We start from the raw sequence: 71796 nt of genomic DNA on the forward strand, positions 1-71796 counted from the left end.
TGGTCTCCAGCCTGGTGTTTACCCCTGGCACCATATCACCCCTGATCTGAAATCCCAAACAATCCTCAAAACCCCTTTATATACTCTAATCCCCAGCCGTACACACTCTACCCGCCATGGTCTCAGAGACGTTATGGTGAAACGGAATCTTTTAATTTCCACTGAGCACCATGCAAATATCCTTTTGTGCTGAATTTTTGGGAGTCTGCCGTCTGTTTTGTGCCATTGTTTTCTTGGGTCTCGGGGTTACATGTTGCTTTCAAAAAAACAGACGAGCTCCGTTTGTTTAGCCTGCATTGCTACGTAGAACAATAGGACGCCACGTGCAGCACCAGATGCTCGGCGCACGTGGGTGGGAGCAAAGTACGGACAGGCAAACATTATGATGAAAGCATGATAATCTTGAAGGTGAAAGTTATTGTGTTGTTGACGGGGCGGATAAGAATAGCAGGAGGGAGGAAGCAGTGAAGTTAGAAACGCACGCTTGATGTCAGCCTGACTCTTTTTTTTTTTTTTGCAGGCATCTAAATGGATACTGGAACAGAGATGAAATACACAAGAAGCAGTGACTTGCCGAGGCTGTAAATAAGCCGGCACATGAAAGGCTGCGGAAAGTATTTGGTCAGCGTGCGGTAGTGATGTCAAAAGCAATGGGGAGTTTGAATTAAGGAAAGCCAAATTTAAGTAATGAAATGGAAACAGAAATAGAATAAATATCTATATATGTATATATAGTTTTATCAGTCTCATAAAATGGCTTAAGGATAAGAGGGTAGGCTGCTAAGTCAGATCTCATTTTTGCAGTTAGGATATGTTCTATACTAAAGGCTCAGTTTCCTCGTCCGACATGAGAGGAAATCAAGATAAGTAGCCAACAAAGAAATTACTCTTGAGGAGAGATTCCTGTTACATGCCGGAGAATTTTTTTATGGTCGCAGGGGCTCAAGATACAAATGTGTATGCAGGAAAATAAATGTGTCTCCTGACTTAGATATCTTCAGCCGTCTGTGCGAGAGCGAGGATTTAAGGCTCTCTGAGTCGAGATGACCCCGGGGGATGCTGCATGTGCATGAGCAAAGAACAAAAGCAGGAGGACTAACTTTTCAAAGACAAACACCGTCTGGATCACAGACTTTTTATGGCCATTTAAAAACGTGTTGCAGATGCTACACCTCGATCAACACAAGGGGAGAGGACTATAAATACACGTTAATTCACAAGGTTGTTGTTGTTTTTAAAGATACGTTTTTTTTTTTTTCTTTTTGGTGGGGGGGGGGGTTAAACGAGGGGTTCTATTTCAAATTTAACTGAATTAACTTAGGAGGGGTGGGGTTATAAACTTGAATTATGTCCTGATTTAATGAGATCCAACTAAGTAATTGTTTGTTTTTATTTGTTTCTATGTCAGGGTTAGCCCAAAATGAAAAAAGCAAAAAAATAAATAAAATAATTCAGGAAAAGCATACCAGAACAGCTGCACTTTATTTGGGGCAAATCACAGGCATTTAAATGGTAGCAGGTAGTGATGGACAAATGAAGCATCATGAAGCACTTGTCAATTTTTTTGACTCCTCAAGATGGCGCGCTTGGTTTAAAGACGCTATGGAAATTCAGTATATGTTTTTTAAACCAAAGAGCACCATCTAGAGGAGTCAAAAAATATCACAAGTGCTTCATGAAACTTCATTTTCCCACGATAACCCACAAAAGGCTGAAGGCTGCGCGGGCAAGACGCACAATATTAACAAGACCAAAAAAAACTACTGGGGATAAATGTATTCAGTATTTCACAAATTAATTCAAAGCTTTAAAAGCAGGTCTGCTTTTAATAATGTTCCGGCCGGCAGAGGAAGTTTTGAAAGCCCTGGCGGTACTCTTTGGCATTTTTTATATAAAAAAAAAAAACATTTCAACAGGGGTGTGTAGACTTTTACATCCATCGTATTTATATGACATAGCAATATTGTAGATAATAAATAAATATCTTGTCACTAAATGTGCTCTGCACGATTTTTTGGTGTATTATGTTTGTTTATTTTCGCATCAATCATGAGTTTAGAGTCAATTGTGAGCTTCTCCCCAACAACATTGCTTGACACTGTAAAATAAATTGCCGAAACAGTGAGAGTAAACTGGCAATAGTGTAGCCCATAATGAGCTTATGTTTCTAAATTGCTCAGTAGAACTGAGGAAATTCAGAAGAGGCTATGTGGTGATTTGTAAACTATTCAAGGATTTAGTAGGGGGTATCGTATACCGTGTAGGCGAAATGGATTCCTCAATAAACATTCAGGACATGTACGGCTGTGTAACTCTCATTTAAGCAATGCAAAGCTCCCCATCTTCCTGCAGAACTTTGCACTTATATAGGATCAGCAGTCCTACACAGGCAAAGACAAGATCCTCTTGTAATCTAATGCAATCCCTCTGATAGAAATCTCACGGTTGTATTTGTTTTTTGCTGCTCCTACAGTAGTTTCTTGCATGCTTATTCGGGTACAATGGCCGATGAAAATCAGGGGACACTTTGGGGGGGGGTAAAGTTAGGTCAGTACACCCTTCTCTAAAAGTAAGGTAATAGTGGCCCTACTTCATCTTAAAGTTTACCAACAACAATGACTTATATTAATGTATTAACTGTAATAAAATTTTGCATTTGCAGAAATCATGGGAAAAAAATGCACTACAGAATGGTCAAGGAATCGGGAAATATTATTAGAAAAAAAACAACAACAAAAAAAAACACCAAAATAGAATAACTGAATGTTTGTTCGGACTGTTTTTTTTTTACTCGTTTTTGTCCTTTTAATGTGAAGGTAAGTGTGACCACACGCTCAATAAGAGCATCTGAGTAACAGTAAAGGATCAACCGAGGCCTGCTGGCACTTTGCCCATACAGGATCCGATTGGACCACCCTCTTCAAGTCTCCTTGGGGGGTAGGGGGGGGGGGCTTTAATGGAACAACAGCTGTGCCAATGCTATTTCTGATTTAACTCACTTAGCTATGGTCTTCTTATCACAGGCACAGAACAAACACTCTCGTTCCCTTTCTGCGCTTCCCTCATTCTCTTCAGCTCCCTAACGCGATTGCAAAGTTACAAAATGTAATTGCGGTAGTGGAGAATTGCTCGATGAATCTGATCGAAGTCCCCACTTGGAAACAAATCTGCCAGTTTCCTTGCAGCAAAGCTCCTCTGGCCAGTCTTTATCCCACTGTAAGCGCTACACACATAATCCTACACACACACTCTCGAGGGCACTCTAATATAATTAGGCACAAACCAATTATTCAAGCAATCAGTCTCAGTTTGATGGTGTGTCAACATTACTTGTCACTTCCATTTCCCAAACAGTTCTTGAGCTACATCTGCTAATTTTTCCATTCAGAAAAGAAGTTTGCACTCCCTCCTCAATTTAAATCACACGAGTCTTGGCAATCAAGAGCGGAGAAACTGTTGACAAGAGGTCAAGAGTCTGGTGGTGAAAATCTACCCGCCCCACAAAAAAATTGTGAATTTAAATGAAGCATAGCTCATTATCCACAACCGGCCCATTTAAATGTCCACAAAGGGCTTCATAAATGCAAATGACCGTTTCAGCACAACAGGTGAAATGACAGAGCAATTTCAGGCCAAGGCAGAAATGATCAAAATACAGGCAAAATGCATTTGAGCAAATGAAGTTATAATTGTGTGTCACACTCTAATCTTCAAGCTCATTTAAAAGAAGATTTAATATATTTCTTCATTCCTGCATTGTCATTATTACGGAGATTCTAGATTTTATGGTATTCCAAATAAAATATTCACGGACAAAAAATATTGCCAGTAGCTATAAAAACATAATTTGGACACAAAATAGATTTCTTGCTGAGTTTAGAATGTGTCATAACTACTGCATCTAAGTAGATTTTTCCTTTTTCTCCGTCTTGGTTTGCCCCACGGGCAACCAGTTTAATAATTTCTTATTCATCGACTTGTGATATTAAAATCAAGAGTTTCTCCTGAAGGTGGTGATTAACTCGGGGACCAATTCTCTAGTGGTCACTGTCCTCACAGGTAGCTTCAGACCATCTTTGATCACCTCGGAGCTGACTGACGCAAGGTACGGAAAACTTAACTTTACCACAAATGTGCTTAATATAGCTCGGCTGGCGTATTTGGTTTCAAAAGATTCTTGGCTTTTGTTCAAACTACTTGGCACCACCCGTGACTTTTTTGTAAGAAGACATTGACGGCTTAGCCAGTAAACCATTTTTTCTTTTTATGGAGGTGAAAGAAAATCATATTGCTATTAACGTGATTGATAGATTGACTGACGACAAAACTGTGGCACATGTAGACGAGAATTCCCAAAATGTCCTGCAGTTGGCCGAAGCCAACAACCAGAGTGAAGTCCTATCTAAGAGAACTATATATTTATGTATATATATATTTTTTCTTTTTTTATTTATTTTTATATGTCAACAATGTTGCTGACCCCTACTGCAGAATGTGAAACAAAAAATCAGAAAGATGAAGGATCCAAGTCATTGTGCAATACCCAATCTATAACCTTGAGCAGGTGCTTACAATGAACTTTACTCAACAATGTGCAGCACATGTGCACATTGCCAAGCTTGCGTGCCATCACCACAGTTCAGCACGGACAAAGAAGTAGCGGCAACAATTTTCGTTTTTTTTTTTTTTTCTGTCCTTGAAGCAGAGACACAACTTCATTCAGTCTTCAATAAACGTAGCAGAGGTTGTTGTGAAGAGGGATTTTATCGATTTTTGAATAGACACTGATGTCTAGGATGACAGTCAGACTGAAAGTACCTCGAGGTGTGGAACATTCAAAGCAAGTTCAGGTTCAGAAAAGTTTCAGTGAACAGTGTTAAAAGCAAGTTATAAGAGCCTTGTTCGGAGGAGATATTACTGTCATCCGTCAGTTGCCGTTGTGGTGACGTTAACAAGGTGGCAGAGTCAAGCTGAGCCAAAATCCATGAAGTTGATGAAATGAACCGTCAGAGAAATTGGTAACGGTACACCCGGAGGGGGGGGAATAAGATATAGTCATGTGAAATATTTGTATGTTCTCAGTGTAACAAGCGGAAGGAAGAGAAATGAATCGATCTCAACGGCCAATCATGGCTCACCTGTTTTCTGATCATGATTCGTCAGTATCTGAGCACTGAGACACTGTGATGTCGTTCTCACACGACAGAAGTGACAAAATGGCCGCCCCCTGTCATGGCTAAAATTGGGTGGATTTTACTGCTTAACTCATATTACGAAAACCTATGCATGAAAACTTGGAAAGTCTTGCAAAGAAAATGATGGGAGTTGACCTCCCGTTTAAGGACAACACTTGAAATAATTCAACAAAATACCACCCACTTGAGCAAGAGATACTAGCTGCATATTGTGCAGAGCGCTCTTCGTACGTGATCTGTTTTTTGCTAAATTTAACATTCTTCTATGACTCATCATAGATAGACTTTTCAAAATAAAATGTTTTTCATCCCCGAATAATACAATTTCTTTCATGTAAATAGCCCGCGGCCATTTACCAGCGGTTGGGGACCACTGAATTAGAACAAGCCAGTCTACATTTGGTGGCCAAAAAAAAACAATTTAATTTCCGTCTTCAAAGAACCTCAAAAGATGCCATGCGCTTGGATCTGAAGCACACTGCTGTGACTTGCAGAAAGGTGTCATCGTCTGCTGTCGTCAGCGCCAAACAAACAGTGGCGCTGGTGTTTCTTGACAGCACACAAGTAAGTGGAGCAGCACCGACTGTGCGCTTGCTGACCGACCTGACACTTGGTGAATTTCAGAGGTGGCTTTGTTGTCAACAAGCTGAGACCATACGCACAGGCCAAGAAACTTTGGTACACTGTCAAAAATGCTTGATCGTTTCAATGACAAAGACGTTAGCCAGCTAGTTTATGAACATTTTGCTTTCCATTTGATTGACATTTGCCTCATGTCATGTGATACACCGGTGCAGGTGTGTTTCGGGAATGCTGAGATGATGAGAAACTTGAGAACATTTCCAAAGTGTTCTATCTTTGGCCTGCATCACTTCCTAGCAAGACGTGTGAACTTGAAAGATGTTAAAAATATTTTGGCAGCATCATCATTGAAGTCTATCACTTGCAATGTAGCATGCACGTAAATCACATGAGCGCATCTACGTATATATTTACCCAAGTACTGTTGAAACTGATCAAATGAGGTCAAAAATGTTTCTGCACACACCAGGCGTGTCAGGAGCTTAAGAGGAATTTGGCTTAGCACTGACAGGAATAACAACTTTTGAAGAAGTTATCACCAAGGTTTAGATATATAAATGCCAAAACGGTACAATCGTCGCTCATATATTGTGAGACCAAATCGAGCAAGTTTGAAGAGTCCTGAAGAAGAACCTCATTGTCTTGAGAAAAGAAAAAAAAAATCGCACTGAATAATACCAATGGGGATTTAATTCTCTATATTTAGCACATTATTATGATGCATTTCAAACAACAATCACATTTGAAGTTTCTTTCTTTCTTTTGTTTGCCAAATTAATAATCACATCTGACCTGTCAATCAAAACTGTCATGGTTTCTGAAAATCAAAACTATTTCATCATCGACAGAAAAAGGGAAACATTCTTTTGTACAAGTTGCTAAAAGAAAAAAAAAAAAAGGAGTACAAATCAGGAGTCAGATTTCCTCTCTGTGTGTTATTGACACAGGCGCCCACTTGACATGCTCCACCAGCGGCACAGGTGAATTGACAAAAGCTCCCCAGCCACTCGGCGCCTGTTTTCGTTTTGAGTGACAGACGTACAGACGCCCGCGCGCACCGTTCTTCATTCCGCAACACTCACGCACAAGCTGCACGTACGCACACACAGCCACACACACGCAGCCTTCAGACCCATTTCATAACCCCTTTTTGCCATTTCTCATTCCATTAAACCCTGAATTATTCAACGCACATGAAATTGATTTTCTTGATAGTTTAATCGCAAATCAAAACCAAACCTCTAGCCCGCCGCATTCCCTTAAGGCAATTTTTGACAATCAAATATTCATGGAAATATGAAATGTTAGCAGATCACTTCTGCTTGTGGCTGATTAGGCCGACACGTTGAATTCAGACGGTGAAAAGAAGGAGGCATGGAATTAACTTGGACCAGATAGCGTGGAAAATGTGATGCGCTGATCAAATATTGAGTCGGATCCGGGGTAATTTTCAGGTTATATTTATTCCATTTGCTCCTTGAAGTAACATAATAATGCATATTAGGAGTAAATGAACATTTTATATTTACATTATACAACTAGCCCCAACAAAGAAACACAATACATTTAAATGATGGGTCTTTTTTTCCATTTGTAGACCTCCTGACCCTTCCTTCAAAATGTAACTTTGAATTTGGACTTGAATGTAATCAAAACACAATTTAATGAATTGAATTGTTCATTTGGGTAGCACTTTGACAGAATGAAAAAGTTCCACAGTAGATTAAAAAAACAACAACAAAAAAAACATTGCAAACATTAAAATACACAGCAAATAAATCCCACTTCTGCCACTTCTCTTCACCACTTGAGGTTGCGCAGGTTGATGACATCGGCGACTAAGGAATTCATTCTCCTGTTTGTGTCACTCCTCGGGAGCAGCAGCCCCTCACTGAACAAGCCCGTCTGGTTGCAAATGCCCGTGTGCAAAGGATGGCTGCTACTGCAGAATGTTTGTTCGGTGTCAGCGTCTTTTCGGCCACCATGACCCTTTTTCATGTGCTTACTTGAGCTCTTTGGTATTTGAGGTGCAGCGCTTCAGGTAGTTAGTCAGCAGGTGTCAAAGTCCCTCAGCATTCCCTCAATACCACTGATGATGGCTGGAACATCAGCAGGGATGCAGGACGGGACGAGAAAAAATAAAATGGCGTCAACCGGACCCTCCAAACTGGCGGAGCAAAACTGATAAGTTACACCAAAAAAAAAAAAAATCTTATTGCTTTGGGTTTTATCTATTCAGTATTTTAAGGCTACTTTTGTTTTGTTTTGTTTTAATGCTCATTTATGCGTGACTTCAGAACCAGGTTGACACCACGGCCATGACCCCACCCACACTTTTTGACCTGCCTCTTTTGTGCCCCTTTACTCCGTTCATCACATATTTTCACACTCCTCACACCTTGCGCTGTGTGGTGCCTACCCGAATATATGTTGCTCATTAGTCGCACGATTAAGCAGCAATCCATGAGAGTTGAATTGAATTTTTTAGCATTTTTGCCCTCTTCTTTTTAGACTACGTGCCCCCTCAGCACTGTTTTACTGAAATCATTAGAAAGCGATAATATGTATTTGTATAAGGCTAAAAACGTGACCGGTTTATGAAATCATGACAAGATTAAAAATATGAATAAATAAACTACACATTCAGGTTTTAAGAATTCATCTTTATAAAGTGCCAGCATCTTTGGCTGTGATCGTAAATTATTATTATATTTCATTATTATAACTACAATAATGGTGTTAACTTTTGTGTAATGCGGCTGCACGAAAGGGATCTACATAATTTCTAATTAATGAATATTTCGGAAGTCCACAAAGTGCACCGTCGCCCCCATTGTCGCGTCTTTCTATTTGTTTTAATGCAATTCTAAGGTCAATAAGCATCACCGTTCTCTTTAAATCTTAACGCGGATTCAGGACTGTCATTTGTCATGGGGCAAATGGATTACCTGCGCATTATCTGCCAACAGGAACACTGTTCCAAGTGAATTTCACCTCTGGGAGGTTGTCTCCTCGTGATAAATACAATAAAATGAAATAAAAACTCTGCTGCACTCCACAATTTTATGTACTTCAAGATATTTTTTTTTTTCAAGGAGATAACACAAAAAATGAATGTGATTGGAAGTGATGAATGACAGCATGGAAAAAAATTAAAGAAGGGGATCAGAAAGCATGAGAGGGAATGATGGATTTAGAAGGAATTTTAATGCAGTGTTGCCGCTCGCTTGCTTGCTTGCCAGCCTGCATGGTTAATTCACTTTCTACCACCCTGAACTTAGAGAAATGAAAAGCATCCGAATCTACTGGAGCCACCAAAAAACTTATACTGACAAGGAAAACAGAAAAGTGTATATTGGTTCAACACCTTGCTTTTTGAGGTTAAAATAAACATGGCGCCTCAAAAATGATGTATTCACTCTTTGACTACCCATTACGCTTGTTTTTGTTTCAGGCACTAGCTACAAACTATAAATACATCCAAGCATTAACTTTTGAAGAAAAACAAATTATAAAGTGCCACTGAGAGTACAAAAAGAATCACTGAAGTGCAAAGACAATTTAGAAGAACGTTATACAGGGATCCATCAGCGGTACGCGCCATTGAACGCATCAAAGATAAGTTTGAATGTCACAAGAAAAGAACACGAGGAAGAAATGCTTCTCCGATTCCCCAAAGAAATGCAATCGGGTCGGGAGATAGAAGTGAACCAGACCTCTCGGCCAAAACCAGCCCGGCCGAGTTCTAAAAAAGTTAGTTATTTAGCATATTTCCTACACAAGGCAACTCAATGTGCTTCACACAACAAGACACAAGACTTACAAAAATGTGATTATTATTATTTATTTTTTTTTATTTAATTTTAAGAGAAAAAGCCAAAATTTTACCCTTCACTTTTGTTAGCATCTTATTTAATTTGTGTGCAGCATAACGGCTAAGTGCCGCTTCACCGTGTTTACTCTGGGCTCCACTAACTGACGTGTGTTTGCAGACCTCACCGCCCTTCTTGGGTTATATTCAATCAGCATTTCTTGAATGTATTCAGGACCCACACCATTCAGTGATTTATCGACCAGTAGCATAATTTTAAAATCTATTCGACAGCTAATTGGTTTGGAATGAGCTAATGCTCTTTTGGGGGAGTCCAGGAAGAAGACGTTTACAATAAAGTCTACTGGAGATAAAAGCACGGACAACCTTTTCCTGATCTGGTTATACATCAAAAAAGAAGATTATACAAGTTATAGAAATCGCATTTCACATTCAACAGCTCACAGTCATGCAGAGAGTTCCTATGAAAAAATGGAACGATACTTTATCACAGCTAAAATCAGGAAAAAAAGCCTCAAAGACAAATTACTCATGTATACCATGTAGGCCGACATATCCTGTACTACTTCCCCAAAAGCGTATTTTAAGAAGATATGTGGAAGTAATTAACCTTAATGAAGGACAGAACAGATACGTTCTTGGTAATCACAAGTACGAAAGCTATAACTTGGGAATGTTGCAAGGTAGATCCACCTAGCCAGGATCAATGGGCAGCACTTGTGCAGTAAATCCAAATAATGGAGAAGATGACATTTCGCATCAGACTGAAGATGTACCGGGAGAACAAAAAGGAGAAAAATGGACTTGTCATGACCCGTCTGTCACGTCATGTCTGTTTGTTTTTACAGCTGAGTGGGGCGTTTCCTCCAGCGCTCGTTCCCGTCGCACGTCACCTGGCTGGGAGAGACGCGCCCACCGGCCGCACACCTGACTCTCATTGTGCTCTCTAATTACGGGCTACTTAAGCCACCGACGCGGACCAGTCCAGCGTTGCTCATGCTCATGTTCTGTGTACTTATTCTCTCTTTTTGTGTGTTTATGACCAGCTATTCCTTGGCTCGCCCTTTGTTCTCGTTTCGCCATTGAATTCCTTCTTATCCTTTTGTGGTAAGCCATTTTCGTTTTTCGTTTTCCTTGCCTTTGCAAGCGCTTTCTGTTTAGTCGTTGTTCTTTTCCTGGTGTGAGTTTGTCCGCCAGCGTTTTTCGTTCTCGTCATCCTCGACGACTGTAATTGTATATGGACCCTAGCCATTGATATTCCTCAGTATATATATATATATTTAGATAAGTGATGACCTGACGGTGTTTAATAAATATCTTTGTAAACAAACATTTTTCTGTGTCAGCGTTTTAAGAGTCCACCCTCCGTCTTCCAGCCACGACTTGAAAACGACCGTGACAGGACTTTGCAAAAAATTCAAAGAGCAATTGATACCAGAGTCAGAGAAATGAAGATTGAGATTCTCCTTATTGTATTTATTCTTATTGCCAGTTTTGACTGTGTTGTGTCGATTCCTTTCATTTATATTTGCAGTCGAATATTAAAGCGCCTAAACGGCTCCAGGTATCAAATTTACCTTTCTTGAAACACACATCCTCTCTGGGAAAATGTAGCGTTTCATTATCAGAGTTCCCTTACGATCGGACTCTGGAGTGTTTTAATAAAGCAGAACTTCACTGGATCTTTTCGATACTCAGCCATGCAATACTGCAGGGATCATTTAAGGCATTATTTGGGAAAAGGAAGAAAAAAAAAAAAGGCTTTCCCAATTCCTCTGCCCCAAGGTCAACACACTGCAGCATGTGATTGCAAAATGAGTCACAATCAACAACAGCGATTTGTGTGCCTTTCGGTGCTTCATGAGATGTGAATCTATTATTTACCTGCAATCATTTGTATAAACCACACGGGAGCTTGCATGAATTCATGCGGTAAATACTGTACAGTCGGTGCCTTCATAAAACACGTGTGCATCGAACGACATCAGTGCACAAGGACCTTTTCCTTGCCTGTGTGAGATGTGCTCGTGGCTGAATGATTTCCCATTAACATAATGTTTTCTTGCTCAATCTACCGCACCTTTTCTAATGTTGCCGAGCCAGCCGAAGAGCACGCTGGTACATATGTCAAATAACGCATCTGCTTTGATTGACACTGATAGACATGAGGGGCACTGCAAACTATAAATATGAGAATAAACGTATTGTTGGATTCATTCATATAATGGATGATGAATGTGCTGGGGTACTTAATGAAGTGTCCAGTGAAGGAGATGACATCCATCAGTCCCAATTAGACTCGACTGGCTGTGAATTGGGGAAAAGATGTCGAAACTCAACAGGCCAGTCGTTGGGATTTTCTGCACCTTTTTTTGTTTTTGTGGCTCCATAATAATATAGGGAACGGAACATAGCCCGATACTATGATTGGTACTCTACTGCCATCAAGTGAGTAAGCCGTATAAAGCAAACATTTCACATGCACAGGGTCAGTTTATGTTGCAGTATTTGATGCATATGATCAGCATTCATTTCCTTGTGTTTGCCCGTCATTTTTTTTTTCCATGACTCATTCAGAGAGTGATTGCTGAAAGATGCAATATTGGTCACTTTCACCTGGATTCACATGACCGCTCCGTTTACTCTCCAGCTGTGCGAGCATACAAACCAGAGAGAAATCAAATGTTGTTCCCAGATGGTGAGTGAAATGGAAGTGTAATGTGAAGATTAGGACACATCTGCTTTGGTAATGGCACAGATTTCTCGCTGAAAGTTGACTGAAATGACCCACTTGAATTACACCGAAAAAAGATTCACCACTGAAATACGAACTATATAACCTATATGGACCGGTCCTTCTTAGATGTATAATGCTTGAATTGGAATGAGACTTGAATGAATACATTACATGATACTTTCCTCCAAGCATATCACAGCGACGCTACGCTATTATAACGAGAGCCACAGTGGAATATGTTGGGGTCAGAAAAGTTACTGATTCCAGAAGCGGGGTGAATCAATTATAAATTATACGACACATGCCGTGCATTATACATCACATGTACGGGTTAGTCCTTGCGGGATTTTGATGTCACGCAGCGCTCAGTTCCGTTTATATACTGCTGTCCAAGCAATAATATGCACAGAATATGTAAATATATAATGGGCAATGATGCCGCCAGGGATATGCGGCCCTCGTGGAAAAAAAAAAAAAACACTTAGAGACCAACCAGTTCAATGCAGCAAATTGAAAACCTTATTTTCAATCAAGCAACCCTTAAATGTTCACGTTCATGCAGTTATTCTGTTATAGCTTCCCTATATACGCAATGGATGCACAATCTAAAACGTTTCAGCTGCCCTTATAACAAAATAACACCAAGCTGTGATTGGGACTCTCGGCTAAATAATTTAATATAAGATATATGAGAGGGAAAATGACAAATAATAATTTGACATTTCTCACACCAAAATTCGCACATTATTGTCTTTCTAAAGCTGGTGATTGGTTGGCTTATGGAAGAAGGCTTATTGGTGATACTGAGGGCAATGCCCGTCACGTTCAGCGGTTAAGGAATCAGGAAGGTATTACTATATCCAACAAAGACTCCTGAAAAATTTGACCTATTGGACAGAGTTATTGATTGTGCTTTGTGAGAAAAGTGTGTCGGTTTCTAAAGCCTTGGACTTCTTGCTGCTTTTAACTCCACTTTATGCTTTTTTTTAAGTCTTCAAATAGGAGCCTGCAGGGTAAAATATGGCACATCTCCCGCTCCAAAAGTTATGTTGTGACGCCTGCAGCGTTCCAGATTTAGATGTTGCCAATATCTGCTTGTGGGATAGAACTTATTTACAGAAGTGTATTCTGTACATGCAAAGACGAGTATACGAAAAATACAAAACTACGAGCTATTGGCGTAAATGTGGCAGCGGCTGTCATATTTTAAAGATTAACTCTGAAGTCATCAGACACATGAAGGCTTAAATTTTAACAAAAGATGTTCATCAATTGAAAGGTTTTAAAGTGGCTTAGAAAATCTCCGGACTTAAACCTTATAGAGCATGCAATTTGCCAGCTACAGATGAGCCTAAATGGAGTTGCCCCAAAGAAAAACAAAAGGTAAATATCCTGGATTTGTTTGCATTGGCTACAGTAATATTTAAGATCTGTCACGTTCAGGAGGAATTCAAAACATGCCTCTTCACAAAACGATTTCAGTTCAGCAATACGATTTGGATTGAAGTCAAAACTCTTACAGGGCCATTCCAGAAGGAATATTATCTTCCACTGAAGTTCCGGGGAAATAGCTGGATCAACTTGGGAATGAAATTTTCCCTCTGTGGGAACAATTCGTCCAGGCCCTGAGGCTGCAAAGCAGCCCCAGAGCATGATGAAGCCTCCACCATAGTTTTCAGTTCAGTTGCGATGTGATTCTTTTTATTTTCCCCGTACTGTCCTTAACTCATTCACTACCAGCAGAGTTTAAAAAAAAAATGGATCTTTGACGTCTTTAGCCGTCAATGGTAGTAAATGAGTTAATATAATTCCTGGTATGGACTAGATTCCAAACTCCGGCGCAAAGCATATTTTCTTCCCAATTAACGTTTGGAGAAAAGATTATGTATTATGAAGCTCCAAGACGACCTATATGTCTTTCATAACGTGCAACACTGGGAGATAACCATACCGCTTCAAAAAATAAACATTAATTAAACTCTTAATCTTTTGAAATCTTATCATTGCACTGGACTCTCGCATTCAGAATAAGAACAACTCTGTGCTTTCATAACACTGGTAGTGAACATTTTTATCACATGGTAATGATTGCTTTTTCTGCAGACTATTGTTTTGTCTTTGTGCTATAAAGACAGATGAGATAATCATTTTCAATGAGGAAAGAATACAGTTGTTTTTTCATTGTTTTGGCAACAAAAAAGCAAGTATGCCAGCTGCCGCGGCAAAATATATCAATTGTTTGTTCACTCTGAGCAATGCATATTCATATGACTAGGATTTATGTAGTCCCTTGTTGGTGTTGCGTATATTAATTCCGAAAAAAATAATTAACAAGTTGTTAAATGAATAGCTGTGTCAGTCCCAATACTAATTGAAGATTATTTCATAAAGACATACTTTGTCTTGTATTCATGGATTTCAAATGAAGGTACAGGTTTATGAAGTGGCATTTAAGTCATCCAACCAGACTTAGCGGTGAGGGCCTGATGTCTCCACAGGAGGGCCCCGTTCCCCATCGCCTACTTCTGGACGACATGAGTGCATTGATGTGGGGGTGGAGGTGGGCTTGGAGGGGCTGCCGTAATGTAATAGGTCTTATAGCCTGCAATTCAGTGCTCTCCTCCTGTAAGCTTACATCAGCTTCTCTCATCCGCCTCTGAGTGGAAACCGAATCGTTTTGCAAGTGGAAATACAATTTGAGCCACTTTGAAGATTTCGTTCTAGAAATAGTTTGGGCTTTGCCCTTCATTTCCTTCAAGTCTGAGTTGTGGAGAGGGAAATTTCGTCTTGAAATTGTTCTTTGAGTTTCCTTTATTCGTCTTTATTGGAATGTAAAATGGCACTTTTATTTTTTTTTTGTGGCAAAATTTTTTAGCATTGCTTTTAAACACACATATGAAAGAGGCCATTATATTTGGCATATCTGAACAATGTTCTGTAATCAAAGAACGTCATTACCGCGAAATTTTGTTGTGCACGGAATGAATTTGCAAATAACATCAAAAGATGAATATGAAAACAACGAAAACTTAACACTTCATCAAAGTCTCGGTTTTGAGTGAGCCAAAGTAGAAAATAGGTATACCATAAATAAATCTATTTATTTCAATTGAGACTAAACATTGAAAACGCGGTGAAAACGCCATTCTGGTTTTCTTGGGTTCTACAAAGCATCCCGATTAGTCCGCCAATACCTGTATTGGCTTGCACGCCTCGTCCTAGACGCTACCCACAATGACGCATTACAGGAAGTGATCTAAACGGCTAGACAGACCGAGACAAGGACAGACTCAGGTGATTTATAAAGCCTGACAGATTACGCACACATTATTGAACACCTGCACGCCACAGTCAGTAACGACTCAGCATTAACTTCAGGTCGTGTTGTCGCCAACTGTTTATAGAGACAAGGTGCCGCTTGCTCGCATGAAGGCCCCACCTGTCCGTCAACAGCTCCATGTGATGACAGTGCGTGGTCAATAAATCGCAGCTTGACATGACTGTCAGCGTGGTAATTTGTGAGCAGCACCATTTCATTTATTTATTAATTTTTAATAAGGTAGATCTATTCAACAAATAAATATTGAAAAAAAATGTGTCATATTTGTAAAATTTTTACAAAATGTATTCAGTTTTTCAAAATGGTTTATGTAAGTGTGAAGTTATTTTGGGGGGGTAGAAGAAGAAAAACTCACTGCTTCCGATGCAGTTTAGGGGCAGGACAAGAATAAAGCTTCGTCATTGGTTGAACTCTGGCGTAATGCAAACCAGCTGCCACTGAAGGTTCAGCCTCATTTCTCTGCAAACGTCTCACATAAACTCAGGTGAGAGCAGAGTTTGGACTTTGTTTTCTTTTGGTGTTTACTGATGAAACACGTGAGTACACTTTTCAACTTTTTTTATTATTTGCTATTAAGATGCATTTTTTGGAAAAGCGCGTTCCCCTATTTCATATTCTGACTGTCGTGATATTCTTAAAGAAGTTGATTGTGTTTTTGTTGTACTTGTTTTTATTTATTTTTTATTTATTTATTTTTTTTAGTTATTAATTCTGTATCAATCCAAATTATGTTGATTAATTAATTCTTCTCAAATAAATAATATTTTGTAATGTCAAAAGTGGTGTCGTCCAGATCTGCTCCAAAACAAGCCGTTGACGGGAGTTCAAATCTAAACGTTCCCATGTTTGGACCCTTGTGGCCAAGTCAGTTAGGATAATGTTGAATCTTCATTTTCTTGATTTAGTAATTCCTGTTGTCTCATTTAGTCCACAGAGATGTGACACATTTTTTCAAAGTCTGCGTTTTCTTCTGTGACGTCTGCTGGTGGACGAGGGGCTAGAAATCCTGTGGCAGGGTGACGACTAAAGTTTGGAAATGAATTGCACACGGTAAGCGTTACTTCTGGACTGAACTGAAAGGAACATAAAAGCGCATTCTTTTGGAATCTGATATTGGGTGTGTTTTCCTTTTGACCGTCAGAGTGCTGCCGACATTTGCCAGTCACCCTCAGCCAACCGGGATGCCAGTTGATCTCGCCATGTGCTTAAGCCTGAGCCAGCGCCGGCGACTTTACCAACTTCTATCCACGAAACCTACCTTGCGTCATTATCCGCCCACCGCCAGTCCACAAAGAACCGTCTTTCACTCTTCCCATCAACACTCCTCTTCACCGAGTCGTTCTTCGCCCCCGGCACCCTCAGAACTTCAGAGCGGTTTCCTCAAGAAAGCCGGGGGCCTCGGCAAGAAGCGTGTGGTGTTTGCAGACGCCAAAGGACTGGCGCTCACCGCCGTGCATCTATTCATGCCCGATACCGCCTTCATTACTGAGACGCATCCGATCGAGTGCTGCCCAAACAAACGGCCCGACTCCAAAAAGCCGCAAAAACACAAATATCGTTTGGGCTTTCCTCAGCCAAGTCTAGACTCCAAAGCGTTCCTCGCACGCTTACGCGAGACAAATGTACAGGTGGAAAGCTGCAATGTTTCCGAATGCTCCCTGAGTGGGAAAGTGCACGTCTGCCACGGGAGCACTGACAAGACCGTCCACTTGAGGCTCACCTTTGACTCCTGGCAGCACCATGACGACATCCCGTGCGTGTTCTTGCAACAGCAGCGGTGTGGCGCTTTCGAGGTGGACGTTTTCACCTTCGATTTGAGTTTACCTCACAACATCAATCCAACTGAGGGGATCGAGTTCTGCGCGTCTTTCAGGCCTGGATGCGGCACGTCGATGCACTGGGACAACAACAGAGGAAAGAATTACAAGGTATACGTAGAAAAAGATGCCGGTCTTTCTTCCGTGTCCTCCAGTTTGCAGAACCAAGCAGATCTAAGCTTCTCCAAAGTGGCTTCGCGTGTTGAGTCTGAGTGGGACGGAGATCCCTTTGTTCAAATAAATAGAGCAGATGACAGTAGTCCAGTCAAAAGAGCGACAAAGACATATAAATAATGGAAATAAAGAATATGCTTTGTGAAATCTCCACCGTTGGGCGGATGTTGTAAAGTGCCGTAGCTCAGCTACCCTGCTTCAATGTGAATATTTAAACGTGTTGAATTGATAATGAAGCTCTTGTCACCAGTACAACTTTTCAACAATAAATCTGCTCAAGGGTTTCAAGTGTTGTTGTTTTTTTTTCTTTGAGTTGGGGACTTATTTTCTTCAAACTATTCCAGCTCTCATGTTGAAAGGGGAATAAATCAAGTAAAGCTCTAATTTAAACATTTTTCGTCTTATTTTGTACTCCTGGTAAAACAAAGATTATATGACAAGAAACCGTAAGGTGGCACGAGAAACCCTTAATTGTAAATCCATTTTAGGCAATAATAGGCCTGGAACAACTCAATGGCACCATTAAAAACCAATCCAAGAAAAGGGGAATAATACTGAATTTGCATGAGGTAAAGTTACTTCTGAATATCAGACTTCAAAATATTAACAAAACTGATGCTGATTTATTCATTTAAACCCAGAAATGTTCAACAGAGGAAACCCCTCAATTCCAACGTTTTTTTCGATTTTGACTGATTTTGTGAGGCCAGCAGAATATTGTTGCTATAAAAACACGGAGCTATGACGCAAAAAAAAAAAAAAAAAAAAGGGCTACGACATATAAATACATCTTGGGAGGCGGGGACTACATTTTTGAAAATGTATATGTATGTCTTATGGATTGAATGAGTTAAACCCGGGGGCTCACCCAGGAAAATGACGACTGAGAAAAGTACACGTAAGATTACGTACAGGACATGTGTCGATATGTAAATATCGTATTTTTAAAGAACCTTTTTGTCCATACATGTACCGGCCCGTTGTCTTCCAGCACATAACTGAAACACACGCAAGTCCACGCAAGGTTGATTGACTCAGTTCCCTCGTGTCTGTACCATGTGATGTGTCATGCATTCCTGACAGGAAAAGTCAGGTAACTGAAGGAAGCTCTGGGCAATGTGGCACACACGCTATGCATGGGTGAGCTTGTTCTCGCCACTCCCAAACTGCGACGAACTATTTGTTCGGAAAATTTGAGAATTGGAGACTCTATCTTTCATCATTTGCAATAATGCAGATAATTAGAGAACGACTATTTGTTTAATGTAACCGAGATACGGACGTACATATAGTAAACAATTTAGAATACAATTTAGCAGGCCTATTTTCCCACAAAATTAAAAAAAACCAAAAAAAAAACGGACTCTTCCCCCTTGAGCGTCTGTGTTTGTGTCTGTGTGCTGGAATTGGGGCCAGCAACCCACTTTTTTTTTTTCCTTCCCTGTGCAGGCCTGTTCCCAGATGCAAGAATGGAATCATTGTGAGACTGTCTCGCCTTCATTCTGCAGTCACCTGTCTCCTTCTTTGTCTTCCGAGTGTAAATAAATCCGGTTGCTGTTTTTCCACGTGAGCGTAACGCACGTGTGCTCGTTAAAAAATACAACCTGAAGCGTCACGTTTATTTATCAAGCTACGAAGAGTCAGGAAGGTGTTTTTCCGGCCAACATCCATTATACGGTCAACCGCAATAGCTCGTATCAACAAGTTTGATGCCATTACAGAAATTATTTTGTTTGATTTTGGATTTCACATCGTGAACCTGAAGAGGCTTGGACCTCAAATGGCTTTATTATGCTAGAAATGATAAATAAATAACAAACTCAACAAGAGACGTGATTTCATTCCATGTAGTTCAACATTAATATTTTGCTTTTAAAAATATGACCTTCCCCTCTTAAAATCGCCACTTTTTTCATTCGTAAATATCCATTGCCTTTCCCTTTCTTTGTATGCGACAGCAATTCTGAATTCATAAAGTCAGTTAATTTAATGTATGCTCGGTTTTGATTACGAGACATGAACTGGCATGTTTAATATTGCAATTTGTATTGAATAATAGTGCTTTTAATATTTTGCCCACAGCACATTATAATGATAATTCTAGCCTTCTTGTTGATATCATTCAGTATAATAAACATAAACATAATTCTCTGAAATGTAATATACTTTCCAATCATATCTGAAAAAAAGTGTTCGCTCCATTCAATTCAACTCAGAATGTACCTTTTGAAAATGCAAATAAAGCCAGTAGATAGATGAAATAAATACATTTTTTATTTTTTTGCAATTAAATCATTCAATCCTTCTTATGATACTGACATTTAAATCCTGTACATTCTTGCACAAAGAAAACGAAATGCGTTGAATGATTTACAGTTTAGACAATTTGGAGGATTGTTTTCATGATGTATGTGCAATTCTTAAATAAATACCAGCAATGTCATATATAATCATGTATGACACCGGTTTTAATGGAAACACGTTTGATTTGAGGCTTGAACAATACAGCACAACAATGATGCGTTTTCTGATAGTGTTCTACGCCTCCAAACATTCCAGTTGTGGAGCTACAGTTCCTGGGTGCGTCTGGTGGAGGAATGAGTTGGCTCAAGTTTGATGTGGGTATTCACTCGCACATGTGGCTGGGCAGGTGCTCGTGCTCAGGGTTCCATGGCGACCGGGCAAAACACTCTGCGGCCTTTCTGTCGCACTCGCAAATGAACATCTCACATTTGTTGTTTTCGTCTTGGAGGGAGAAAATAGATATTATTTTCCATGTTGGGGTTTTCATGATCTTTAAAAAAAAAAAAAAAAAAAAAAAAAGGAAATGAAGCTTCATGAAGTACTTGAGATATTTTTTTTTACTGCTCGTTGGTGCTCTTTGTTTAAGGATAAAAGCTCTTTCACTAGAAATTTTCTGAGTTTTCACTGCATCTTAAAACCAAGATTGCCAACAAGAGGAGTCAAAAATGATCACAACTGTTTCACGAAGCTTCATTTGTCCATCCCAACTAGAATCTGATTTAAAAGGAAATCTCCATTTATATTGCTGTACTCACTGCCACAAGTGACCTTCTTCTGCTCCTTATCACAGCTGTAGTGATACAACTCCGTGTAAGGGTTGTCAAAGATGGGCCAACAGTCGGGATGCTGCATAGCGTCACTATAGCACTGGTCGTGCACGTAGCAGCACCTGCCAAGATAACAGAACATGTGAGGCAGACACTATCAATTAGCGGTGGTCTGTATTTGAAACCGGAATAAGGTTGGACCTATCCAGCTCATCCACAGGTGTGCCCGAGCCACCCTTTCCACAAAAGCAGCCGTAGTCAACGTAGTCAAAGACGGGCCAGCTATTCGGCATCAAACAGAGGATCATTTTTCTGAACTGGTTAAGAGCCTTGTACTCCATGGATTGAACTGCGGGACATAATAAAACCCAACAAGCCTGGTCACGGTGTCCTCATTGATGTACAGGATTAAACGGCAAACCGCAGAGCGGTCTCGCAGCGACTTACCAACAGCGAGGCTTAAAGCCAAGAGAAGCAGAGTGTTGAGGGTGTTCATCCTGAGAACCTAAAGGTTAGTGGCACAGTTGAAATCACTCTCCCATCGGACCCTCTTTATATAGTCGGGGACCTTGGTATCTGCAACGTCAGCTGTTCATACTGTACAGGGTCGCACGCTTCACAATGCACAATGAGTTCAACATATGTATAGGAAGATGGTGACTCTCACACCATGCAAACTCACTGAACTTGTTTCAATGTGTTTCAAGAAATTTTCACGAGACGAAACCCCTCAATTCCAGCGTTTTTCCGGCTTTTGACTGATTTTGCAAGGCCATCAGAATATTGTGTTCTAATGCTATAAAAACACGGGAGCTATGACGCCCAAAAAAAATAAAAAATGTCTAAGACGTATAAATACGTCTTTGGGAGGCGGGACTGTATGTCTCATGGATTGAATGAGTTAATGTTCTGTTTCGGTTTGAGATGGTCAGTGGCGATGTTTGGAATCACTGGTTGGTGTACACATGTGAGGCGCAACGCAATCTCACCAGCAGGTCCAAGAATATTAATGTGTGTAGGGATTATGAGGTCGTGTTGAAAAAGAAGCATGAACCTCCAGACACCTGCATGCAAATAATTAATATCAGAGTTAGGGTGAAGAAGTTGCATCATTTCATTGGTTTAATTATTATACCTGATAATTTATCAGTCATTCACTGATTCATACGACACTTCACTATACCTACAATACATTGGCTGATTTTGCCATAGGTGTAACATAATTTAATATTTTTGTTGAAAACAAACAAAGGTCAGAGATTTTGGTTTTGACCAGGTGGCACTAAGCTTTTTGAAGCTACTTCTTGGGAAGTACTTAATCTGTAGGGCAACCAGTTTGATACGCGCTTCTGAAATAGGAAGTCCGTTCAAATTATCTTGAATCATAATGGAGTAATTACAGTCTGACCTTTTTTAATCAGATGATATTAGCTCTTTTAAATTGGGAAAAAAATCTGCAAAAAAAAAATGACTGATTATTTTCATACACAAAAGACAACAATATGACGTTCAAACATCCCCCATTTTTTTGCTCATTTTCATCTGTTTTACAGTTAAACAAATGCTCAAGGATAAAATATTATGAAACAGTCAAATGATGTTCGTGTTAAGGCAGCAAAAAATAAGTCATTTTATTAATTCAATATTTTTTCTAATTAATGGGCCGATTGTACGGATAATAGAATTTTATTCTGCCAAGAATTGGAATCAGCATTGGGCAAAAAAAAAAAAAAATGTAGTGGTCGGATAAATAGGTCTATTTGTCTCTTATTGCCGTTGTAATTTATAGCCTCTGATATATCTGGCGACCACTCCAGGGTGCATCAAGCCTCAGTTCCAAAGTCAGCAGGGATCTACGACGACCTCCATAAAAATATGCAAATTTGTTTGGATAGTTTATAGTGGCATAGTCACTCTTATTTCACAACAGGGTGCGTGAAATATTAGATCCGTCACTCAGAATGATACATTGCAGTTTTATAATCCCATCAAAATACTCCTGTGACGCACAAAAATGAACGCGCTTTTCAAATCTGAATCCTTTCCATTAATCAGTCCATTTTGCCGACTGCTCCGTCCGTTCATGGTCACAGCACGTGCTGGAGTCGAGTCCAGCTGACCTGGTTACTCAGTTGCACGGCAAGCAACCAAGTTGATGCTGCTATGATGCTGACAAAAAAAAAAATCTGAACTGCTCATGCCAAACTATTCAAACAGTTCAAAGTGAGAAAAGGACTTGTTTTCTGCAAGCGTTATTAATCACACCAAATTTATTAAAAATATATTTAATTTCCTGCTCATGATTAGGCATCAATCTACTGTAGCTATCAAAGCTACCAGTGGTAACATCCAGACAGTGGAGCTTCTCATTCACTACCAGCCGAGTTAAAAAAAAAAATAAATTAAAAAAAAAAGGATCTTTGACGTCTTTAACCGTCAATGGCACTAAATGAGTTATCCTCCAATTTATAGGAAAGCACAAACAAAACTATCTGTTCATCAGTTGTAATTCACTCCTAACGCTAACCGGAGAAGGTAAAAAAATGAGGCAAAGTCCATTTTCCAGTGTATATTGCTCTTTAATAAATGGAGTGACAAAGAAAGCAGATTTCAAAAACACAGCATTATAACTTATTTTCAAATGAATCATTAGATTGATTCCTTTACTGGCCTGGAGAGTAGAACACAAATGTGAATAAATATCACCGTAAACATAACATATTATGCGTTTGCCATAAATAATACACTCTTCATTGGTCTTAATTGCTGATATTGATTGTCTACTGGTCCAACCTTAGTCAAATGACAAAAGCAACTCTGTTAGGGTACATATGAATTCAGTATATTTTAATAGGTCATATAAAATGTTCAAAAAATGACAAATGTGTTAAAAAATACTATTTGGCCACAAAATGACATAGATTTCAAACATTTCAAGGAAGTAAGAGCAAAACGGAATAAACAAAAACAAAAAAATATTTACCTTCCTATTACTTTAGTATGACTTCACAGTACACACCTTCTACATTCAATATTGGTGTTTGTCATGCAAAATAATGCAAATGTCAGTGCTATGTAAAATCAGGAAATTCAATAAAATAAAACTAATGTTACATACTTGAAAATGACGCGTGCTGGATGAGCACAAGATAAAAAATAAATAAATAAAAAAAGCAAAGGAATTAAAACAGTGGACAGCTACCATGGGGCATTGTTCCCGTCAATGACTTTGACGTCACATTTTCTCTGTTCTTGACTAAACGATCGGTAAAAGATTTAAAAAGTAAAATAAAAATTCTGGTCTCGCATTAAAAATGTTTATGTCAGTTTTGATTACATGTAACATGAAATGACCTCCACCTCTTGCCGCATTCCATAACACTCAGAAGTCATGAATTTCTAACCCCTGACAAGTTAACTACGCTTTGAATCCCCCAGACACCGTCAATAATCTGACGTCACACGACAATGGTGTAAATTACTCTGTTGATATAATGCCATCTCAATTTGAGAGAGAGAGAGAAAGAAGGAGTTTACATACAGACATGACTGACGTAAAAGTTGTCTTCCAGATTAAATATTTGCATGAAATAGAAATGATCCACACGAAAGGTGAAAAGGTTTGTGCAAGGTCAAGTGATTCAATCTCACAGCAAGTGAACGTGCATCCTTCTAAACAACACGGTCCTAACAAGTGTCTCTACACAAAACTTGACATGAATTGCAGGTTTTAGTATTTTGTTCATACTTTTTGTCTCTAGTCATCTTGTGTACAAGGCTCTATATCTCAATAGAGTCAACAAATAAATGTGAAAACTGATTTCTGTATTTTTCAACAACGTACCACAGATGAAAAAGTTGGATCCATCCTTCGGTGGATTCGTATTGCTACTTGACTTCACATTGGTTTCACAGGTAACACTGGCGCGATCTTCCGTCAGATGGGTTTATAAAGTAAGGTGGTGACGTACTTCTTCTTGTAGCGATGCGTTGCGCTAAGCACCATCACGCCATCCTGTGAAAGAAAGAAAAAATGATATTCGTTCTGTAGCTGCGATACAAAATTAGCTCCGTGCGTGCTACCGTTATCATTTTCGCTAGCTTGTTTTCATTTTAGCGTAATGAGACCCAGACAATTACCATCATGACATGCGTCACAACTGCATTTTTTTTTTTTATTTGTTTGTTCTTTTTCTTCTTAATCCCCAGCTGTGCGGCGTTCCGCGACCCAGTCCAAAATGAACCGCGGACCGGTACCGTGCCGCGGCCCGGTGTTTAGGGACCACTGGTGTAGTTGCACATTATTCGTGGCTTTAACATCAGAAAGCAGCCATTAAAAAAAACAAAAGCTCATCAAAGAGCCTCATGTCAGGCAGACAGACACCACATCGAGCCTGTTTTATTCACCTAACATTTTGATCATTGTTTTCATCTATAATTCAGCATTTTACCAAGCACTTGCTCAGCTGTTTGATCACAGTTGCATATCTGCAACCAACACCTGTGTCGCTTTGAAGAAAAACACACACGCGCAGAGCACACACTATGCTACAGACTTAACTATTTGGAAAAAATGAAGGTCTGAGCAGCTGTCGACTGATATGGGAAGTACGGGAAGTATGACTCAGCTGGGAAGGTGCGAGCGTGGCACAAGTGTGTGCTTTCGCCATTGACTTGTTCCCGTATTTCAGCCACTGTGTGTGTTCCATGTCTATCTTGGCAAATAAACTGGATGCCAGTTTATTTTTCCGGTCGCGCTGAGAGAAAACAGCATTATCTCTCCTTCAGCTTCTTCTGACCGCAGCTTGTTATCGTCGTCGGAATTCCCCAGATCAACAGTTCAAGGCGATGCTTGTGGTTTCCGGTGAAAACAATAACAATGAAAGCCTTTCCTATTGGTCCCCACAGGAAGTTGACCGTACCTTAATGGAGAGAGCGTAGAGGTGGTTGAGCATGACATGGTTTGGTTCTGGCAGGAGTGCAGGATCACACTAGACAAAAACAAACAACAAAAAAAAAAGAAGTTTCAATTGTAAAACAGCGGGGATATAACGATGCACGATTAAATTCGATATTCCATTTTTAGTTCCCGATTTCGATTAGGTTTGATTTTTTTTTTTTATCAAAATGAATGATTGATTTTATGAACCTGAGATGTTTTTATTTTAATATTTGCTTTTTGTTCTTGTTACAAAGAGTAACTTTTTGCAAATGTACAAAAAATGTAACTACATTTTTGTCTTGCCATCAGTGTTGCACCAAAACTAAACGTGAAAATAGTTAAATAAATAAATAAATAAATAAAAAGTACAATAGATTTGACTTCTAGAATTACAGTTCCAATTTGTGACCAAAATTTTACAAGTTACACTTGCAGTTATGTTGTATCAACCTGCGATTCGATTCTTTCTCCTTTTTTTTTCTTACATCAATGCATATTTTAAGCAGTTTAAATTGATTTTAAAAACATTTTCTATGAGTCGATAGATCCCTATAAACTAGTGCACTAGTATGTCCTTTACTCTTTTATAACACTGTAATTACACTTAGTAGGCACTAATCTAGCAAGGCTTACTGAAATGCAAAAGTTTGTGATGAAATATAGCATGTGAATTTCGTTTGACTTTAAATTTAGTAGTGACCTCCAATTAAGTGTGTACACGCGTTAGGGTCATGTGTGAGCCGGAGCCTATCTCAGCTGACTTTTGTCAGGAGGCGGAGTACACTCGGAGCTAATCGCCAGCCTACCACATGTCACATACGATAGACAATCAGGAGGCGGAGTACACTCGGAGCTAATCGCCAGCCTACCACATGTCACATACGATAGACAAACAACCTTTCACACTCATATTTACACGTAAGGACAATTTGGAGTGTTGGACCCAACACATGCTACTCTGACACAGCTTTAAATTAAAACTAGAAACCGCTACGTTACCACTTTATAACACGTCAATTCATTTAATCTAACTGATTTGCACTGTGACTGTGACGACTTACAGATATTCCAGTGTCTTTGTTGAGGATGACCTGCAGCAGATGAGGTGGGAGTATGGGTGGAGACTTGAACTTTTCCTCTTGTTTTGGAACGTACGCATCCTGGTGATACGGCCCAGGAGGAGAGCTGGAGAGGTCTAATGTGTGGAATAATAAAACAGATCATGACAACTTACGTATTCTCAAATAACAACAGCATGCCAGTGTTTTGAGTGTGGAGTAAAAAAAAAAAAATCTGTTTGATTTGGAATGGGTCAATACACTTGCTTTATTATTTGCATTTTGGAACGCATGTGAAAAGCGGAAGATGTCGAGACGGCGTGGGTCTGTGTATCTCGCAAATAAGATAAGACCAGAACGAACTGACACTCCAGCTACGGTGCAGTGGCAGCAGCTAAACAAACTCAAACCCCCTGTACATAAAAGGCCAGAGTAGGATTTGTTCAAACTCACCTGACATGTCTGAGCACTTCTGTGAGTCCACCATGAGAGCGTCAAACACCTCAAAGTCTGTTTTCTTCACCTGGATTATGTTATTGACTGTACCCAGGTGACTTGTTACAACAGGCTGTCAAGAGAAGTGGGGGGGGAGTCAATAAAAAGCAGCAGCAAAACTAAAATTACGGAGTTATTGCGCACCTCAGCTGGGTCGTGAGTCCACTGCCCATCTACGTAAAACTTGTACTGATGTTCACCTTCAGGTAGCTCCACGATGGTCACAAAGGTGTTTTGACTTTGACAACAAATGAGGGCATCAAAAAAAAAAAACGAGAGGAGACAATCAAAGCAGAAGGACAACTTTAACATATAATGCAAAAGGCTTTCCCTCTCCTGACCTTCGAATCAGCGGAATCTTATTGGCCCAGTTGTTAAAGGACCCAGAGAGGTAGACCTCTTTGCCATCGCCTTTCCAGCGAAAGACAGTCGGTCGGTCCAAAGTTGGGTCTTTGTCTTCCATTTCTAAATCTTGCCTCCATGCAAGGAACTCTTCTTTCTCCAAGGGAGCCTGCAGCATCAAGCCAAAGTGATACATTTATGAGCTAACACACAACAGTAAGTGTAAAAATAAATGAATGAACAAGGAAATTTGGGGTTTTCCGTCAGCTGCAACAGCTGCAAGCTATTATCAATAATACCAAATGAAATCATTAAGTATTTTACCCTGCGTTTTCATGAGGCTATATGAGGTTGACTTTTTCAATGGAAATACTTTAGCTTGACTTGTGAGTTAATTTGTTCCATGACCACGTGTGCAACTCAAAATACTTCCAAATATTTTTCCCCATTAAAACAACAAAAACTACAACAAAATTAAGTCAAATGTAAAGAATTAAAACATTTGTGGATGTAATTAATAATTTGTGTGGCTCCTTCTTGTGTGCACGTTGGCCACCAGGGGGCAGTATAATACAGACAGACTGTCATAACAGCTCACTAAAGTGTGGCAGTAAACAGCGTGAGGTCACTATTTGACCAACTTAATTCTTCTCTTTTTTTGTTCATGAGAAAATTAGCAAAATAAAATTGTGCGGGTCTTCTACAAACACTGAAAAAAACTTAAAATAAAGTCATTCAAACGTGACTTTCAAGACCTTGCTCAGTCATCCGCATCAGGAAAGAGTAGCTTTTAGCACAGATTTATCCAACATGTCTCTGCATGCCTTGGAAAGAAATTAATTAGGCTAGCAAGCAACCTCCAAATGTGTGCCCCAGGAGATGACCTACTTTCATGTCTTCACTGTGAAAAATATCTGCATCTTCTGGGCTGTCCATGAGAATTTTGGGCCTCTCGCCATCCTTGGTGCCCCTGCTGTCCCTCCGCTGGGCCTTCTCCCCGTGGCCCATGGCAGCCCTCTCACTGCTTGTGTTCCCCATAGCGTTGTTTTGGGGTGGTCGGCTTCAAGGTGACTGACTGTGAGATTCAAGGAAACATTGCTGCTCAAAGAGGGAATGTGCAACTTGGGCCTGTGCATAAATTACTTAATTAATGATTAATAGCTGTGACATGGGAGTACAAACAACATTTCGACACACGTTTTAGATTTAAAAATTATAGTATTATTGAACGAATACTTCTTTGTCAGTGTCAATAAAAAATACCCATGCTTATGTCCCATGAGATTGTGCAACGTGTGGACCAGTAAGTACACTGTGCAGTAGCTAAGCAGATTTTCAAGTATTTGTACTTTATTATTCTTTTTCCCATTTAACTAATCTAGCAATTATTTACATTGTGCTAAGTTGTGTTTATTGACAAACATTTATTTTACTTTTAAAAGTAAGTATATTTCAGAGACTGTAGAGTACTTTTCACTCACTTTTTTTTCTATAATTGTTTGTGCTTTGGGGGTAATGACATTGTAATTACATCGTAATTACTCCAAGTGAAGTACTAAGTGTGACGGAGTACTTTTTCCACTTTTGGTTAGCTGGCACAACCCCTGAGCTGACTGTTTCGATGACGCCTCAACCAATCTGTTGTATTTATTTCAACATACCCCATAAACTAAACACATTCACACTAGATAAATACGAAGCGTCGACCAAATAACTACCAGACGAATTTGCATACTGAATAGCCATAAGGCAGCGGTGTGACGCAAGACAAAACAAAAAATCGTTTTCTGCAGTATCGTTGCAGTAGAGTGATTTCTTTAAACACAGAATGCATTTGGTACATTTGCATACTAAACGGCTGCTAGCTAGCGGCTAAGATTAGCGCTACCTAGTACGGCGTCATTGTAGTTACAGTATTGTTACCTCACCGAATGGTAGCAGCAGCTGTACATAACAAATAATACGTACTTGGACGTGCAGATGCATACGGTCGTTTACCTGCAAAGTTACGGTGAGCGGTGACTTTGATAATGTATTAGTTCTCCTCCGGTCCCATTTCAACCGGGCAGCATAAACATAAACATTCGACCTCGCCTGCTGATTCCTGCGCATGCGCATTGCACAGTCAAGCATGCACGCAACAACGTCGCGGGGCTCGCCAATACGCGCGTTAACATGCAAATATTTTGTTTCGACGTTATTGTATGGAGCTATTTCACAGTCCAAAAACATTACAATTACATGTAATATACACATTTGACACGAGATGGCAGCATAGTTCAAGTACCGTGAATTGTTGCAGATCCGTATTACATATGTAGACGACTTATTTGGAAGAGATAACACTAGTATAAAACTATAATTTATAAAATACACACTTCTAGTTACAACAACTCCCAGCATGGAACAGATAGAGACGGCGTGCAAAAATATTTAATTGCCAAGGTGGTTTATATTTTTGACTGATTCATTTACACCGGACAATATTGTATGAAGACAAAATGAACTTAATACAAATACACAGTTTGTTTTGTTGCAGTTTATTTCCTCATAAACACGATATAGCGCGGCTTGTTCAAACGACACGCTTCTTGTACTGATCACGTGTTTTATTGTTCCTTAAGCGATACACGCATCAAGGGTTTCACACTTGTGCTCGGCAAGGCCGTCACCCACCAGTGTTGTTCGTCCCACCACCCTACAGACGTCTGCATATACCGTACATTGAACCTAGTACGGATAAACTGTTAAAAAAATGGGTGAACGGGTGGATTAACCGTATATCCGTATGTTTTATACTGCCCCCAAGTGGACAATGTAAGCAACAGCACAGTGACCATTCAAATGACTATTATTATACTATTAAGTATTTTTTATTTCATTTTGTCATGACAGTAAAATATGGTTTTATAAAACAGGTTAAAGTGCTATTTTTCTCATAAAAAAACATTGTGAAAGTGTTAATTAATCTCATATTGCAAGGCTCCACAATATTGTGAAGGAAGTCAGAAAATGTAATGGTCAGGAGTTGTTTTGTCCACCTAAATGTGTGCAGAGCTCATCCTCCATTTTGTCTGAAAAAGCCTGTAATAATTGATGGGGGAGAAACATATTTTCTGATTCATATCATATACTAGTTCTTCTATCTGCAGGACTAACATGTAATGGACCTAATGATGACCCCCACGGACTCCAACATCCCGAGACCCAAGTTTAAACTGAGGGCCTTTGCTCATAATGAGGAGCTAAATGAAAAAAAGAGTCCAGCAGTGCAGTAAAAGGGGAGGTCAGAAGGTTCTGCTTCACTGGACTACAGATGAAAGTACATTTAACAAGGCCCTGTTACTTAGAATGTCTCAGGAGCTGACATTTACTGACAGTTTATAAATGTTTCTTCTCTTCTCGGAGCATTTATTCCTTGTCATGTTTGTCTCCACTTGAATGCAATCAAATGTGAATCGGTCCAACTGAAAAATACTGCATATTCCAGCCGCGATTCTGCATGTGTAGTATGAGAGCTGTGTTTCTTTTTGCCATCCAAAGAATGAATGTGAGCTTGTTCGAAGGCCGCCATAATTGCCTGCACAGACACAGCGTGCGACAGGCAAATGGTTGTACTGAATGTGACTTTTTTTTTTCTTTTTCTTGTGGAGGTGGTTCTAAAAATATCATGTTAGTGTCAATATGTTGTAAAGACGTAGCAGCCCCATGCTGTTTGGGCTCATCAAAACACAGAAGATTGAGTTCTTAGGGCTACAACATTTATCAACAAGAACAATCCCAAATTGGATGATTGTGTGTTACTATTTAATTTTGTATTTTGCAGGCAATTGCTACGTATAATGAATGTGCTGTGTTTTGTACAAGCACACAATAATGTTTAAATATGCTTGCGTAAAAGCAAAACAGCTAAACTTAAGCGAGGAGGGCAATACGACAGACAGAACCGAGGGGAAGTCAAAATGTTTACCTGCTACAGTTTGACAAAACATTTGCCACCATAACAAGCCCGTAATAAGGTAAGATCATTTGAATAGTTAATTAGCCAGTTAATGATGTTTAAATAAACCTCTACGGTTATGCACGGAGTTTTTTTTTTTTTTTTTTTGGGGGGGGCGACAATTTTTATGAAAAAGGCTGGAGGGTCGAGGCCGGAACGGTAACAACATCATGGCCGAAGTGCGGGTGGACTGACTGGCAAAAAAGGGTCAAGTGCCCAGCTCTGCAAATGACTAAATTTCATGTAGCAAAAGGAAGAACGTCATTAAATGCGTTATGAAATAATTGTGTAAAATGCTCAGTAAACGATTTTGCCTCCCACACGCGACCTCTAAACGTTTTTCTTGCTTCTTTTTATCTCCCTTTTACTGTTGTGTCTGGATTATTCTCCGGGCAGGGCTCAGCAGGTGCTTTGCATCAACCTCAATCAAACAGTAATTTACCTTTTTGGATTTATTTTTACTTTTGGGGGATTACAAAGAAATCCAGGGGCCATGCTAATTTAGCAATCAGGATTTTATGTTTTAATTCGGGGAGTTCCAATACGAGTGTGACACGTGAGATTATCAATCACTCGACGTCACTTGATTTTTAGTAGTTGTTTATTTATTTGCTGTAAATGATGGAAAGGATTCAAAAAGGCCGGTTCTTCGTTTGTAGTCTGTGTTGTGCACACCCTGCACAATCAGCACAATCAAGCATGATGCCATTTAGGCTTGTAATTTGTGCTCTAGCGTTAGCAAATCCAGCTGGCAGGTGATGCTAATCAGAGTGAAGGATCATTGCACAGCTGTGCTTCCTTCTTGCTTTGGTCACAATAAAAGGCCATTTGCCTCATACAGATGTTGCCGTTAGTACAAATGTCCAATTCCGATTTTTTTTTTTGTCTATTTACGGCGTTTCAAGTGCCACTGATCCTATGCGTCAATTTGGCCACTTGTCTTTTTGAGTTGATTCGCAGATTCAGTACAGACACGCTGCAAAACAAAAATGTATGCATGGTGAAATACATCGCAACCTCAACATGATGTAAAACAGACAAAGAGGAAAGAACCTCCACCTGTTGACCCACCACCTGTAAATTCATGGCAGTCCGCCTGTTTTGACGCTTACCATATAAACAAACAATTCACATAAAGGGTAAAAAAACAGAAGTAGACAGAAAATATATATTTATATATATATATAAATATATATATATATATATATATATATATACATATATTTATAAATAATTATATATTTATATATATATATATATATGTATGTATGTATATATTTATATATATATATATATATATATATATATATATATATATAGTATTTGTTGTATTAGTTGTATTAGTATATAAGTATTTGTTCTTGTTTGTTACCGTCGTATAGTCATCATTTTTTTTTTGGTACTCAGTATTTGGTTTTTGGACTTGATCTTGGCGTGCACCTTTGGTTCACGCTCATGGTTTTATGTGGCGTCTGCACTGTGATCCATCCTTCAGCTGTTTTTCAACTATTACAGTTTTTCTTTTTGCAGCACATGCAAGGCCGCCAGTTGTCCCATAGGTACAAAGATAATGAATGTAATAAAAAAAAAAACTCACTCTGCTTATTTTATTACAGCATTCATAGATTTCATATCTTTCCAATTACAGAAGCGTCTCTCTGCGTCAGATTAATCCTTTATTAACTCACCGTGGCGCTAAAAAAACCTGTAATCAGGCAAAGTTGGATTTTTGACTTGTTGTTATGACACATGGTTTTCATTTTAAACTCCGTGCCCTTGTATTCATTATTTTATTCACGAAGGGGGAGAGAAGACAGAAACACAAGACCCTCCAGGAGAGGTAATGCCATGCATTTATTTTAGCACTGTGACATCCCTCACATGATCACAATCATAATTTATTCACAAAGCTGACCTCGCTTTAAAACTCAATTGCAAGGCCACACTCACATACACAAAGCTTTCGTTGTTATGCTAGTCGCTGCAGTACCAATACCGTGTGCATCGAAACTTTCACAGACACATTTGTCCGGTTTCCCAACTCACCACGCGCAGCACTCAACATAAAAGTCTCAACGGTGCCGATGTCACGGTTGTTCAACACCGTCTTGCATTTTCATCGCAGATGTTTCCACCGTGTCAAAATGAAGCTCGTCGCACAACGGGAACAAATGTGATGAATGGCAATATATACATGTCACAAACTAGGTCACGTCCATATTCAAACTACATTGGGAAAAAGTAATATTGAAAGATTAAAGGGAAGTGTACATCTGAGGATACACGAATAAATATCGATTTATAATGCATTTATAATAAATTAGTCTAGTTTGTATAGCAGCTCTATCACATATACGTCTGTTTGACATATGTTCTCTTGCCTGCAAGGTAAACATCCTCACAAATGCCTGTCCACGATCAAAGTGTGCCCAAAAACGGAATTTTGCGCGTGCCTCTGAGTGCTGTGATTAACAGTGTGATAGCAAGTCAACACAATGTCATTACAGTAGCAAGGAAATCTCATAAAGACATAATATGGCCCGAAGGAATTAATGCTTGAAAGAGTAACAGCCTGTCAAAGTAATGTACCCGCACGGAGAGGTTAGTTGGAGCCGAGGGCCATCGAGATGAGTGCTTGTCATTTAAAAAGCGCAAACAGCCAAACAGGTTCATATGCATGTACTTTTTCACTCTCGAGGTTTCCAAAACCTCTCTGACTGCCTTGCTTCCTCATCCTGTCGCTCACATTCATGTTGTTGTTGGCTTCAAGATCCCACTGAGGTCAGTCGCTTGAGCCGCGGTCGCTTCTTCGCTTCATCCTGCATGCCTTCTTCGCGGTGTTTTTGCTTGTCATCCTGCAGACGATAAGGAACATCCTCGACCCCCCCCCCACCTCCTCCACCCCCCTCCCATTTTGTCTGCCGGGTATAGCGCAGGGTCCTGGACTATAGGGGAAGGCGAATGTGCATGGCCGAACTATTGGGACGTGCGGCCAAGATGTAGATGGAACTCTCCCTGAGAAAATCCGCCCATGGCGTTGGCCTATTGAACAAAGACGAGATTAAAAACACATTACTGGCCCACTGTCTTCATTTACAAGTCATTCGCTTGTGCCGGCATTGACAATTAAAATGGGATTAAAGTTCATCGATCTAAATTGGAAAATGGTTTGAGAGGGCTTAGTCGATTCCTGAATTTTTAAAAGATGTTTATATACACTGCAAGATATATTAAAAATATAAGAAAACCGTTTTAAAGAATACCATTAATCGTCATTGCCTGCAAAAGCTTTTCATCCGTGTATTAAATTTTCCAGATACTAAAAATGAGTTTAAATCTTGTGATAATTTTAGCAGTGTATAAAGATAAAACAATTGTTCCTCGAACCTCTTTGCCATCATTTATTAAAAACAAAACTCATACTTATTTTGGGGTGATTATTTTTAGAATCATTCTTTTTTTTTTCCCACAAGATCATCATGACGTGCCTGCCCTCTTTTTTTTATTGGTGATTTGTCACAGTAAAAAGTCTGATTTGGACTATGTGTCAAAATGTTCTCTGATGAATATTTATTTAGCCTGACAACTTGCAGAACATCTGCTCCGTCGCACTGAGCGATGTCAAATATGATATTTTAGTCACATCAATTAGATTTATGACAGGGGCAAAAATATTAGAAACACTTTAGCGTGACACAAACGCAGCTCTGCTGACACATTAATAAACACTGGGAAATGATTCTTCTCGCTCTGTCAAAACAAAACAAAACATCTTCAGCTCTTGATTTGTTTCTCATTGGTGTTAAAATACTAAAAGGTTGTCTTCATCTAAGTGCATGGTTGGATAATTTTAAAATCCACAAACTGAAAGTGTACAAACCGAATATCATCAGTCTTGCTTTGTTCGCTGCTGGAACTGGCAGGGCTGCTCTCACAAATGGGCCCAACGTGACTTATACTTGCGTACATACGGAAAATAAGAGACAAAAACACACACAGAGAGACAGATCATTAATTAGCATGAGACATAAAAGAAAAAAAAGCATCCTTTCATGTAAACTGGGAATGCTATTTTGATTTTAATGCTTGTGATGAAAGTGGTGAACTCAAAAATTCAAGATGGTTAAGTGTTAGCATGAAGGGACGATGAAGGAGGACAGCTCGGCAAAATAGGGTCAAGTGCCCATCTCTGACTACCAGTATATAAAAAACTGAGGTTATAATATATAATATAATATAATATTGCCTTTATTAGTCCCACAATGGGGAAATTCGAGATTCGAACCCAGGCCTCCTGGGGAGACTGGGTCCTGAACGCGGCGCCTTAGACCACTCGGCAAATCATTACAAGCGATTGTCAAAATTCAAAAGCCCCCAGTCAAGTGTTTGCTTGACTCATTTTTAAGCCAGCCATGATCAGAATTTGTACGGAAAATCAGGGACACTGTGACGTGTTTACCCGTTTTTTTTCTTTCGTTTACCAATTTAGTGTTATCTTTCCAAAGTTCAAAATATGTCTTAACTATTTCAAACCAGGTTATATAAACACAACACGATATCGCTCTTACTTTTCACTGAGTACCCAAACAGTCTCCCACACCTAAAGTATGAGTCATCACTAGTCTGAATCGTCTGACCTTTAAAAAAAACAAACAAAAAAAACCTCAATTTTATATGCATATGCAATACAAACCGTCAAAAGTGATGATACCTTTTTTGGCAGGATAGATAATTAATGATCCTAAATTAAGGTAGCGTTATGTGTCGAACAAACGTGCACTCACGTGCACTCTATTTAGAGTACCCGCTTTCATTCCGTTTAATTCACATGCCTGCTATGACCCTTAAGTAAGATTAGAAGAGCTCATCATGTGAAGGGCTCACCCTCCTCATGATCAACATCATTCAAGGGGTTGCTTGAGTCCCTTATTGTCGCGTTCTGGTCAGGAGTCAAAAATGGAAAGGTTGTCTGAGCGTGCGTGATAACTAATGTAGACAGAGAGAGAGAGAGAGAGAGTACTTCAGGTGTCGACGCTTTGTCTTGTTGAGTCACACTCACCCGCAATTCATAGGAGCGCAGAGTCCCATAAGTCTGGTCACATGACCAACGGGTGAGCAGGATGGAATGGTGCATGTGAAATAAGACATTAGAACATGTGGATGAAGCACGTGCAAGTTGGTTTCAGTGGTGGAAGTATCCGTAATCAAGGATTGAGTTGAAATATTTGTTTGAGGATAATAAAGGTCATATTGTAAGTATGGATTCTGTTTTTTGATATTACATATAACGGAATATTGGAGAACTAAAGTAATGTATTTTTTTTTCCACCACTGACCCACAGACAATAAGATGGCGAACAGTGAGTATCAACCAATTAGAGAATGTCATATCATGCCCCCCGTGGATCTTAACGTGATAAATGTTCAGTCGTCAGCCACAAAAGCAGAGTTCATATTGCACAATATCGAGCGTGTTTCCTGAAAGCGTTTTGAGACAAATGAATGAGGAATCAATAAAGTAGGGATGAATGCAACAAAGCCCGTCTCTACGACCGTGTCCAGTCCAGTCAAGTCATTCATTAAATGCACGTAAAAAAAACTAAATAAAAACGTGTAGGCAGCTTTATGGCTTTGTAGTTGCATTGAGTTGTGTTGTAATGTCCGATGTGTTTTAACACAGCGTCATCAGATACTTTTCTATTACTTGCTATGATCAGCCTTATAAATCCAAATAAATTCTGGTGTTAATGTGCATTCTTTAATGTAGTTGTAGGACTTTGAACAATGTTAAATATCTGGACAAAAACACCCTATTGTTTTATCTATTTAATAAATTGACATTTAAGGCAGAAAAAAAGAAATAAAAATCACACTATAAATGAAACACCACCACCACAAAACAAATAATTCCTTTAATATAAGTGCATTGGTAAAAGTGGAAATATTTTATTCTACATTGTAAATAATTTGGCAAAGGAAATGGAGGCATCTGTGTGTCCCCGACGACACGGTGAGGCTTTAGCGTGTGCACAGCAACACCCCTCGGTCACACCTTCTGCTTCTATCGTCGCTGACAGATTATTCTTGTCAAGGCGCAGTGTGTTTTATAATGACAATGAAGTTAAAATTGAAGGCATAAAATAGGGGTGGAGAGGGACGGTTGTTCCAAAGATCTTTTTCATGAGGTTATACTGTCAGGTCATACAGACAGTTTCAGCATATATGACAATTAAAAGAATATATATATATATATATATTTTTTTTTTTTTTTTTTTTGGAGATATAGAATCAATCGATATCTTTAAAGCTCAACTGGACGACATGTAAAATAATAAATATGAACAAAAATGATCAATGGGGCAAGACTCGAGTTGTTTTTAACACACTAATCTTGAATGCGGCATGATCTGAATGGTAATGAGATGATGTTTTCTCATCAACTATTACACGGCTAAAACTCCCGGGAAATTACGGTGCTTCTGTATTTTTGTAAGAACGAGGCAAAAATAATTGAATTAGTACCAGTACCAAGTTTGATGGAATCATTAATTTAGTCTGTCATTTAATTGAATTTGATATATTTTAGAAAAAGAAGTCAACGTGAGACGCATTAAAGTTGAAACTATTGCTACAACATTTACCAATATGTAAGATTGTTATAACTCACTAATATCGAATAAAATACGAAGAACACAAGATGAAATACTTTGGTCTCCTGATCGTAGTCAAAGATGGCATTTAAATGAATAATTTCGAAAGTACTGACTGTGTGTGAAGCCTCTCATTTTGTGCACTCACCTCACGTTGCAGGACTGCGAGTCTTTGCTGAGCTTGTTGAACCACGACTGCTGGGCCTGGCGACATTCTGCTCTTGTGATCAAGCCGTCCTCATCCAAATCCAAACCCAGGAACACTAACCGAGCAGTGTCTCTTTCCTTTGCAGTCAGCAGGCGCACGAGTGAATTCTAGAGGGGGGACGCAAATGGGATCTTCAATCACATCATGACATTTGACACGTGTATGCAGGGGAAGATATTAGAATGCGAAAACACGGTTTTATCCTGTTCGGGCATTTGCTAGCAGTTTAAATTCAATTTAAAAAAAATCTATCCAGCCATGCTTTCCTCCATTTTCTGCTGTGTGTAAACTAGAGTTTATCCGATTTGACTTACAGTCAATCACTGGGCAACATTCCAGAACTCTTTCAGTTGGCCATTCACAACTCACACTCACACCTACGGACATTGCGATGGTTTTGTGCAGTAGACCACAACACTGCCAATGATTTCTATTTATTTTATTTTCTGTACATCGTTACACCAATGTGAATAGCATTAAGTCAGAGAAATCTGATGGGAAAAGGCTAGACAAAATGTGACAACAACAATAAATATCATAAATCTATATATAGATTTGAATACATTTTCCTTTATCATAGCCCGATATCAGATCATAGAACCATGTATCGATACTTTTAATAACGTCTTTTTCCCCATAAATGTACACGACTTCACGCGTCACGTGAGCTCCTGTCACGATGCGAAAGTAGCGTAGCAAAAGAAAATGGCGGAAGCATTGTTTTGATCAGGTCTTGTTAAATAAAACGTACATCATTAATGTAACTGGATTGGCTTCAACTCTCAATGTAAATATTAATATTTTTAATAATGTACCTCATTATAGCAAAAAGCAGATGGACTAATTCTAGCATTGGTTCTTATGAGATTGCGAAATACGAAAGCAAAATATGTACTGCGCAAAATCTTTGATTGAATCGAAAATCAATCAAAGTGAATGGTGAATGGAAAATTAAATTGAATCGGGCCCTTGGGTATCGACTCAAATTGATTTGGGAAATTTGAATCCATAACCAGCCCGAGACAATAGCAATTTTTTGTTTTTCTTTGGGGGGAAAATTGTGAGAACAAACAATTAACCTAAATGATGAAATGAATGCATTCCAAATGACATTTTCTCTTACCTCAGTGCGAAACTTTCGCAAGACTGCCAACGATTCAAAGTAGAGAAAGTCAGACCACTCAACGTGACCCTTTTTCTCAGGGTCCAGGGCCGTGAATTGGGCGAGGACTTCTTCCTCTTGCTCATCGGTCAAGTCTTTGTCAAACTGCTGCTTGGATACAAAGTGGTGGTACTGCAACAACTCGTCTGATACCAGGCACGACTCTACGGTGACAAGGGATAATTAATGACATACTGTACACCTTCATTAGTCGCCGCGAACATTTCTCCGATTATAATGAACTTCCCGTGACACATTTCAGACAAAGAAAGGTCTCGTCCCACCACTGATCTATAAAAAAATACTACAGGATAATGAGACCTAGGTAAAAAAAATTAAATAAAATAAAATTTCAAAATTATAGCATTAAATATTATTTCATGAGATATCGTCCTCATTCCCCTGAAAGTGAATACAAGTCTGACTCTTCAGTCTTATTAAAATTCGTAATTGTGTCACATGTACTTAGAGTTTTTCCAGGGTAATTCAGGGACTCACCTGGGATGATCTTACACTGCTTAAAGGTCTCCATAAGGCTGTACATTTCTTCCTCTGTTAACAGTAGGTTCAAATTATCCTGCAAGAAAAAAAAAAGGTGCAGCCGGGATTATTTTATGGTTCATTGGATCACCTCTTTTACAGAGCGACGCAATTCCAAGTGCTTTACACATCAGTCAAAATGTGATATAATAAGACAATGACTAATAATAAAGCAGCATTTAAAGATTAAAAAGAGGTGTGAGTTATATTTATACATATCAAAATCCTTCACTGGAAGTATGTCCTACTTAAAAGAAAAAAAAAAGTCTAAAAATGAATTTGCAAACTAACAGGAAGCCGATATAAAGATAAAAGAGCGAGGTGTAAAGTGGTCTCGTCTTGCGGTTTGAGTCTCTCCTTGAGCTCTAGATCAAGTAACTGCGACATTATTCAAAGTGGACTGAATAAAGCTTCGGCGGCAGCAAATGAAAGTGTCACGGAGAGTAATGAACGCACTGCTTGAGCTGTATTTTTCAAGATGATGAAAAGAATCGGTAACATAACCTCCATTAGCCTTAAATTGTGGTACCGAGTCCAGGCCAACCCTTAATACAGTTTCAGCGCTTGAGCTCGTTCAGGAAGATGCAAGGAATTGGTTGCCACTAGCAAGCAACGTATTGATTAAAAGACGGTGTGTCTGGAATTAACACTTGTGGAACCGAGCACTTTATTGTGACCTTTGGAGAAATGGCCATGAATTGCAACAATGGAATCGCAGCAAGAAATATCTGGCCACATCGATTTTAGACATGCCATTCTCATTCCACAAAGAAAGAATTACATCTCCCTCAAAATAAAGCTAAGAATAAAGTTTTCATTTACAAAGATGTAGTTTGCTTTTCTGGCACGCCATTGTTATGTTCTGACAGTTACGTCTGTGCTTTTTTTTTTTTGTAATCTAAATGCGTGTTTCTCTGTTTAGTTTTTGTTTTTCACTTAAGTGTTATGTTGCGCAGTCGTCCAGATCACATGCAAGCATTTGAAGGGAATGAAAGAAGTCGTTTAATTGGCTGCGACCACTCCCACAGTGGCGCAGCCCTTTCTGTGGCAACTCGACCAGATTGCGCTTGTCTGCCAAATAATATTAGTGGTCCATAGATTGCAGGGGTCAAAAATATTTAAGCAAGAGGCTCGGTTTACTGAATTAGAGGGAGGATCTATTATGAAAACTATTATGCATAAGACATAATTAACGGATCCTTTGATCGCAATTCATATTGCAAAATATCATCTTTTCAGTGTAGCATTTGTGTCGTGTTGTGCAGTCATTCAGCACCCATGCAAGTGTTTGTCTTTTCATAAAAATTTCAACTTGGTACTCACGACAACAAATTGAAAATTGAATTTTATCCAGTGTTTGACATTCTATAAATTATATGGGAACTGCTTTCCTTGTTATTTTCACTTTGTCAAACGGTTCCTCCTTATCTTTAATCCACAGGCGCATAAACATTAAATTGTTCCTGCCAGTGGAACTGTGCCTGCAGAACAATAAATATCAGTCACATTGATGTCAATATGCGTCACATAAATAAAATCTATCCAGTGTTTAGACTTCATATCAGACTGTAAAGGGAAAAAATTATAATTAAAAAGCACCCAAGCGAATAATTATAACGTGAAAATAATAATAATTGAAATAAAACATTTAATTTCATAGAAAGGAGAAAAAAGTAAAAATATCCATTTTGATTTTTCAATACGGCATCGCAAATGCCTTCTGTTTTCGTTCTTTTAAACACATAGCAGACTCTCTCATTTACAAGAATTGGCATTTTGTAATCATCCCAGAAGCAAAGGTTGGGTTGGGACGATGATGATGATGATGATGACGATGATGAGAGAATCTGAAGCCACAAATGCCACAAATACATTTTTTTTTTCTTTCTGGCCAAAGACTGACATTTAAAAGCATCGTCACTCTCTGTCACTGTAACACAAATGTCTTCCGGTCTGCATTCCTCTTTCAGTGAAGTATCCAACAAAAGACAGAGGACCTTTCAGGGTCCTTTCTCAGGGTGGCTGAAAGCCCTCCTAAACCGCCTCTCGGAGTGTATTTGGCATTCAGTTTAATTTCCCAGTGCTGACGGAGCACAGCAATGCCTCCACTTCGCAGTGAAGGGTTCTTGAGCAAAAACAGGAATTAAAACCGACTATAATATTTTTCGAGCGAGGGCGGGATCAGTAAAGACATTTGTTTCTGCATGCAGCCTGAATATTTGTTTGTGCTAAAAGGAAAAAAAAAATAAAAGAAAAAAATAAAGAATTTTAGGGTTTAAGAAAGAATACGTTCAGGAATTAATTGATCGTATTTTGGACAAGTGTGAAAGTGACCCTGCAGATGAAGCTCGTGTGTGGCTCTCATAACTTGCGCCACCAATAGGATAAAAAAGGAGCAGTTTTAGCCGCTGAATCATAATTTATAAATCAGCCAGGTTATAAGCATATCTCTCAATGATGATAAATAAAACCAGACCATGGACATGGCTGGATAATCAAAAAGAGCTTGAACAATAATTTGGAGTGTGTGTTTTTTTTTTTTTTTAATCATTCTTTTCAAAAATTGCTTCATAATGAACACTCTTGCTGAGGGGCCGAACACATCACTGGATCACTCGAGCAAAGAGAGAGCAAGAAATAATTATACAGGGATGATCAACATGAACATTTTAAGCCCTAACGGAGCTGCCCTCCGATAAAAAGAATAATGAAATGCTTATTTATATAGTTTAAAAGCTTCCATCCCTCTATACACTCGTCAACTCCTTATGCTTGCCAAGAAGACATCGTAAATGAATTTTATGTATTCTTAGTGTCTTACGTCATGGAAACTCTTTTCAGAACAACCAATGACGACGCTTACACAATAGTAGCAACTCCAGCCGGTGACTGTGTGAGCGGTGTCTCTCATCTCCTGCAAGGCCTCAGCGCGAAGGTAGCCCAACTCCCTCAGGCAGCCGTCATGGAACACTCGAGCGCAGATCCTGCACGGGTACAGGTCGTCGGCGGTCCACACCTCGCACACGTCACACATCTCGTCGCTCGGTGGCTGAGGTAGAAGAAGAAATGGATTGAAAAATGCGAAGTGAAATATGAAGAATCAATTAGACGATTCATGGTTCCGAAAGAATTGAGTCGCGGCCCGGTACAGTTGATTTATTATTTGATGCTGAAAAATATTTTATTTTGAAAAGGGACCGACTTGCATGTCAAGATGTCCTCAGGAAATACAACCTGTACAGCAAACTACCGCTTGTCCATCGAGAGCCTGCTGACTTTCTGTGTCTCCACCTGGTATAGCAGCTGCACTGAGGCAGACAGTCAAATTTGACGCTTGTTTCACCAATATTTTTATGCCCAAGTCAAGTTCTTCCAATTTGAAGTAGTTGACCTGCCCTGCCTTTAGCAATGCAGTTGATAAAGATTAGCTCGCCAGGAATTTATACTATTTGTTTGTTGGCTCATTATAGGAATGGTGTGTTCCTTTTGACAATTTCCTGTTGCTTCCATTAACATGCAAAAGCCACCGGGCTGTCTCACTCGTGAAAATAACCACGTGATGCGTGGCTATTAAACCCCATCAAAATAAAAATAATTTAAATTAAAAAAAAATTTTTTTTATTAATTTTATCGCTTCTAAAATGCCAAAAGCGCCACTTTGACCACAACACCTACGACTGCCCTCGTGACCTTACTTTCAAAAAATGATGCTGCTGTCCTCATGAAAATGGCATTCGATATTTGACTGGGGGACTAAGATTGTTCAGGAGCAGATTTAACACAAATGCAAATATCTTTTGGTAACTATGGGAACGCACATGCCCATCAATATGTGAGCGGCGCACTGGGATTTCTGTCGCGTTATGAGCCAGTCAAGCTGCTGCCGATGGGTGTTGTGTTTTGGCCTCTGCTGTAGGAATATTGGCTCGTGGATGATTTTCCCTCAGTAATCCTTTTGGGTGACTGAGCTCCCGCGGAATTGTACAAATATGCCAAATTGAATGCCAGTTTGTTTGAACTTGGCGACGAGCTTTGAAGGCCGGACGTGGCCACTTTAAGACTCGCTACTAACCAAAAAGTGGGGAATTGGAACCTATTTGTTAGAGACACTCAATCAATTTCCTTCCCACTGTTGAAGTGCTACTGAGAGATGCGCCAAATTTTCAAGCGGTACACTCAGGCGCAGCTACATCGCTCCAATATTGGATCTTATTTGCGCGGAACTGTCCAAACCTTCGAAAGTGGCCAAAACCATATTTCAATAAAGCGAACGTAGAGCTCTCAACCAATTAAATGCAGACTGTATGTGTTAAATAAAAAGAAGTACAGCATGGTAAATGCGGTCAAACTGACAATGTAGAGCAGGGGTGGGCAAACATTTTGATTGGTGGGCCACAATGGGTTCTAAAATTTGACAAAGGGGCCGGACCAGGAACAGATGGATGGAGTGTTTTGGTAAAAAAAAAAAAAATACATTTAATTTTAAATGAAAGTGAACTAAAGCATGACAACAATATATTTGTCTTTGAATAACCACAGTATTTAGAAAATAAAATATTAACAAGGGTTATTCAGTTCATTTTTTTTCAAGTTCGGCGGGCCGGATTAAAACGTTTAACGGGCCGCATGTGGCCCCCGAGCCGTAGTTTGCCCACGCCTGATTAGAGTATGCCCCTGAAAAAAAATATTTATAGCAACAAAAGGGTGCAATATTCAGACAAAATACCACCACAATAAAAGCAGCATTTGTTCTACTTAACTTGCCAATTTATGCAACAATTAGTCATTAGTTCCAGACTAAAACAACGCCAAACGTCTTGTGGTCTGTGTGGGAACGCTTTGAATCTTAAATTGTCTCTTTTCAAAATGTTTTTATTTTCATTCCTGCCCTGAGTGACATTTCTCAGCACAGTGTTTAGCTTTGAAAATGCACTACCTAATGGTGTCCGTGATCCCGTGAGCTCCAACGTGCTTCCCACCACGTTCTTGCATGCGGGGGTCACCTTGCCGAGATGAACGAAGCGAACTACTCCCCCAAGTCTCCCAACCTCCCAACCTCCACACGCTCCTCCTCGATGCCCTGTGTGGAGTGCTCACAGAAGTCACACAGCTTGTTTGGAATGTAATGATCTTTTTGAACTTTTCAACTTTCTCATATTCCCCGAGAATATTAAGAGAAAAGCTTCAGATTTCCTCGCTGAATCGCTTCGACGGATCGTTCACTGCTGTTGCCATGGTGACTGACATCGTACAAATACCTTTTTAATCCCATGCCTCTGGGATTTAATGCGTGTCAACTTTGTGCTTTCATGCACACTCTACCAATGAGTGGAATCGACTTTTTTGATTGGACGGACGCTATTTATCATTACCTGCTCTTTTTTGGCCAGCTCGACTTCCAAAGGCTGATCGTCATCTGCTTCCCTTTTGGGCCGCACATAAGCAGGCGGCGTGAGCTGATGACTCTTTTTCAGATCTTCCGGCTCCACCCCTTTCCCATCTCGTAACCTGGACCAGGCCTCCTGGTTGACCGAGGCCTGCTGGGCTGCGGACGGGCCGCCGCCACTTTCCGTTTGCCCTCCTTCTTCGTCCTCGGTGTTCTTCTCCTCAGCCCCGGTTGAGGTTTTAGCTGGCACGTCGCCGTCCTCCGCGTCTCCGTCGGCCTGCTTGACAAGTGCCGCGCGGTCCTTGATGCCCGACTGGAAGGCCGAGACCACAGCGGTGCACCTTTGCACCTTGTCCACCGGCTGCTTCTTTGACATGAGCACACCCATGGCTGCACGCAGATGGAGAGAGGAAGGAACACTTGCATGAGTACGCTTAAAAAGCCTGAGGGGGCTCACATAGTAAAGACATCTGTGATCCATTTAAAAAAAAAATAAAACATAGCATCATTTATGCACTTTTACGCCATGCTTTCAGTTGTATTTGCTTTTTCATTTCCTGTCTTTAAAGCTAAAGAAACGTCTACTCCTTCATTTTCCCTCGCAGCAGTACTGCCCTAGATTGCTTCTTTCATTTCCAAAATGACATGATAAACTGAAATAGTCGCACGTGTTTCGGATGGTAATCAAACGGAGTTATCGGGAATTGTGCTCGTCTCAACAAACACAAGAGACTATTCTGGTCGCTGAGCAACGTGTTCTCGCAAGATTTCAATCAGGAATTGTATGAATAGAGAAGCATTATTTGAACAATAATGGTTAGTTAGATTATTTTCAGGCACCTTATTATCACTGCCAGCTGTTATTTTTGCATGGCCAAATCCCCAGAGGGATTCAGATCTTTAAAAAAAAATAAAAATGTCGAGACCTGTTGCAGATGTGGAAAGATTATTTTTTTTGCCATAATTAGAAAATTTTGTTTTCTTCTAATGGCATTGCCTTTTCTTTTTTTTCTTTTTTTTTTTATTTTAAATTCTGAAAAATTCTAATGGCAACCGACTCCACCAAGTAACACAACAGTCAATAATTCTTTGGTAAGATTTTTTGGTACATACAATGCTGGAATGTCTTTCCATGTTTTTAAGTGCAGCATTTCCCACATACGGTCATGAGGAAATGGTGAATTTTTTTATGACTATGCAATTAGTTAAGTACTTTGTCGATAGAACAATTAATATCTGTCAATACAAATTGCAAGCATACATCTATTCCCGACGGTACGTCAAATTGATTATATTCTGATTCAAATACTCTGCAGTTGTGACATTGGGGAAATAAACTTAATTTATTCTACGGCGTAAATCTTTTGAAATGCTTGCTCTATCTCCTCAACAACTGCTGACACGTGGCATATTCAGCTTTGGAGGCCAATTCACTGTCATCATTGTAGGATACGAAAAATATCAAGATTCAAAATCCATTATTTAGACATCATTCTTGTGTTACTCATAAATAAAGTGCCTTCTATCGAAATAGTTTAGAGGAGCTCAATTTGATGTTTGTTCCTCAAAGTCATTTCCAACTATTGGTGTTCCCTTCGCCGCAGCTATCTTTAACCTGCAGGTCAAAATATGCAAATTAACATCCCCTGGTGAAGTCAGCTATTTAATCAGAGTTAAAGAAATCCCAGAAGAGAAACGTTTTTGCCCTTCTCTTTATTGAACCTTGAAAATTACAGATACACAGCATCTGCACATTTCAAGATTAATCGCATTGATTAATTCCAGTCAGCACAGTTATTAGTTCGTGTGGGCTTCTTGCGAGGTTTTGAAATTTTCTCCTGGTACTGCGGCCTCCTCACCACAATCCGAGAACATGCTTTTTAGATCAACGGGGGACTCTAAATTGCCTATAGTTGTGAATGTGAGCCTTGCCTCTCTATATGTACCCTGCGATTGATTGTCCAGAGTATACCGGGCTCCTCGCCCAAACTCAGCTGGGATTTAACACCTTGAGTTGTTTCAGTGCTGGGAGGCGTTTTTGAAAAATAACACTTCTTGAAGAATGATGCAAACTACAACAAATATTGAGGAAATTAAAATCCCTACATATTGCTCAAAATTGGTCCAGACATTTTTTTTAATTATTTTTGTAACTGTGAATACCTTCTTGTTGTGTTTGGGTAGATTGACAGCAACTGATTTGTAAAGCACATTTAATTACAGTGGCAGCTGAAAGAAAGCGCTTTATAAATAGTATAACGCGAAGTAGCAATAATTCAATAACAAAGACAGTGAAAGCAGTCAATTAAAATACAAATGAATGATGCTAATACATTTACGGGAGACTCCTGAAAATAGCAGAACAGAGAACAGTCTCAAGTTGAGAGCCAAATAATAAAAATGCGTCTCAGAACAAGTTATAAAAAGAGACAGTTAGGGAGCTTGCCTAAAATTTAATGGAAGGTCATTCCAGAGGGAAGGACCAACAACGTTAATTCCAAGATTTTATTGAAGTAAATACTGAAAGTTTGGTAGAAAATTGTTGACGGAAAAGGCAAATTAATCGCAATCAATTTTGTGATTAATTAGTTAATTTAATCACTTGACCACACTAAAATAAATGAAAAAAATTAATTAAAAAAAAATATATATATATATTTATAATTGTGTCTTCCAGATCACATTGACTCGGAGGCACGGACGATAGATGTCTTTCAGGTTGATACGATGACATAATCATGTTCATCAAGGACTTTATTCTAATTTCTACTTCTGTAAGACAATGAATTCTATTATTCAACAAAAGGGCGCCGTCCTGGATTGATGTTGATTACATGCTTCTCGTGGGATATGTTTCTTTGCTCCGAAATTCAATCCCATCCATCTTCACTCCACATAAGTGCTCGTATGAAATTCGATCTCATCTGTCAGGAGTGAAATGGGAGTCATTCTCACTCTCTTCCTCCTGGGCTACTCTAATAGCGTACAAGCCCCTCATTTGCGCCCAGGCTGGCGGTGAACTCTTGTACTTTATAGACTAGAGAGGAGACAAACACCCATCTGGGTCACAAACATATCGACGCAGGTGGCGGTCGTTTAGGTTAAAAAAAAAAAAAAAAAAAGCCACTTGATGACTCATTCTTTGTCCAAACAAGTTTAACTTAAATATGTTTTTTTTAGTACCTTAACATCCTGTTTTGGATGTACAGCAGAGCTTTGCCCCCTTTACTCTAAACTTGCTGCCCACTCACTTATTGTGCAGTGCGACACATACAGTAGCTTGTCAACCTCAAGGACAACCTGTTCCTAAAGAGGGCATTAAATTGCGGTTACGGGGCACCCCAGCAGACTAATATCAAACCGACACGCTGAGAATGGTTAAAACACAGATTAGTGTCCGATGAACCCTGAATAACATGACATATTTGACATGCGATCAATATGTTTTTGTTTTTTTTTAATTTGACTGAGTAATTACATAGTAATAACATAACAGAAAGAATATATGGCTGTGAATGATAATGGCGGTGATGCATCGTTGAAAATCTTGTTGCACACTTGAGTACAATGACAATAAAGGGATTTCTAATTCTAATTCTAAAATGAATGAACGTTGCTGGCAAATAAACAGCTTGAAGCAAGAACGCTTTGCCTCTCGTCGTCGTGTTACTGTGAGCTATCTGCCCAACGAATAAACGTGTTATGTCTGTGTTTTGTGTTTTAGTGCTTCACTGCGTGGGTGAGTGTTGGAGCGCGGTGCCTCCTGCACCGCACCTGTCGTGAATTGACTATCAGCTGCTTTTTAGGTGCAGCTGCTTGCGGTAGAGTGCAAATGTCAAACTAAAGACTTCTCTATTTCAGTGAGCTCACGTTTTGCTTGCTTTCTTGTTAATTAGTTTGGGAATTTCTCCTCTGTGCTCACATTTTATTTTTATCCTCTTCCCAAGCGAATATGAAGGATATTGTCATTTTTGTATTTCTTCATTCCATCAGTTTTTATTTAAACTGTGATTTATCTAACATTTGTTTTCTATTACTTTTGTCGAGGTGTTTTTTTGTTCATCTTTTTGTCCCCTCGCCACGGAAATGACACTGACACCGACTAAATATTACGTAGCGTTTTCCGCATGACAATAGACTGTGCTCGAGCGGAGCAAAAATACAGATGTGAATGCTTACTGTTTTATGAATAGTAAAGACTAACACGGATCTCACCGAAAAATTCCTGAACGCTATTTGCTGAAGAGATGCAAAAAATAGACGAGAACTTGACATCTTTGTTAAAGTACCATGGACTAAAGCTGTGCCAGACACCAATTAGATCACGCATCTCAGTCAATCGAATTTTTTTGTTCTGATAAAGGCACCACATAATCGGAAAATCTGAGAACCGTCCCTTCAGGTGATGCATGTAGATGGTTTTACATTCTTGTTCCACACACATCAATTAAAGCAACAATCTCTGGTTGGCCTTCTTCCAATAACATTAAAAATCAGGAACGTTCTTCCTAGGTCACTGGGTAAACTACGATCTTTTTCGATTTTTTTTTGAAGGGACGACACAGTACATACTGTATAGTTGAATGAAGTGATTGTTTTCCGAATCAGACACTTCCAAGACAATCAATATGTATCACTTTCTGAGTAAAATAATGTACTATGCAACCTGCGACAGAGAATGTTTGTAAGCATTACGCACCTCACGCCTATCCCCCCTGATACAATTCCATGCGTCAAGATTTTTGGATTTTGAAAGAATATCATGATGCATAGCTGGAGTGATATCATGTCAGAAGAAAAATAACCCATTTATATTCTCGGCAAACATGCCGACAGGTGAGATGATGGCAGAAGTTTCTGCTGAACAAACGGAACCTTGTCATTTTCAGGTTCACTACTGAATATGAAATAGGACCTCTGTGTTTGCTCTCCCACCTTGTGCAAAGTCGATTCTGACACAAATGGGTCAGTGCTTCGCTTTGATACCTCCGTTTGTCGGAGTTGAGTAACCTGGCAGTTTGTCGCCTCTCAAGCGTGACATCCTCAAGCCTTTGAGACGCTCAACTGACAGCAGGTTTGTGCCGCGCAGCTACTGCGGGAAAATAGAAAATATGGTGATGCAGAGATCATTAAAATTGTCGTTTTCAAGGACTTGGATAGAAGAGAGCACTTGATGTGCCCTATTGACGGAATTTTGTACTTGGTTGACCTCCAACCAAGTGTTACTTTTCAGTATTCTCAACTTTAAATTCCTGCTATTTGAAAAATTTCATAACCGATAAATGGAACGCACCAAATAATCGAAATCATGCTTTTAAAAAAAAATGACACTGGTAAAGGATAAAAAATTATCCAACGTCACAATTTCTAAAAGATTTGAGATGGACATCTTAAAATTCTCTCAAACTTGACATCTGTGTTCTCCTCCCCAACCCAGATGGATCTGAATGATTTACAGGCCTCAGGTTAAAAAAAGATCTTAGCAAAGCGAAGGGAAGCTCTGGCCACTCCTTTCGGCTGATACATTCTGACATAGCCTGACTTGGGAATGTTTTTTTTTTTCAAAGCTGCAATTCGGAATAGTTAGTTGACTCTGACACAGGATCAACACGTCTCTGAAAAATGATGAATGCTGTTCTTCCATTTTGAAAATGTGTCTTTTTCTCCGACAAACCTTCGTGAGAAGGTAAAGGACAAGAGAGGAGGTTCAATACACATTCAGCCTCTTGAGTCCTGTCGGCGCTTTCAGGAGAAGTTTGCTTTGATTAAATATTGATAAATTAAAAAGGGAGGTGAGACCAAAGAACTTGTCAAATCCCCGTCATTTATTTTTCTAATCCTCTGAGAGATATTTTTCTGCTATGTGATTAGATACGACTTAAAATTAGATCCCTCCTACCCCCACCCCGGGCATCATCAATGTTTCATAAAACAAAGCTAACACAGTCATAAAGTCGAAAGTAAACAAATCAATTGGATGAAAACCACTTGTCTAAACCAGTTTAGAAGAGAAACCGTAACCATGACTGTAATCGAGCGTGCCTTTGTGTGTCGAGAAGTTGTTCAAAGGCGGTACGACAATCACAGTCGGGAGGAAAATCACTTGTAGGCTATCAATACAAAATAATCCCAATCAGTAAAATATTCGCAAATTCTTAGCGTCAATTTCATGCTGAATATTTTGCTCTCAATTTTCATCCCTGTTTAATTACTGGTATCAAATGTGCGCTGCGACAGTGGTCCCCAACCATCAACCAGCGGACCGAGGCGCATTGATGAAAGAAAATAAAAAACTTGCACTAATTAGAGTTTCTTTATTAAGGCTGAAATTGATTTAGTTTGATAAAGTGACCATTTTCTCTCTGTTAAATCCATTTAAGGTCGACTCTTGACGCATGTCAAAACGCTAATTGTCTCGTATTACACAATGTTAAACTCACGAGCTAGCAATATGAGTCAAAAACAAACCACGTACGAAGCCCGCTCTGCACAATGTGCGGCAAACAAAATTCCGCTAAAGTTATCAACTAGTTTGAAGCGGTCCGTGGCTGAAAAAAGGTTGGGGACCATTGCTCAACGAAATCTTTTTTTTTTTTTTATGGAAAAAAAGACATGGCTGTAACTGAGCTTTTTTTTTTATACTCTATGACAATAATTTGATAACTAATTAATCTCGGCTTGCTCGGATACTTGAATTGTCTTATATCAAGACTGTTCAAAACCTCATTCCAATCGCAATTTTTTTTTTTTTTTTTTTTTTTACAGAATTTCAAATGTTTAGCCCAAAAATAACAAATTTTCATTCTAGATTTTGCGCAGAAATAGGGGTACAGAAAAAGTCAATTTTTGTGCTGGAGGGTAAAGCGCTGTCTACATGCGTGTCCTGTAGGCAAGTCATGTTTGACGACAAAAAAAAAAACTCAAGTCTCAAAAGCAATATTGTAAATAACGATAAATAACCGGCTGAATGGTTAATACTTTTTTTACTACTTTATTTATTTATTTTTTTTTAGCTTAGCATTGACTTCAGTGATGATCGGTTGAATATGTTCTGTTTGCACATACAGTTAGAAGCAAGTCTGTTCTCTTTTACACTTGGGAGAGGCAAACTAATAAAGTAATTCAAATGTATGTCATATATTTGTAATTTTTTTTTTTTTTTTTAAGTCAGGGTCCGCAGGTCAACATTCTTCTGCAATCCTCTAACAACACACATAACTTTCAGTCCGGGCTCTATTAGTTGTGAGGAACTACCAAAACGGACAGCACAGTTGCGTATGCATGCATTTCATGTCAAGTGGATTCAAAATCTTGCTAAAGCGGACATGGTGGGCATTGCTTCTCTGACTGCTTTCCCAAAGCTGTTGGATGTGACTGGTATGTGCTGATTAGAATCCCAACCAGCGCTCCCTTTCATTCCTTGCCTGAGAGGGGGTTTTTTTCCCCCTTTCCTTTCTTTTTTTTTTTTTTTTTTTATAATGGAATCCCCACAAAGCGTAGCTTTTCATGGGAAAGAATCCACCCCCTCTTTAGCCACTGAAGTGACCCACGGAGTAGGGAAGCAGAGACCTGGAACTAATTCCACTAATGAGGGTATCCAGAAACTTCCAGTGAATGAGTAAGTGGAATCATTCCCGAACATTTAAGACACGCAGTTAAACGAGGTTGTTCAACATGGAGGGCTTAATGAATTCAATTAAAGACGCTTAAACGATGCACTCACCATATTCACCAAAAAAGAAAAAAAAAATGATGCAATCATAAAACTTCTAACTAAACAGGAAGTGTTTTAGGTAACATCTCAGTATTCCTGACTGTTAGGAACTTTTTGAGGAAAATGAAACCAAAATAAAGTAAAACTACATATCCTTCCAAAATGCCAAAGATAGGTTTTTATCTAGTACTCTTTTCAACATCATGGGTATTGCTGCAAATAATAAAATCTTTTGGATACCGAATAAATTTTATTGCTTATATTGCACTGAGCCTGACTCTTTTTTATGTGGCAGTTTAATAGTCATTATTCCACTATTCCTCTTCACCTTCTCTGGAAGCTTGCAGGAATACAAAAACACACAAAACAAAACGAAAGCAAACTCAAACGTTTTGAGCTCAGTGAGATTAAGTCAAATGCGTGACATCACAAATACACGATACGCTTTGAAGTGAAAAAAAAAAACTACCCAAAATATATTTTTTGAAGACAGCAAGTGAAATAAAATGTGAGAATGGCCGAGGAATTTAAATCTGAATGCATGCGTAGTCGAAAAGACATCACATTGGCATTCAGCCGCTGCCAGCACGAAGCATGCGTGTGTGCCAGCTCACAGAATCGGACAATAAACAGCAGCGAAGGCGGATCAGACTGTGGGGATCTGTCACACGCTGAGGCAGGACTCAAAATTGGCTTGTTTGTGCACCGATCTGGGCAACAAGATAAACACGGCGTTGAGAAGGAAGATTGGTGACAGAAAACGTCAACAATGGCTGTTTGAGATACAACCTATTGTGTTTACCGTTGGCGGCAGAATCGCCTCACAACTATCCAGTTGTGATACAACTGAGAAGGAAGGTCATGCCCTCGTAAAAAAAAAAAAAAAAAAAAGTCGAGATGCTCCCACTCCATAACTCTTAGGCGTGGCGAGTAATTACTTTACGTGCAAAGCCAAACAATCCACACCCAAGTGCATGCTGACCTAAATATGCTTTGAGGGTCTATGCTCTCTATGAATGAAAGTACATTCATATATAATTAGAGCTGCAGTGATATGCCCCTTTAAAAGAAACTGCCTTAACACATGCCTTTTTACAACTATAGGGAACAGGACACCTTCTTGGTACCTGAAAAATATACAGTCCTACAATCAACCCTACTGGTGTAAAAAAAAAACAAAAAAAAAAAAGAGCCCGTTTGTAACAGTCTGCAGGATCCTCGACAGAATGACTCCAGAGCACAATATTGCATTCCAATTTGTTATCGTGTTATGTAACATGTTTCACAAAGGTGTGCGTGCGCGCGCGTGCGTGAGCGTGAGCAGCCCGACCGGACTCACCGATAAAGGCAAAAGGATGACGTTCAATACGGACTTGATCACTCCGGTGCCCTCAAACTGGGCCGTTCAGCATGGCAGGACTTTGGCTCGGATGAAGTCAGCGCGCCTTTGCAGGATGAATGGCACAGTTATTCTCTCTCTCTCTCTCTCTCTTTCTTTCTCTCTGTCTCTCTTCTTTTTTTTCTTTTTTTAATTCCTTCGTCTTCCACCCCCGAGTGGAGAATTATGGTAAGAAGCAGCTTCTCGCCTTCACGAAAACGACGAGATGGGGGTCGAGGGGCGTGTGGGGTGTTTGAGGGGGGGGGGGCAGCAGAGACTTGACTTGGAGGAGCAGTGGACAGCTCCAGTGCTGAAATGTAGTTCGCCTCCTTCCGTGGGCTGCTTCGCCAGTGCGTGTGAGCGGCCACGCAGCGCGCCGCTGCTCGCGTCAAGAGGAGAGACCTTGGCGCTGCTGACTCACAGGCAGCCAATCAAGTTGCATCTCGGATTTATAAGCATCCCATCCGGAGCCACCTCCCCACCCCAATCTCCCCCTCCCTCGACCTCAGTGAGACTGTCAAACCACAACGCAGGTTAATAAAGTTGCGGGACGCCCTGATTGGACCGAATCATGCTACTGCGACAAACTAATGACATTAGGGAAGACGCGTCCTCAGCATCCAATTAACTCTTATCACATTTAGGGAGTGACAGGTCAGACTGTGAATTTCTTTTTTAGACTTACTCCACTTTGTATTGCAATAGGGAAGATTATTCACTTCTTTATTTGCACATTGTGCGCACAGAACGCATGTCACGTTATTCTTTGGATTTCGTCCAAATTTATGTGATTCCCAAAACAAACTACATTAGTGTGGGAATTATGTAATTTCACTTATACGGTCCGAAAATGATTTAATATTTTTACATATAACATGTTTTTTTGTCATCTATCTATGCCAGTGATGTATCGTGACAAGCACAATTAAACAATTGTTAAATTCTCTTCCATTCTGGCGGAAGGTAAAATTATTCTTTATATCCACGTCGCCAGTTGTGCAACAGAACAATAACTTTATCTACAAAACATACACAGATTTGACATTGGGTGATTAAAATTGTGAGCAAATTAAGGCGGAAAATCCAACATTGTTGAGATGAACGTCGTTAATTTATATATTTAAGTTGTTTCAACACAAATTACTGTTTGAGCGACTCCCAAAAAAATACAAGTTGTGTTTATTACAATGTAATACAAGTGCCTTTAACTTTTTACATCTACTGGCTTGACGTTTCTTTTCCTGCTGCATATGGGATGACTCAATTCGAAAATTTTAGTATCCACACAGTGATTTGGACAGCAGCGACTCCATCACCTTGCCAGCCACTGCATGCTATGGTTTATGTATGAACGGCAACATGCACGCTGTCCCGCTGTGTCGTTCCTAAGCGTGCTGGTTCAAATGGAGGCACCTTGCATTATTGATAAAGACCTAAGTGCACACTGACCCACCAGTCTTGAGGTTCTTGTTCTCCTTTCACAGCAGTATGGGGGGGCGAGAAATGTTTTTTAAACCAGCTGCCTCCAGATGAAGAATAATGAGAAATGTAAAGCCGAGCTGAACAAACAGCCTTCATTCAGAATTATTTTAACGAATAGTCGCTCACCATTAATGGGCTGTCAACAGCCCAGCTGTACTCTTAATAGCTTTCCCATGGACTTGGAGCACTACAATCATTGTCCTTTCAGCTCAGAATCATTTGGGGGTGGGCAGAAAAAATATATGGGGCTGACCACGTCAGATAGTTATATTCAATTAATCAACAATTGTACCTATCACTTGCATTCGGTCCTTCAAGGCTTTCTGTTGTAAATCACTCCATACTAACTAACCCACACTTATTCCCGCACCAGTCAAACCGTGTTTTAAGTGCTGATGTAAGAGTGCAGAAAAAGTGTCTGCGTCTAACTAGTGGCAGCATTTCAATTAGCCTGCGGCACTCTGCTTCAGATTTGTCGTGATTGTTGACTTTGAGGCACAAATAAACATTAACAAAGCGAGTGGGGCTGAAAATACAGACTGAATTCTGGTCAATGGTATTTTCGGTTGGCAAGCTAATCAGTGTGTGGAAGGAAAAGAACACAAAGTAACAGCGGGGTAATTGACTGGAAAATGTGCAAAACCAACCAATCGCAGCCTCCTGCTTGTTGACAAATTTGGACAACCCATATGGATGGCACAGTGCAGTGCTAGGGAGGGAGGTGTGAATTAACTGGATTTTCTTTAGCACAAATTCCTGCGGCCGATAAGCATCCAAGCACACAGGGATTAGCATGGCCATTTCTTTCATTTTTTAAATCAACACAAAATCACTGTAATCTGTTGTTTTAATAATTGTAGCCCATTTCTTTTGTACAGTAATCAGCTTGAGTGTTTTGTGGATTTTCCCCAAATATTCATTCAAAAAAAAAAATTTTTAAAAATAAATAAAAAATATTAAAATACAGACATGTTGTTTTGGAGTTGACTCGGAGGCTTTGTACACACACTCACAAGGTGCATAATTGGTTCCTGGACACGACATTGACCAATGAGAGCATATGAGAGGATTTATCCTGCAACGGCATATAATCGAGCCGTGAATCCAATTTAAAATAAATAAATAAAATAAAAAGTCAACTTCTACGTTTATTTTCACTTCCGGTCCAATTAACCAATTGAAAAACGAAGATTACTGTATTTTCTAACTCGTCTCAACGATCCAATCAGATTAACACATATGACGTGAGGATTGCATTTTGGAAATAGGCAATTATGTCATATTGCATCGCGTAGTGACGTCAAGCTTGGTGACAATAAGGTGACAGTGTCACTGTCCAGACTTTCTTTATCGAGACAGCATCCAGATCTTGGATGTTCCTTGCCTATTGCCAAAAGTCTGTAGGGATCGTCTACAGCTCACCTTTGACCCAAATGAGGAAAAACGGTATAATATATATATATATATATTTCACCCTAAAGACGTTTCATTATGTTTTCTCATAAATAATTCATTACGTATGCTAGGCTACGTGCAGATTACTTCAACATATTTCTGACATACTGTACATCATTTTCAGTGCAATGAAAGATTCAAGATGGGAAAACCTTCATGTCGTAACGCCCGGCCCGCACCCGACAACATCAGCGGATGAAGCAAATGAGACGGATCAAACACGGGGTTGTTTTGTGCTCAAACGTATCTTTGAGTCCCGTTGTTTCACATGAAAGGAGGCTAATTATGTTGCTGGGATGAACAGTGTTATTTTGATTCTTTGAGAGTTGGCCACTGAGAGAGCATAATACACCTTTTCATGTTGGTAAGCATAGATTTTATTGATCTTGGCCAAACGCTGATGTAGTTTGCATTAATCAGGACTCAGTCATTTAAATGTCAGTCTCATTAGTATTAATAGCGATGGGTTCTTCTATGTGACGTACGTGCTATCGTATGTCATTTTGCTAGCTTGTGTCTTTAATATTAGCGTAATAATTAACACTTCGACATGCATCAAATACAAGTTACTTTGTTCGTTTTTTTATTTCTATCTGTGCGGCCAGCTCCAAATAAGATCGGTGATTGGGAACCACTGGTCTAGCGCTGCAACTAATCCTAAATATAAACATCAAATTTATTTCCAAGTCCTACTTGGTCCTTACACGTTTTGATCTCAAAGCAATCGAGTCACACTTTAGGGAAAAAAAAAAACAAAAAACAGCACGGTGATAAATATGTGATATACAGTTTTATTTTTATTTGAATTCTATTCTACTTATGTGTGAGAAAAATAAATTCATTTGTACTTAATAATTGTGTTAATTATAACCTCATATAGCCTTTGACATAGGTGAGAGGTTATGAAGGTTGACCTCATATAGTCAAAATATGTAATATTATAGTACTTGATTGTTTTCAAGTTGCATCGTTCTCAACGTTTTGTCTTGTGTGATGCAAGAAAAATGAAAGTAGGCATGGCAACAGTGACTAACAGTAATGAGTTCAAGGTCATTTTCTTTGTGCCATGTTCTTTTCTATCCACTTCTCATTCACTTCATTTTCTATTAATCATCATTCATTTGTGCTTGTGTCTCATTTCCAAAAGCAATCAAAATTATTCTTTGTGAAATACGTTAGCCTTCTTTCAGCAAGAGTATATGTAGTTGCAAAATTATTTGAACTTCAGCAATGATAAGGAATCTTGACTGTGACATTATTTATATATTGCTTTATGGAAAGATTATGACCAAGGGGGCCTGTCGCTATTAATGGAACTCTTTGTTAGATGTTTGATGCTTTATCAAAATAACCGAGAAATAGTTATAGCTGCAGTGATGGAAACGTGTTGGTGAGAACAGTCAGGTGTGTCTTGAAAAAAAAAAAATCAAGGTACAAGGAATAAGTCCACAGAATAATACATACCTCATATTTTAAAATCATTTGTTCATGTGAAATCCTCAAATCTGCATCCTACTTAACATATTAATTAGGATGATTCAACACAACTGAAATAGATAAATGATGAATTAACCATATATTAAAATATATATATATATTATCTGTTATCTGCCAAAAACATCCGTACACTGAGTCAGATAATTATAATAGCGATCAAGATAAGAGATAATGTGTATGCTCTTATCTAGTTTTCATTATCTTAAGATAATAATGTGCTAATTTAAAACTGGGAGTCCTGAATAAATTACAGCAAGACTAAGAGCTACACTCAAGTAAGAAAATGTTTGTTGGAAACTTGGAAGAAATCTATTTTCTACATTATGCTTGTTCAAAAGCTCTCCTGCAAGACACTTAAAAACTTTGAAGAGTTCCCCCGCAACATGTACAACAAATATGGTGGGCATGCTGTATTAAACATTTTGATTGGCCCCCAATAATATTTATTTGATTTCAAACTAGTTTGAAGGTTATAATCCCTCATCATAGAAGTCCCGACATTGAGCTTTGAATCATGAGAAGTATCAGTTGTCTGTTATGTTACATTCACAGCTAGCTTGAATGCTAGCATACTCAATCAGTCTGATGAATAAATTGATTCCAATGTAAAAGTGAAATTTCAGCTTCCAGTTGGACCTTCCTTTCACATTTCAAAGCCATACGTTCTATTGTTGTCTTATCTTTTGAGGTAAATTTCCGCTGTTGATGTGCGGGTCTGGCTCAGCTCCCCTCCGGACAGGTCGCCAGGCAAGGTTGGCTTGGTGATGGAAAAAACTTCTGACACACACCGGTGGTTGGAAGAAGATTTTATTGATCTCAGCTGATGTCAGAAGTTCCCAAAAGAAAAAGGTGTCTCCCTCTCGCGCCTTCCCTTCTTCTAGGGAAGACAAACAAAAGACATGAATATCTAATTCTCGCTTGTTGCATATTCATTTTTATCCTGCTGCCTCTCAACTGGTGCGACTTCCCGGCGCCAGACCCCTCTTTTGTAAACTCCCTCTTCGGGACGCAGATAACCCCTGTTCAACTTCCTGACCCCCCGTAGATAAGGCTAAAGTCCCGCGCCTCTCAGGGCTGCAATCTACGTGTCAAAAGGGGGGGTCAGGAAGCCCTGGGGGAGTTCAAAGCAACAGTTGTCATGGCCATAAAATAAGTTGTCGATGTCAGACCTTATGAAAATACACTACACTTTCTTGTGTTTTCTGTTTATGCTCTACATATGATGAAGTGCCAAAGACAAAGCCAACACTCAGTTTAGAACCGTTTTCTGAAAACCAACATCTAAACTCTTATTTTATACACCTGTACATTTTTATCAATGTCTCTCATTATTTTATTATATAAATATATATATATATATATATATATACATACATACATATATATATATATATATATATATATATATTTTTTTTTTTTTTTTTTTTGGGGGGGGGTTGTTCTGTTTTTTTTACAGTCTCAAGCTTACCGACAGTACTTACGTGCAACAAATTCTTGCTATTGGCTTTATAAAGTCCATTTTCTTGCCCTTCATGACACCTCCAAATGTCCCAGTTGTGGAGAGGCTTAGGAGACACATTCTCAAGTCCCAGTGCAATATAATGTGGTAATTGGATTTCTTTCCCGAAATCGACAAAAGCTCACAGCGTATCTTATCTACCTGCCCATCGCCGCTTTGCTGAGCAACAAAGCCGAGATGCAGACCAGTCGGTATTCAGCGAGCCGCGCTTTTCACCGTATCACAGCTGTACTTTGTCACAGTGCGGCGCTCAGTTAGCCGGCGCCATGTTTTTTAGTTTTTCACGTCACCAGCCTGGTGATCAAGCCGCTGCATTAAATCAAGGATTTAGCAAAAGCTCAACTTGGCTGCTCTGATATACCAAGCAGTTAGTTTGAGTGCTTTGTAGATAAAGTCATTTTCTGATCATGTGTCACAGTTTTATATTTTAATGAGATGATGATCAGTTATTCCATCCAGGGTGACTCATCACTCCCTCGGCAAAGCGCAAAATGACAGCTTGTCATTCTTTCACCCTGAAGTTTGATGACATTTCCACCCCCCCTCCAAAAAAAAAAACTACACTTTTCTGTGTCAAATTTATTTGCTAAAATTAATTCTACATTTACCAGTGTGGTAACAGTGTTCAAAGGGAATCTCAGCATCTGTGTTGGCACTACATTTGCACAAAACATGCACTTGTTTGTCTATGAAGGGTCATGGGGGATTTTGAAAGTGTGAAAGATTGAAAGAGCATTGGCATGATTATACTTTCCGAACCTAAGGAAAAATAAGTCCCGCAGAGATCAGAGGGTGACTTCAAACACACATGACATGTGCACCCTGCAAAAACAAATGCGACACTACCTGCAAAATTAAACTCTTCCTTTCCACTGAGTTACTGAGCATCCACTGAGTAAGGTCGGAGTTTTTGATACAGATAAATATTGTTTAGAGGATATTTTTAACTCTGAACATATTGTAGATGCTTGGAAAAACGAACTGAATAGTTACTAATTGAAACGTGTGCATACACAGCAGGTATTTTACTCCCACTGCGCAAAGATACTAATTTGGAGATTTAAAAAGATGTCAAACGTGTGCAATTGTTTGAAACTGGATCAAGGTGAAGAGCCTAATTAGCAATTATTTATTTCCTTTTTTTTAATTATTTTATTTAATTTTTTTTTCACTCTTCAGTAGTTTTCTTGTTTAGTATAAATCCGTTGGCCACAGTCCAGGAGATGCGTTGTCCTCACCCTGGATGCTCACATTTCTTAGCCATTTTTAAAGTACAATATCTGCAGAATCATTTCATGTTTTTACAATATGTTCAGTTTCATTTTTGTTTATATCACAAATGTGCTTGTTTTTTTTTTTTTCAGTTATCCCCACTGATTACTAATCGCAATCATTTCGCGTTGTAATTCAAACACACTGAGCCATTTAGAAATTTGATTTGTGTTATAGAATTCAATAAAAAAAATAAAAAAATCAAAGGCTTGCGGACACAAGTATGCCAATGTTGTCTGTTGGAAGTGGAAACAAAATATATGTTATCAAATGATTTTTGATGATAACCAAGACAGAAAATACTGAGCAAATGCAAATTCGGCCAATAGGATGACAGATAAAAATGTTGATGTTGCTCTATTTTAAGATGACTTCAATTCATCCATTTTCTATTTTTTTTTACACCTCATCGAAATCGCGCTATATTCCTTCCTTCCTATATGGTTCATCAGTCGGTGCGTAAGCAACGTCAGCCAAAGTAACCTGCAGCAGCCACTGAGGACTCTGACAGTTTTAATCGATAAGACAAAACATTTGCGGCAACATCCGAGTCGGTTGCGATTTCGGTTAATTCCAACTCGAACAAAAGATACGCCAACTTTTCTGTGTCCGCTTCCTCTTGTTTATTGGGAGACGCGTTCACCTCCACACCTGACATCCGCTTCCTGTATAGAAAGTACACGTTAATTTCTGTGCACTCAGGAAGACGGTAATGAAAGGAAAAGCCATTAGCTGCCAATATCATAACCACCCGGCCTCATTACCAGCAGTCACCCAGCGATTACAAGTCATTGGACGTAATGTTTTGAATATGATCGGCAGTCCATATTTCCATGGCAATGGCCCAAAGCAGCAATTTCATATTTGATAGGACCCCTTCTTGAAATGGAAATGTGTGATTGACACGATCATGATGGGGGAATGATCCTGGCTGACAGGTTGTGGTCAGCAGCCTGAAGAAAACTTTTTCAAAGGAAGTCATTCAGAAAAAAAAATGAATGCTGGTACAATTGTGCGGCTAATACTGCAAAGAATTGAAGTTTGAATTTTCTGTTAAACCAGAGCATGCATTAAACCAACTCACCACAACGATTGCGCTGGTACACGAGATCCGACACAAAAGATGGATTAAAAAATTCTGAATTGAATTTTCGGTTAACTTCATTGCTGTGCTTTATTTGTTTAACACTTGGCAAAGAAAAAGGTTCTTTTGGGGTGAAAATTGACGCGGGAATTTCATTCGGAGCAATTTCAGTATCCATGGTGACTTGACAATGAAGCAAATTTGAAAACAGGATTGTGCTCGACTTTCAATGTTCCAATGTTTAAGAACTGACCTTCAACAATCTCAAAGGTTCATAAATCGGATTTAAATTTAATTTCCGTATTCAAAGGAAATCAAACACTATTCGTGGACTGATTGTGTCAACATCTTATAGAAATTCAGCACAGAAAAATGGAAAGCTGCTTCAAAACTTTTAAACTTTTTTTTTTAAAAGCTTATTAAAAAAAGACAAACATAAAAGTGCTTATTTTAAACAATGAGTTTTATACGCCGCAACCCGAAACGCGGGTCATGTTTGTGTGACATATTTTTGAAAGATAATAAATGCAGCAATGGAAGGACAAACACAAGCAGCGCAATAACTTTAATCTTTTATTCGTCCCACTGAGGGGAAATGAACTTTGATAACCATTTTGTATAGAAATCCGATGATGCATTTCGACAAGCCAGACAAAATAGTCGGACCGAATCTTTTCGCTCAACATTTTCCGAACATGCATCCAGTCGTCGTTTTTCCTTTGACTCCAGATCAGCGGCGCGCATGATCGATTATATACAATCAGAAATTTGATGGGACCTCAAAGGTCGTCCGTTGTGATTCCCTCAGAATGTTGTAGAAGCGATCATTTTGGTGGGAATAATAAATAAATAAAAGAACAAAACATTTTTAAACACATCAATATTTTTTTAGAGCTGAAGTTTCGCATGATCTATATTTTTGTTGGTTCAGTTTTTGTTTCAAGTTTTGTCACGTTTTCTTCTTTTTTCATGGCATGTCTGCTCGTTTTCCTTTCCACCTGTTCTCGTCATCCCTTCTCAAGGTGTAGCTCGTTGTCCCGTCAGTCCTCTTGTATTTAGTTCCCTGGTTTCTTTCATCCTTTGCTAGGTCATCTTTTGCAAGTGGTCAACGTTAACCAAGTTGTGCTGTTTCCTGTTGTTTGAATTTATTTCCTGAACTTTTGGTTTACTTTGAACTCTATTTTTGACTTTGATTTTAGTAATTTGGTAATTCCATGTACTGTGATTGTTTATTTTTTGTGATTTTTTTTTTTATTTTTTGGCCTCTTTTCAACACACCTGCTTCTCTTCATGTGTGTCCACCTTTTGCCTACACGTCACAAAAACATGATGTTGACCTTTATTTGTTTACGTCCATGTGAAATTGTTAATTGTAAGAAATCATTAACCTGGTCAGCGTTTTCCTATAGATGAATGACATTATTTGTTTTACATTCATTTAAAGGTAAATTGAGCAAAATAGTTATTTCAAAAGTGTGTATGAAAATGGTAGTTCTTTGCATAATTATGGCAAATAGGATTTGATTAAATGTGTTAAAATGTAAAACACTGTGTAGACATTCTTTATAAAACCTCAAACAGGAATTTGATATGATTCGGTCATCTGGAAAAATATTTTATTTCTTTTTAACAAATTGAATGAAAACAAACCAGCAGAATGACTGTGGTTAGAAAGAAAAAACACCCAATCTTCGAACCTTCAGCCATATTAAAATGTAAAAAAAAAAACAACATGAGGAGAAATGCCATAGAAAATGGAGGGAGAAACAGTGGAATCTAATATATTAAAAATATCTTCTTAATTCTTATTTCATTTTTATTAAAGTCCCTCTGTACCTGAACTGGATTTTTTTTTATTGTATTTTGATATTATGCTGTCATATTAAGGATTCGGAATAGGTCATGCTAAAGGTGAGGTTTCATCTAGCAGTGTCGCTTTCACCGATTCATTAAAAAAAAAAATATTCATCTAAAATATTCAACTACCTAATGTTAATATTAGCCACTAAACATGAGGGAGCCAGATTAAAAAATATATATAATAATTCAATTCATAGAAATGTCAGGCTTCTCACTGGTGAAAATAAGCCTCGAGTTTCATTTTTAATCAACCAGTAAGGTACGTCTCTATATCAAAATTTGGTGCTGTTTGAGCAAGAAAGACATACTTGAATTGCATGCATAATTGATTAAGTCGCTGGGAGATGAAAGATGAATACGGTCCACTGTGGTGCAGAACAAGAGTTGGAAAAAACATATCCTTTTCGCCGGTGTCTAATGTGAAAGAAAATGGGCCGCCACTTATCGCAAATGCACCGTTATGGATGTCTTGTTTTGTTGGGCGAAGACACTCTGACACGTGATCACGCGTCAAAAGGATCAGCGGGCTCGTTTATAAATAGGACGGCACTTTTGCAAAAGCAAGGTTTGATGCAATTAGGGATGACTTAGCCACATTGTCTGTGTACGGTATGTAGATACCCGTGAAATAAATCTGTTTTCTGGCCCTCATCATTCCTCATTTATCTAATCACTGCACAGTTGTGTTGGAGGCAATAACGCGCTATAGAACACAATGACACTCTATTTATTTGTTGGTTAAAAAAAAAAAAAAGTAATTGAACTAAACAAATCCAATTTGGTGACCGTTTTCTGTTTTTGTGATTTCTTTCTGAAAACAGATGTACTACTTGTAAAATAAAAGCTGCAGTCTTAAAAAGGAAGCCCACACTTCTCTCTCCCGAGCCACTTCGTCCAGCTCTGCCCTCTCCTCACCCTCTTTGTTCAGCTCTCCCCAGCCACTTTATGCAGCTCATCCGTGGTATCCCAAGGCATTCCCAGCTCAGCTGGGAGACAAACTAGTTTCTCCAGCATGTTCTGGGTCTTCCCTGGGGTCTCCTCCCCCTGCCCAAAACACCTCACCAGGGAGGCTTCCAGGTTGCATCCTGAACAGATGCCCAAGCCACTTCATCTGACTCCTCTGAATGTGGAGAATTTCCCGGATGGGCAAGCTTCTCACCCAATCACGAAAGGAAAGCCTGAACACTATGTGGAGCAAACTCTTTTTTTGTAGCTTGCTGGCTCTTGTTTCGGTCACAACATACAGCCGCAGGATCCATCTATCAGTCCTTCAGATATTTTCAGAGATTGAAGTGGAAAAAGTTGAGATATCCTCATACATTTTGGTGCCGAGTGAGCAGTTCTTGGATGCACGTTCTGTAGTTTAGGCAAATTGTACACACTATGTCCAGTTCCTCTGCTGACGTCCCAAATCCAGAATAATTAGTTAGTTACTGATAAATACAATTAAAAAAGCAAGTTCGTTGCATTTTCTTGATTAAAAAAATTGTAATTACGAGTGAACAATGAGCCATCCTGGCCGCATAGTTCCTTTAATAACCCAAAAGACGCATTTCAATTCAAGCTTAAAAATACAATTGCACAAATATTTGTTTTGCAAGAAACTAAAGTGAAAGCTGCATTCCTTCACCAACCACTGTTGGGTCTTTTTAAAGTTCATTCACTGTATTGATCGCCATCCCATCTGCATGTGAGTAGCTGAGGTGAGACAACCCCAAGCATATTGTTTTGCACTCATTCTCCCCTGTTGTCTGTTGGCAGCAAACAGCGCCAGCAGCAGCAGCAACAACAACAACATAAAGGTGATGGACTGCTTTCGGCCATGCTGTCTCCGTTCCTCTCCCTCAATGAAAGTTTACATGACTCACAAGCTCATGTGAGCCAAACACCGGTAGTAGTGTCATGGCTCCTCAAGTAGTCTGCAAGAACACGCAAACCTTTTACACAAACGCCTCCAAAAAAATGAAACAAAAACTATTGCAAGTCACTGCAACATTGTGCACAGTTTGAACATGAACTTAAATTGTATGCCTACTGAAAATTCCAACACAACTGAACTGTTCTTGGTCAGTGATTCTGCGACATAGTGAGCCCAAGTCCGACTACTAGTACCACACTTCAAGAATCACAGGATATTAGGGTATTATACCAAACACCAAGAGGACATGTTTGTCTCAAAGTTGTCCATTTGCCTTTGCTGAGATTTGTGGCGCACCAGATACACATCACAGTCTTATCTGGATGTTAAAACTTTGCCTGACGCAATGTTTCAAAACTGACTAAAAACTGTCATGTCATTTCAAAGACAGCAAGCAGTTTCATTTGAGTTTATGATATAAACCTGATGGTTTTGACAATTGTATTCAATATACACCGCTTATCCTATTCAAGGTTGCGGGGAGCTCAGCTTATCTTGGCTGAGTTTGGGTGCAAGATGAACTATACCCTGGCCGTGACTCGTCATCAGTCACAGTCACTTGCATTTGTGCTGTCACTGAGTGGGAAATGAAACCATGCTATACCAGCATACAAACCAAGAACCGTCAGTAACATAACGCTGTGTAATTAGTGCTGAACCAGTCACGTTTAGCCGGCTCAAACTCAAATCATATTTCCGCACCGAAATAAAAAGAAATCCCAGTAATCCGTAGCAGTGGCCTATAAAAGATCACATTTACATTTCTATAATAAGAAAAAAATGCACTGTACAATATTGTTCTTTGTTAAAACGGTAACAACCTAATTTCATAGGAAATAAACAATTTAACTCTTTCAATGATACATCAATGCGTATTGTTTCTCATTTTGTTGTACACGAATTGGCCACAGGGGGGCAGTATAACACATAGACCCAGTGTACGGAATGGAGATGTTTATTGACATTTTATCGCCTTCACCTCAATGAAATCAACTGCAAGTTCTAGCTTCAACACCCATACTTTAGCCCTATGTAGAAAAATCATCATTACCATTCAATTATTATTTAAAAATAGAACTAGACAACAAAGTGGATGAGGGAAATGTTTTTCCACAGTGAAAGGGTCAACATTATTTTTCTCCCCCAGCTAATGGTCAAAGATGAACATTTTTCAAACGTGAGCTCCTTGAGGAAAGTGATTCCAAAATACTGTTTTAGAAATCCTCACCATCTCTTAGGGACATTTACAATTGTAGAGGAAGCTTTGGCTGTGTGCTACATTAGTGAGCGGAGGTTGAAGATGGGTGTTTGGAGGCTAGGAGGGTGGGCGGAAGTTGAAGAACCCACCAGATTGCACAATGATCCATTAGCGTAATGTGTTCTTCTCTCATGCCGTGGCAAATCCCCAGCAATGCCCGAGTGACTGCTCTGCCTCGTGTGCTTTCCCTTTCACCTCTTTTGTGTGTTTGAGCAAATAAAAACAGAGGCGATCGCACAATATTCTGCAGGTGAGCTTCGCTCGTAACGTGATACATTTCTTTATCACATTATCGATGCCTTGCGGCGCTCACAGTTCATAAAATCTTCACTACTCAAATGCAATAGGACAACTGTCTCACTGCGGCAAGAAAGCATACACGAGTGAATTGGTTGAGGTTAAAGTGTGTCGTCATACACTCACATTCATTTCATTCTTACAACAGTTGTGACTGTGCAGAGGACATCTGGCGCATCTCCAGCAGCATATGCCTCACAGCTGTCAGTGGTGCTGAGAGCTCCACAGCACTCTTCTATATGCAGTGAATATGTAAACACGGGATACGAATGATAGAAGTCACTCTTTAAAAGATTCAACCATGATCTACTGAATGTAACTTATAAAGTAACTTGGTTGCTTTTAAAAATAAAATAATCATCAATAGGTTACTTTTAAAATCAAGGTGACAATACTGTCCAGTAACTACATGTTTGAGCCATGAAAACACATCCTTTCTCCATTTTGGCATTTCCATCTTTGTCACTGTGACGAGCAAACACTCAAAGCCAACGACAAGGCGCTCTCAAGCAGCCAAAGGGAAGACAAGCTTTTTGGTGTAATGACCACTGACGCGAACAAAGGTGTTCAAGTTCTGAAAGTGGGGGAGAGGCAGCTCATGCTATGCCACCCCCCCCCCCAAAAAAAACAAAAATAATCAGGGAAAAAAATGAAATGATGAATGAACTGTTCGCTTTACATGGTCTTTAATTGTAATTACGAATATTTGCTTAAATCCTGTATTTTAATTAATTGAGGCTGATCATGGGAGTGGATATGGTCTCGGTATGGACGTGGTCTAAAACAGCAGTGAAAAGGAGATCATATTTGCAATGATGCAATTAAGTGGTAGGATAAGGAGGCTAAACAAAAGCGTACCAAGCACTAAACCCTGTGGAACACCTTCAGACCTTAAAGAGTGGTGAACGAGGAGCAAGGTTTCTTACTCTGTTTTAGATACTCGTCTGATCAGAGCCAGAAGAGTTGTACCAGTGAATGGTCTCAAGACGGGAGAAGGGATGTGGTGGTTTATGGAGTCAAAGACAGCAGTAAGGTCGGACATGATGAGAATATTAAAGTAACTGGAGTCGGAGGACAAAGAGCTCACTGGTACATTTGACTGGGACTGTTACCGTGCTGTGTCGTTTTGCAGAGTCTGAATTGGATTTTTGTTTCAGCTATATGAAGCGCTATATGAATAAAGATGTATTGTATTATTATTTTTATTTTTTTAAGAGAAGCAATGTTGAGCTGAAATATGTTCAATCCTCTTATAAAGGATGCTTTGAGGGTTTTTAAAGTTATTCAAAGCTATTTATTCTTGTCGATTTATCAACGCTGGTAAAGCTATTAATTAACATTAATCTGTGGTAAAATAACAGCTCTTTTCGACATCGATCTGATTGTGCTTTGGTCAATATGGTTCTAATCCTCTGGAATTTTGTCCAGCCCTGCAACCAAGTAATCGGCTGGGTAAACGCGGTAGAGGATCGCTCACAGAGATATTTTCAGAAAAATGCCAACAACTAAAGATTTAATTCCACACGACATAAAGCCATCACATGATGTGGACATAACTGGCTTGGAATACCCCCGGAAGAGGTCAGAAATGTTTTTGTTGCTGCCTCATCCTTGATGAGGAGGCATCTGGAGTGTGCATGTGTGAAATATATTCCTTGAAATTATGGGAGATGCCAAGCAGAAAAGTGTTCCCTAAGAAGCTGAAGGAACAGCTGGGTCTGATTTAAAGGATTACCCCCCCCAAATAAACCAGAGGTGTCCAAACATTTTTTTTTTCCTCCACAGGGCCGCATAAAGAAAAATAGAAGGATGCAAGGATCACTTTGACATTCCTCAACTTAAATACGCTAAAACCATTCTGAGAAAAATTTAACTTCACAGCAATATGGTGAAGGTGTAAGGCTGACACGTAGTTGGGGAGCTTTCATGATTTTAGGGTGGCCCCTGTATCCCACTAAAAATCAGCCCCGTGCCCTGTGCGGATCTTCAAACTACAGTGTGAAAAATAGTAAGCTGGCAATCTTTATAGAAGTCTTTTGATTCAGCAACTGAATTGACGAGGCATTAAAATGAGTGATTATTTTACTTGTCTTACTTAATGATTGTTGCGCCTATCAGGGATGTAGGTGCAACTCGCATACCCAATAGCGACGTGAGCCACGTCCAATGTTATTTTTTACCATGCTGCGGGCCATTAAAATAAAAAACATAACTACTGTGCGTTTACTGCACAGTCACTATCCTTACAATAAATATTAAAAAAAAAAAAAAAAGATTGTGAAAATAAGTACATTCTTGCCAGGGAGTTCTTTTGACAATCCACAGAAAGAAATCTCACTTTATTTTCAGGAAGCTCACTGATTGTGTGTGTGTGTGCGCGGTTGTAAAATGTGGAAGCAAAGCACCGGTGTTAAGAGTCCATCTGTGTTTACCATCAGTAACATCATCACAGCTGAGCATCCAGCTCGGTTTGGTGCAGAGTTGGCATTTCACTTTTGAGATCATGCATGACCTTTGTAAGCACACGAGCTAATTACAAAGACTCAACAGACGACACCTTGGACGGGTTGCCGGTCAATCACAAGGGCAAAATAGAGACAATCATTTACGATTGCTTCGGTGATGTTCAATTCATTGTCATGATTAATTTCTATTATAATTAATCTATAACATGTTTTGCATGTCAGTATTAATTTGGAATTGTTTAATGGTCCTGTTTTTAAGTCCAGAAGCTTTTAAACCCTTTTTATTTATTTTTTACATTTTACCTAGACTATCTCAGCTGTCATAGGGCAGTAGACGGGGTACACACAATATCGCAGGGCACACAAAGACGAACAACCATCCGCACTCACACTGACACCTAGGGGCAATTTGGAGTATTCAATCAACCTGCCTTGCATGTTTTTGGAATGGGGGAGGAAACCGGAGTACCCGGAGAAAACCCACATAGGCACGGGGAGAACATGCAAACCCACAGGAAGGCCGGAGCCGCAATCGAACTGTGAGGCCATCGTGCCACTTTTTTCACAATAGTTGGCAGGAAATTTACAGAATTCCTTTTCTTTCTTTTTAAAATGTAAACCGTCATTAAATATTAAAAATAATAACATTTTGGCTTACTTGATGGATGCTATAAAAATCCGTCATTGCGTTTTTGGCCAACAATTTCTGCAAGAGGAAATGCCAGTGTTCCGGATTTTAAAGCTACATTTTTTTTTTTACCAAACCCGTGCTTCTCTAATGTGTATAAGTGAGACATGGAAAAGTAAAAGTGTCCCCGGTGAATAATGAATGAATCACGTTGACTGATGGGTAGTTAAAATCTTCCATCATCTCCTCCGATCAATAAACATTCTTTTGTAAAGCACCTTTCAAAAGTAAATAGTAAGCAGTACATAAAGTAAAAGTTGACATTCAGTACTCGTCAACTTGGAATAAAAACTATTCGCACCAACAAGACATGTAAAAAGGTTTATTCCTTTTCAGACACTTATTTTAGTTCTTCATTTGTTATGCATTTAACCAAAA

At 39.2% G+C, this 71796-nt stretch overlaps 5 protein-coding genes across 7 annotated transcripts in view; 1 reads left to right on the forward strand and 4 right to left on the reverse strand.

Moving 5' to 3' along the window:
* Positions 1-10627: 10627 nt before the first annotated feature.
* On the forward strand, positions 10628-17960 carry ppp1r3c2a (protein phosphatase 1 regulatory subunit 3C2, duplicate a). 2 transcript variants are annotated; one of them, XM_088281920.1, is made up of 3 exons: positions 10628-10716; positions 16614-16736; positions 16828-17960. In XM_088281920.1, exons 2-3 carry the CDS (start codon positions 16723-16725, stop codon positions 17795-17797), a joined length of 984 nt encoding a protein of 327 aa, XP_088138046.1. In that variant the 5' UTR covers positions 10628-10716; positions 16614-16722; the 3' UTR covers positions 17798-17960. The 2 variants fall into 2 exon arrangements, with proteins under 2 accessions (XP_088138046.1, XP_088138045.1); XM_088281919.1 differs by lacking the exon at positions 10628-10716 and adding an exon at positions 16078-16222.
* Positions 17961-20124: 2164 nt separating this feature from the next.
* Positions 20125-21268, reverse strand: LOC148319397 (phospholipase A2-like). The gene is made up of 4 exons (XM_088281558.1): positions 21196-21268; positions 20950-21097; positions 20737-20870; positions 20125-20422 (listed from the first exon to the last, which is right to left on the reverse strand). The coding sequence occupies exons 1-4, from the start codon at positions 21242-21244 to the stop codon at positions 20304-20306; spliced, it is 450 nt and encodes a 149-aa protein (XP_088137684.1). The 5' UTR covers positions 21245-21268; the 3' UTR covers positions 20125-20303.
* A 2038-nt stretch (positions 21269-23306) lies between these two features.
* prkab1a (protein kinase, AMP-activated, beta 1 non-catalytic subunit, a) lies at positions 23307-29744 on the reverse strand. The gene is made up of 8 exons (XM_088281974.1): positions 29584-29744; positions 28474-28660; positions 27585-27754; positions 27388-27481; positions 27202-27316; positions 26752-26885; positions 25671-25739; positions 23307-24763 (listed from the first exon to the last, which is right to left on the reverse strand). Exons 2-8 carry the CDS (start codon positions 28621-28623, stop codon positions 24686-24688), a joined length of 810 nt encoding a protein of 269 aa, XP_088138100.1. The 5' UTR covers positions 28624-28660; positions 29584-29744; the 3' UTR covers positions 23307-24685.
* A 3676-nt stretch (positions 29745-33420) lies between these two features.
* Positions 33421-54869, reverse strand: phf24 (PHD finger protein 24). 2 transcript variants are annotated; one of them, XM_088282114.1, is made up of 9 exons: positions 54585-54869; positions 45518-45921; positions 43009-43194; positions 40104-40182; positions 39567-39769; positions 38384-38550; positions 36645-36677; positions 35466-35543; positions 33421-34627 (listed from the first exon to the last, which is right to left on the reverse strand). In XM_088282114.1, exons 2-9 carry the CDS (start codon positions 45917-45919, stop codon positions 34531-34533), a joined length of 1245 nt encoding a protein of 414 aa, XP_088138240.1. In that variant the 5' UTR covers positions 45920-45921; positions 54585-54869; the 3' UTR covers positions 33421-34530. The 2 variants fall into 2 exon arrangements, with proteins under 2 accessions (XP_088138240.1, XP_088138239.1); XM_088282113.1 differs by lacking the exon at positions 36645-36677.
* A 16857-nt stretch (positions 54870-71726) lies between these two features.
* The window catches only part of pigo (phosphatidylinositol glycan anchor biosynthesis, class O), an 8132-nt gene continuing 8062 nt past the window's right edge, over positions 71727-71796 (reverse strand). Inside the window, exon 11 of the mRNA XM_088281944.1 lies at positions 71727-71796. This exon is cut by the window's right edge and continues 1237 nt beyond it. The gene's annotated coding sequence lies outside the window, so the exon portion shown is untranslated.

Source organism: Idiotropiscis lumnitzeri, chromosome 18 (assembly GCF_059441095.1).
Source record: "Idiotropiscis lumnitzeri isolate Australia: NSW breed Sydney's pygmy pipehorse chromosome 18, RoL_Ilum_1.0, whole genome shotgun sequence".
Classification (NCBI taxonomy): domain Eukaryota; kingdom Metazoa; phylum Chordata; class Actinopteri; order Syngnathiformes; family Syngnathidae; genus Idiotropiscis; species Idiotropiscis lumnitzeri.

What these genes read in the sequence shown, in the direction of transcription:
- LOC148319397 (XM_088281558.1), bottom strand. Translation starts at nt 21,244, where the DNA reads ATGAACACCCTCAACACTCTGCTTCTCTTGGCTTTAAGCCTCGCTGTT. An exon ending in CCTGTGGATGAGCTGGATAG is followed by an intron (nt 20,871 to 20,949) that starts GTCCAACCTTAT and finishes TTATCTTGGCAG; the next exon opens with GTGCTGCTACGTGCACGACC. An exon ending in GAAGAAGGTCACTTGTGGCA is followed by an intron (nt 20,423 to 20,736) that starts GTGAGTACAGCA and finishes TCTCCCTCCAAG; the next exon opens with ACGAAAACAACAAATGTGAG.
- prkab1a (XM_088281974.1), bottom strand. Translation starts at nt 28,623, where the DNA reads ATGGGGAACACAAGCAGTGAGAGGGCTGCCATGGGCCACGGGGAGAAG. An exon ending in ACAAAGACACTGGAATATCT is followed by an intron (nt 25,740 to 26,751) that starts GTAAGTCGTCAC and finishes GTTTTTGTCTAG; the next exon opens with TGTGATCCTGCACTCCTGCC. An exon ending in TCTACGCTCTCTCCATTAAG is followed by an intron (nt 24,764 to 25,670) that starts GTACGGTCAACT and finishes TTTCTTTCACAG; the next exon opens with GATGGCGTGATGGTGCTTAG.
- phf24 (XM_088282114.1), bottom strand. Translation starts at nt 45,919, where the DNA reads ATGGGTGTGCTCATGTCAAAGAAGCAGCCGGTGGACAAGGTGCAAAGG. An exon ending in GCAGTGTAAGATCATCCCAG is followed by an intron (nt 39,770 to 40,103) that starts GTGAGTCCCTGA and finishes TTGTCACCGTAG; the next exon opens with AGTCGTGCCTGGTATCAGAC. An exon ending in TGCGAAAGTTTCGCACTGAG is followed by an intron (nt 38,551 to 39,566) that starts GTAAGAGAAAAT and finishes TCCCCCCTCTAG; the next exon opens with AATTCACTCGTGCGCCTGCT.